This window comes from Rosa rugosa, chromosome 6, assembly GCF_958449725.1.
Source record: "Rosa rugosa chromosome 6, drRosRugo1.1, whole genome shotgun sequence".
NCBI classification, from domain to species: Eukaryota; Viridiplantae; Streptophyta; class Magnoliopsida; order Rosales; family Rosaceae; genus Rosa; species Rosa rugosa.
In genome coordinates, this window is record NC_084825.1 from 2299479 (window position 1) to 2371567 (window position 72089).

Genomic DNA, 72089 nt, shown 5'->3' on the forward strand with positions numbered 1-72089 from the left:
CAAATCAATCGCTTCCAAAGCAGCCAAAGCATTACTCTATAACTGGATTGGACCTCTGAACTGTCCCTCACTCACCCACAGTACTCAAACCCTTCTCAAACACCAAAACCTCAAATCTTTTACAAACAGGTCGACGAACTTCGAATCGGATCCTTCGAGCACGGACTGGAGCTCCTTGCTCTGGAGGACGAGGAAGTGAGTCAACTCGGTGGCCGACTAGACCGAGCAAGCAATCTCAGTGGAGAGAGAAGAGAATGGAGAAGGAAGAGAAGACAGGAAGGTGGTAGTGCGATCTGTATCGAGTGGTGCCGGTGCCTCAAGAATGGCCATAATTGTTTTCTTGCAAAAGTGACCTTCTGGGTAAGTCTCATCGCAATTAAAGCAAAGACTCTTTGCTCTTCTCTTTCTTTATTCTGCGGTAGACAACGCCTAATGGGCTGCTTGTTGCTGCTGCCCCCATGGAATCCAAGAAGAAGAAGCAGAAAAGTGATGAAAGGATGATTGCCACCGACACCCACTAACTCAAAATCAAATACCAAGTAATAAATATTGGATATTATTCTAGTGTTGCATGAACTGATGGATGAGAGAGTGAGAGGTAGTGCGCACCATGGGGAGAAAAGGAAAAGAAAGAAAAGAAAGAGGAGGGACCGGGGAAAGGGAAAGGAAAAGAAAAAAGAAAGAAGAAAATATAATTTTCTATTTCAAAAAGAATCCCTAATTTCAAATAATCGTAACTTAATCATACGAGCTCCGAAAATTGCATTCCACATATGCACGCGATCGTATCGACGAGCTCTACAACTTTCATGAAGGAAGTTTTCCAAAATTCCGTACGTAGAAAAGTCGATTTTTCTTGAATCGCACAATCCGAGCTTTTGTTAAAAAGAAAAGTTTCGGGACTTCGATAATTCAAAAAGATGAATTAATTAGAGTAATATTCGTGCAAAATCACTTTAATCATTTCGTACTAATTCATGAAACGAAAATGAAAATTGCGGGTATTACACAGGATCACTGCACATTGCACATTGCACACACACAACCAACCAGTTCAATATCAAAATTACCAAAACCCAACCAACATTCACACTCGACAGTACAGCAAGATACATGATAAAAATTTGAAGAATCAAGAAACTTGGAGTTGGTAATATTAAACAAGTCAATTATTTATCCATACATTCCATTTCGCTCTTTTGACTTTTTTTTTTCTTTCCTTTCAAAATTACTAGCAAAATAAGAAATAAAAATTCTTCAGGTTGGTTTTCATTGGCAGGCAAACAGAATGAGAACTAAAGTTTATGTATATAAAACGAAAACGCGTTTTCAGGAGATATGAGATAAGGCTGATAACCATCATTTCCAACACAATCTGATAAACAATCATGGCACGAGAAAAGATCATGTGAATTCAGAAGAAAATTGAACATGTGAGTAAAATGAGAAAAGACAAAGACAAACCATACGCTCTTCACATTGTTGATATCAAAATGTCAATCCAATAGTGGATGCTTTATTCTATTAAGCATTGCAGAAAATTGATAACCTGGTTCAGAGTGCATGAAACCTGAACACAGTTCATGTACAAATGAAAAGAAATGCAACTTGTAATCTATCTAAAACCATTTGAAAATAGGATCAGAAAACTTGAAGTACATATAATTCTCAGTAATGGAAGTTCAAACAATTCTACAAATAGTTTCCACAATCATTCGAACACTCTGATTGCAATTCTCGTCCAAATTACCAAACTGTTTGCAATTCAGTTACCATCCAAAACTGGCAAAACATATACCAAATTTCAAAACAGATACATGACCAGTACAGATAAACAAACAAAGGCAAAATAGCTCAATCAAAACAGCCAATAAACCAACTTATCAACAGGGCAACAGGCAACAGCTCGATCAACTAATGGAGATATTCAGAAATGCAGCAACTTGAAGCTCAATCAATTTAATGATTTGAATCATACAATTTGATTATACAATCATACAAATATACAATACCCAGCAACTTACCAAGCTTGATTTCAGCAACTAACTAAGCTTGAAGAGTGAAACCCAGAATGTAAGTGAAAACCCAAAAATCGAACCCAGAGTGTAACCAACAGTTTCTGGCTTTCTGCTTTGCTGCTTGAGGAAGAGAGCAACCAAGTTCGAAACTTCAAGGCTATTCAACTAAAAACCCAGAAACTAGTGGAGCTGTTCATGAGATACAGATCGATTGAAAAGTAAAAACCCATAAATTTCGATAAACTATTTGACTTACCACCGTTAGTCCGTCACCGTCGGGTATAGAAAAGGTCGTCGACGCCTCGACGGTCAAGGAGAGAGGCTGAGATGGAAAGGGTCCGTGCCGGAGAGAGAGAACCCGTGGGCTGGAGGCTGAAGCGGACTGGAGGAGCAGTGGAGTGGAGGGGCGCGGTGGAACAGAAGGAGACTGAGGCAGATGCCTAGAAGTATCGCTATTGCGAGGGAGATGCTGTTGAAGTTGTGATGAGATTTGGAGATCGGAGTCGAGGTAGCGAGAATTGGGGGTGGAGTTGGTGAAGCGAAGAACAGTGATGAAGAGGATATGGGTCGATATATCGAGGAAGAAAGAATAGAAGTGAGAAACTGGACTAAGAGAGGCTTAGGCTTAGCGTTTTGACCATTTTGCTGGAGCAAATCCTAAGCAAATACTCTTCGAGCTTTGTTCCAAGATCTGAAGAAACGATGGTAGACGTTATCAAATCTCACGATTTTGGTGTTGTTCCCCAAATCTCACGGTTTTGATTTCTAGGGTTTCTGTTCGGAGGGAGAGAAGAATGGTCCTTTGATTTCTAGGGTAAGAGTGTTTTTCGGGCATGTATGAGTGTTTTCGATTGTTTTGGAAGGAGAAGAATTAAGTGGTTGTCGGGTTTGGCCTTCAATAAAGACAAGGTTAAGTTGTTTTGGTGGGAGACTTCAATAAAGCTAGAGTTTAATAATTTGTTTCAAGTTTCTCCAACAACAGATAAGTAAAAGACCGTTGTGTGAGTGTATGATGACAAAAGTCACAAAACAGGATGAGAGGGAAAATTTGCCGCCTATGCCTACATAGGTTTCATTTGAGTGAAACTTTCCCGCGCTGTGCAACTTGCTTCCATGCTCAGACAACAGAATTATGACAATCTGTTGTTCAAATTTGTGCATCTTGCACTAGATGTACCTAGAGGATTTCTAAAAATTCATACAACATTTCTTATACAACAGATATCAATAAAACTGTTGTGTGGATAGTTCAAATTGAGCTCCTTCTGGGAGGGAATTATGTGCTCATTTCCCTCCATTTAGGCCTCACATTCACACAACGGAAACTTCTTAACTCAGTTGTGCAATATCTTCCTAAATTTTTTTTTTTCAATTTGCTTACATTCACACAACAGAAACATATTTGTACCGTTGTATGATAGAGTTCGTGTTAACACCCAACAGCAAATTTTAGTTCTGTTGTGTGATGAGTGTTGTGTGTTTCGATTTTTGTAGTAGTGGGTTTTCTTATTTATCTGGGTATAGTAAAATATTTTGTTCGTATAAAAGAAAATATTCTATCATCAAGTTATCTAGTTGTTAGCTCACATGCATTATGACTTGTCACATACTAAAGATGGTGGCTTGAGTAACATGCTTGTATCTTTTTAAGATATTGTGTAGTCAACTATCTCATTTACTCTTTGTATTTGACCAGGTATGCAACTGCAAGTACAAGGTCGGATGGTCTTCTCCTTCTTTGTGGAAGGAGGGATGCAAACAGTGTGGTGAATCCAATAGGTTTATTGTGTTGTCTTAGTGGTTGATTTGGTCACACTTTACATATTGTTCACGCTAGTTTAGATCTAATAAACTTCTTTAGTTTTAACCAAAAGTAAAAAGTTAATAAAAAGTCTTAATCTGGTGTGTAGGAATAGAGAGCAAGGTTTTGAAATTTGTGATTGGATATGGATTCCCTTATGTCAATTATGGTGTTCTAGTTTAGCTAAGGCACACTGTTTGGTTTTGTTGACAATCCTTTTCGGTTTGGTTGTAGCTGGAAGATTTTTCATTCATTTACTTAAGTTGAAAGATCAAAGTATTGATTGATTTTTCAGTATATCAGCTTTGTCTGAGATACAAGCACTATGTCTGCTTAGGCTCCAACATTTCAATTGATTAGAAGTTTGGAACTGAACTCAATTATTTTGGTAAATATTGTCTACAAACTGAAGGATGACACAAAGGCTTAGTTTGGGATTGCTGTGCTGTGAGAAGAAGCACTTCTGAACCTGTTGTGAGAGGAAGCACTTCCGAACTTGCTGTGAGAAGAAGCAGCTGAGGTGTTTGGTAAACTGTTTTTAAAAGTGTTGTGAGAACGAAAAGCAATTTCTAGGTGTTTGCTAAGTTTCAAGGCAAAAATGCTTTAGCTGGGTATAACTACCAAAATGGTCATACATGCTAAGATATGCTACTAAAATACATAATTTTGTTTTTTGATTATGTAATCATACCAAATAAAAAAAAATTCTCTTGTATTATCCTTATACCCTTGATTAGACTGAATAAAAGATTTACTTTAAACCTTTCAATATGCATATTATGTTTTACAATTACACAAAATAAGTCCAGAATATTTGGATTAATTTCATAGTTCAACGGGAACCATTATATAAAATATATTAAAGTCACTTGAAATTTGCAACTAAATGCTAAGTAGACGCATTCATTAGACTTGAGAGTAATTTCCACTTTCATTATCCTCCATCTCTTCACTAGTCTCTTCACTTGAGTAATTTCCACTTTCATCAAAATCAAAATTATGTAAGAAATTTTAGAGTTTTGTAATATCGGTGAAAATTTTAGGTTTTTTTGTTATATATATATATATAGCGCTCTCTATAATTATTAACAGTGTTCAAGAATAACTTTAAAAATTTTCAGTAAGTTAAATCTTCAATTTGAGAACCCGATAGTAAAGTACGCGGCACGATGAGTCCATGGTGAAATTTTTCGGAAGTCGGAGCTATTTATTTCATATTTCGGAAGTTTGGAAATAAGGAAATTCATTTTAAATAAAAATATTGACGGTGCGATATGGACCTTAGATTTCAATCACCATTTAATCTGGTCCGTCGCTTTCAATTATATAATCAATTATATAAGGGCCGAGATCGGATCAACGACCCAGAAACCTCCAGAAAATTTTAGAACTTCAGATGCCTCGATCTCTGCCTTTCCGGTATCCTCGACAGTCACCGATCCTCACTTCCAATTCCAGCCATCTCTAGGCGTCGGACACCGGCGTTGGGACCGCATCACCGTCGCGACCAAGCCTATGGCTTGGGTTTTCACCGACGAGCTCTGATGAAGGCGATTTGAAACCAAGAAGCTCCAGCCTTTTTGGCAGAATTTCGGCGTTTTCCGGCAACTCCGGCGATCATCTGCAATGCATGAGGTACGAAAGTCGATCTCCTCTTCACGCTCTACGTATTGATATACTTGGTTTCGATTATAGTTGAATTTAGGATGATTAACGTTTTGGGTACAATTCGGCCACCGCCAAGGCCACTGTAGGTCGCAGCTTGGTTTGCTTTGGTCCAGTTCTGACCTTAATGCATCGCTATTGATATTTATCTGTGGTTAATTTTCAGTGTTTGTGAAGGTTGGTGAAGAGTCAGAAAATTCTGGGTCGTCTCTGTTCGAGTTGTTGAAGAGGAGAAAAGATTGGCCAATGTTTAATGTAAATTTAAGAAAAGGACGAGGACAAATAAGGTAGTTCAGTCAACTTCATTAATACCTCCGTGTTTTTCAGCTCGGTTCCGCAGAAGTCATTTTCAAAAGCTACTAAAACTAGCTTTTGATTTCCTGCTGTAGGCGGCAGCGCTTCTACCCAGAAGCCAGAATTTTGAAGTTTACCAAACAGCCTCACTGAGCACCAGAAGCACTTTTGGACCAAAAGCAGGTTCCAAAAGCAATACCAAACTGGGCCTAAGACTTTATGTTTCAAGGAGTACACAAATAATTAGGGTGTACTATATTAAGTTGGTTAGAAACCTGGAAAAAAGTTTTAAATATTTCAAGTATAGTCAAAAGTTTGATACTGTATGCTTATATTTTACCTGTTTCTGACTGTATAGGATACACAGAAATCAGATCTGGGTGATCAGATTCCCTGGATAGCATATTTAGCGACAAAGATGCAATTAGTGCTCTGGAGGTTTCTAGTATTATTCAACCTAACTAGTAATCAGTAAGATTGTTTGTTATGGCCCTAACTGGTTTACTATGCCTTTTTTTTTTTTATAGGTACCGCTGCCATTTTCTACCTTCATTCATCTATGTAAATACCGCATACATCTTACAGATGATGGTTCTGGTGCTTATTTTGAATCAGAACGGACTGAGCTTCTAGGGACTCCTCTTACCTGTTAGTAAATTCTTCTTCTCATCTTCCCATGTTAACTTTAGTCGTAGTCAACATGGTTAAGTGCTCCCAACATCTTTAGTGAAGGAATAGAAAACAGAAAATGCTTACTACACACCTCTTAGTACACTACCTGTCGTTTCTCATGTGAATTTCAATTGTGGTAAAGTTGAAGTTTGTTTACATGATTAAGAACATGTATAAATGTCTTCGACTCACATTATCATGTAACTAAGGCTATTATGTTTTCTGTGCTGTAGGAATCACTTGCTATAGTCAAGTCCTACTATGACAAAAGAATAGTTGGATGCCCTAGTGTTGAAGGAGGTTAACTCCTCCAGCTGCATCTTTTTCTTCCATCATGAACTTACATCATTCAGCATTTCCAGCTAACTATAATTTCTGGATATATATGTCTGCTGAGGATGAGTACGATGTTATGTGCTCTTGGCTGGACAAAGGCAAGTCACATGAATGCCCTATCTATGTTATCGTTTGAGTATTTCTTCTATTTATTACTTTGTAGTATGGGGGTTGAGTTATTGTTGGCAATGCTTCTATCATAATGCTATCTGTGTGTGTTTCTGTGCTTAGGTACTTCTCATATTGGTCTCATATTTTTAACAGTGCATAAAAGGTTATGCTTTTCTCTTGGACAGTGATGGTGCAGCTGCATTAGTGATAGTGAGTGGGGAGAAGGCACTTGAATGCAATAGTGCCAGCATATGTGTATGTTTCTGGAACAATGATATTGTATAAGCTTTTGCTATCTCACTACACCAAAAACCTTATCAGACAACGGGAGAAAACCGTTGTGTGATTTGGAGGGCCACCGTTGTAGACCGAGCCGTTGTTTGTTGAAAATTCAGACAACGGTGAAACACAGTTATCTGAGAAACACACAGGCAACAGGTATGTGTTATAAGTGTTGTGTGATAGCTCGGTAGATGCCAAGCGCAGCTGCGTAGCTGTTGAGGCGCTGCCTTCAGACAACAGTGTAAATTTTCAAGCTGTTGTATGTTAAGCTTGTCAGACAACATATTTTTATTATGTTTGCTGTCTGATTGATCTTCAAACTTTAGTTTTTGGACTATATATGTTGTATGATTTACTTTTGGGACAACAGAGTTCAATTGCTTCTGTTGTCTGAATATAAATTAGAAGACACTGATTTGTTAAAAACCGAAGTGCGATATGAATGATTGCAATGTGTTACTGTCCCATTTTTGGCCATTCAGACAACAGGCAGTCGTCATTATATCTATTCGATTGTGTGATCATTTGAACATCAATCCCATTCTTGAATTAGATTGTGCATTCATTTGGTCCGTTTACACATATATCAGAGCAGTGAAACATACAACCCAAAAAATTGAAGCTTTAACAAGCTTGAGAGGTTGAGAGAGAGGACAATAATGCCTAAATAAAAGCCTAGTCTTGAAACCCAAATGCAATCATATAAACCCTAAGCAAACTGAATTGAAAACAAACCAAATTAGGCCCAAAAATCAAGGTAAAACAACCAGATCTATTAATGAAGCAGAATATGAAGCAGAGATTAAGGCTATCGAGTTTGGTGTCAAGGCCGATTCGGAAATCAAATTCACATAAAATCAAACACAGATTAAACCCCCTTTTCGAAACCCCAAAACCTGATACAGATTTATAAATTTGAAAATGAACAGATCAAAGAGAGAGCTTACCAGTGAGTGTTACGCCCAGACCCAAATTTGAGCGAAGACTTCCACCGAGTGCTCCGACAAAGACTCTTTTAGGGTTAAGTTGGGGTTTGGAGATGGGTGGGCTTTTAAGAACTACAGACGATGGGAGGATTATGGGGTTTTGGCTATGGTTTTGATTGGATTTGGTGGAAGAAGGTGTCAGAACCATTAAGTGGAGTTAAAGATTGAAGAGTTAGGGTAAATTTGCAGAGAAAGGAGCAAAATTGGGGATGCTGAGAGAGAGAGAGAGAGAGAGAGAGAGCCAAAACGCGATGTTTAAGGGGAGTCGAGGTTTTTGGGAAGGGACTGTGAAGAAAGTGACGGAGAAGTCTTTGAGGGAAACGATTTAAAGAGAACCCTTATTTTGTCTAAGTGGGAGTGAGAGGAGACAAATAACTAGCTGCTAGTCCTAATTTATCAAAGGCCCGCATATCGTTTTTTTTTTTCACGACTCAGACGACACATAAATGAAGTTCTGTTGTCGGATTATCTACACATTAAATTTGAACTGAGGGAGAAAAAAGGGAAAATTCCAGCCCATATGGCAATCACACTGCTAGTTTAGCGTAGATGTCATATCCGTACTCATTCAGACAATACAAATTAATAAGTAATTTATGTTGTAGGAGCTTAGAATCAACACATTTAATGTCAATCAAAATTTGTAGGTTTTGGGAGAATGAGTGGCATTTGGGGGCACATCCAAACTTCCCAATATATCTTCCTTGATTATACAACACAAAAACAAAAACTGTTGTATGACATTTCGCAAGCTATACTCATACAACATATATAACTATTCTGTTGTATAATTTAGTACAAATTTGGAGCCAAATTTGAGTCAAGGTAGGAGGGAAATCTACTGCTCATTTTTTTTTCATTCACACAACAAACCATTCTTGTAAGTGTTGTGCAATGACCTTCTATCTAAAAATTTCTGAATTTTAACAGCCTTATACAACGTAAGTTTTTTAAATGTGTTGTGTGATTCACTTTCCTTCATCACACAACACATTTTTTTTTTTCGTTGTGCAAGAAGTGTTGTGTGTGAAGGTTATTGGTGTAGTGTCTTTCAATGTAATTAGCTAGAATGTAGTAGCCATGCATCAAGCTATCTAGAATGCCTTCTTTTTTGGTTTTATGGCATGGATGGATACATGAATGTATAGATGATTGACAAATGCTAGCTCTTTTGGTAATTGACAAATGCTAGCTCTTTTGATACATTAGATGGTTGAATTAGAGTACTTCAATGCCTAAATCTTTTATTGAGCATTATTTTTGTGCAAATATTTCAGGTAAAGAAATGATAATAATCAAACAACAGTGAATTACATTATGTTGTATGAATACGCATATGTCGTTAATTACACAACAAATCATTTTTAATCACACAACTGTATCTATAAAATTTTGTCATCACATTAGTACTCACACAACAAAACAAATAGGTATCAGTTATCCAATGTTAAATTACACAACGGTATAGGAATAATGTGTTGTACGACTTGTGAAGAATTCAACACTGAGCCTCACACATACAACAGTTGTTGTTTGTTAACCAATATTTCTATAACTATCACACCACAGTTACTTTATGATATCTGTAGTGGTAAGGAACAACCAACAATAGTTCCCATATTTTTCTGTTGTATGATAAGCTAACCATCAACAGTATGGTATTACTTTCATTGTCTGAGTGTCAATTTTCTGTTGTGTGAGAAGTTAACCAACAATAGCGTGGTACTTACTTTTGCTGTCTGACCACCATCGAAACAATAATTGAATGCGCCGCATCCAATTTCTGGCATTGGCATGCGCAGAATCGGTACAACGGTTATAACTGAAGCATTGACTCTATGATCTATACACAACGGTTGTTGATATCACTTATATTACATACCGCCAAGCATAAGCAACAACCTCATAGGTGGGCCCCGCAACATGGTTAGTCCCCCATACGACATGCATTCGGTAGTCCGACACCCGAGCTACCTCACTATGATGGAGGTCGGCCGGTACCTCGTAGGGAGGCCACCCTCCCATGATCTTCAAGAGGCTTCAAGAGAAGTAAATATGTGTATTATGTCCCACATCGGAAATATAAAATAGAATGAGACTTCCTTTAGCTATAAAGGGAAGTCCTCCCCTTCTTGGAAGAGGATGGGATCCATGATCCCCAACTTGTATCACTATCAAAGGCTACTTGGCCTCACTACTAGTGGAATCTCTAAGTGGACGTAGCCTTGCCTCAAGGGCAAGGTGAACCATTATACATGCTTGTGTCTCTCTCTCTCTCCCCATCATGATCCATGCTTAGTTCTCGTTCCGTATTCTCACACAGAAACATTGGCGCTAGAAGGAGGGGCCCTAGTTTGGGTATGAGTCTCCGACCTTTAGCAAGGGTCATGTACGGGAACCACCAATCATGTACGCACAAGGCACCTCCGACCTTAAGCAAGGGTCATGTACGGGTACCACAAGTCAGCGGGTACATGCAAGACACCCCTCACCTTCCTCACCCAAGCCTCCGACGAGCCAACGGGTACATGATCCTTCAGGTACACGAGCCTCAAGGTACTAGGAGCCAGCGGGTACATGATCCCTCGGGTACCATGAGTCAGCGGGTACGCACCCTCAACTCCACTCCCAAGTTCCACTATTCTCCGGGACTCTCACGAGTCAGCGGGTACGCACTGCTCCCGATACCTCTCTTCATCCCGCTGACATGCAACACAAGACTACCCGCTTAGGTGTCAAGGTCCACTTGCATAAAGACCCGCTAGGCCGGGGTGGCTAGTCTTGGACATCAACTCATCCCAGATACTTCAGACTTGCCCGGATCAACTGGGCTGACTCTTCAACAGGAATCACGTACCAGTACCACTGTACAACCTGCCCGACATCACCCATTTTTCGTTGGAAGAGCAACACAACACTTTGAGCATTAATCTGGGCACCCTGGCTGTTTCACCCCAAAATCTCATCATCACTGGAGACTTATCCCCGCCTCTGGGTTTGCTACGTTTAAAACCTCAAAGTACTGCATCTGGGTTTGCTACGTTTAAAAAGTCGAAAGCAGAGTTCCTAAGGTGCTTTCAGTACCCAAATCTTGTTTGGGCACCCATCCCCATATGTGGAAACGCTGACACGAAGACAAGCTTCCCGGCAACTCCTCCACGAAGTCCTGATACTGGGTGCAATTTCTTCTCTCGGTGCCCCGACAACGACACCAACTCTTGGTGAACCCGGCACCAGTACTCTACCGACACTCAACAACGACAGTTACCGCTGGAATTTCATTGCCCCTCGGTTCAAACCCAAGAAAAATCCCACCTTTTCGGTACCAGCTGCCCTCAGAACCTTTGCTTGATGGTGTCGGCAACGAGTTCCCGGTTTGCTTGAATCAACGATACCTCGGTGATGTACTCGGACCATTTCAAAAAAAAAAAAAAAACAATTGTTCGGTGCATCTGGAAATTGGTTTGAATACTCGACCCGGAGAGCACAAGCCACCGGGCATGATGCGGGCACCGTTTCGACCAAACACCCCCTGCTACCGAGTACCGAGCTATCAAACGCTCCAACAGCCCGGCAGCTCCGCATTGAGTAGCTCACCGCAGCTCTTGCCTGGGTTCATACCCAAAGGGACTTTCCGGTATCCATCAGCCTTTTCATTTGCCACCATACATCGTGAGAGTGGGTCACGTCGCTATCACCACAACTTCATCCCTCTGCAGCTTATACCTGGAGCATGTCCAGACTTCATAACATCAATGAACATTTCCGAGTTTGCACTAACCCAGTCGGGCATCATCAATTCAGTCTGACTATCATGGGGCAGCAGTTGCGCAAAAAAAAAAAAAAAAAAAAAAAAAAAAAAAGGGGTTGCCCGGACACCCATCCATCTTCTCTAGACACCCCACAACAGCAAGTGATCGATTTTCCTTGCTACCGGGCACATGCAACTCTTCGTGAAATCAACGGATACGTTTGCCTCAGTTGCCTGCCCAATTACTCTGGTCTCGTCATCTCCAGGCACCTGCAAAAATCTTGCAGCCAGTCCCGTCTTCAGACTACAGCTCCTTGAATGGTTGCAAAGCACTCATACATAATTTAATTGAAATATCAAGGCATGCTTTGCCCATCTCGGTGGCTTCTCTTATTAATGACATTTGTGTTAGGCATGGCCACGTGCAAAATTTGGCTACACTAAACACTAACAGTATATGTTTTCAAAAGCCTGTACACACACATTTCAATTGTCAAAGCACTGTAGCCCACCACTACAACTTGTGGTTAGTACCATGAACATCATGCATGCACATGATATGCTGCTCCACAAACCCGAGATGGGTCATTCATGGTCTCTCTGACCACATGTTAATGTTTGTGACCGAGGGATTTAATTAACGTAAGGAGAGAGAGAGAGAGAGAGAGAGACACACACACACACACACAATGTATAGTGGTTTGTCTCCCACCTTAGCAGGAGACTATGTCCACTTGAATGTTGTACTAGTGTGTTGAGCCTTGCGGCCCAAGTGGATAACATGAGTGTAATGGAGTGTCATTGAAGTGGGAGGAGGGTTCCCTTTTATAGGTAAGGGAACCCCTCTCATTTACATTTTCTTAGATGTGGGATGACTAAAATCACTATTCTAGTCTAGAAAGCCATGTTGTGAGGGCATGTTGGCAAGGCCGGGAAGGTGGCTTCCCGGCGACGTATTTGCCGCTTCCGGATACCGTAGTGTAGCTTGAACATAGGGCTACAAGATGCAAGTAGCGGTTGGATCCCATGAGGGTGTTATTTATGCTTGGTGAGGTAGCAAACTATCCATGCATAGTGATAGGTATCTACAAGTCGCCGAAGTCCTCGAGTAAGAGGAGCTTCTTGGTTGGGGAGTTATAATCATGAAGTCATCAAGCATAAACAATGTCCGAGAGGCGCCTAGCTCCTACGAGTCCCTTCTTGCCCCGAACTCCTTAAGCAAGAAGGGACTCGTTTATCCTGTACAATGAGACAAAAAACACGCATATGTAGAATGCTTTGTTGTATTGGTTACATCTCGTATTAATGGAATGCGAAAAGAATTCGATTTCTTGCAAGCGACAAATGGTAGAAGAATTCAATATTCCATTAATGTGTATGAACATGTAAAATATTGGTATTTGTATATGTGAATCTCATGGCCATATAACACGCATAATAGATAGTGGCAGGTGTAATGGGTGTCCAAAGAAAATTGTGAGAGTAGTCCCGGTGACATAGAATGAAGCGTTTGTAAACTTGGGGCTTAAGTAAAGCATGTTGGACATGATCGAGCAAGTTGGGTGTAGTTGAGTGTGTAGGTGATGTGCGAGCATGCGGGGCATGGCCCAAGTGCAAGTCGTGGCCATACTCGATACCCAAGCGAGTCGTAACCCGAACAAGTCGTTTATCCGAGCATGTTTAATTAAGTCGTAAGTGTCACAAGCTTCTAGATGCATGTCACATGTTTATTTAATTGAGTTGCAATTAAAATAGAAGCATGACATATGTGTATAGCATGTACTTGTAGTCAAGTCGCTAATAACATTTTATAGGCATGCGTAAGGGTCATGGAGACATGTATAGTCATGGCAAAGGCTCTAATTGCAAGAGCGTAAGAGATGGTGACTTATCTTATACCGATTTGGAGGCTAGCGGAGTTGGCCGAGCATGACGGTCCATTGCTTGTGACGGATAAAGTACTCCGATAATGTCCGTCAATTCGTAGTTGAGGTTGAATGCTCGATAGAAATAATTGGATTTCCAAGTAAGCGAAGTGTATAAGCAATCTACTGATGTTGTAGCTGATATAGTGGTCGTGTGCGTAGCACAATCTGTATGCATGATATAGTGGCTATGTTTAACAAACGTACATGCCCGTGGCAGGATCATCATGTGCCAATTAAGGGCATATATAAGCAATAGACATGCTTGCTGACGGTGACGAACATGTCCCATTTGAGCATTAATGTGTCATGCATGACAAAATGAAAAAGGTTGTACGCATAATTGTTTATTTGCATGGCATGCAGCCAGTTATGGCTTGTGGTAGTATATGGGACAAGTTATGGGTACAGCTAGCAAATTATGTAAAGCATGGATATATGTGGCCCTTGCATAGATGGACCAAGCATCAAGCCGTCAAGGTGTATTATGCTATTAATAAGTGATAAGCCCTTGCCCCATTCCCAAACAGATGGACAGGCATCCAATGAAAGCATGTGATGCATATATGTTTATGTGTGTGTTTGCATATGAATGTAGCAATTCCAACACTTAATTAAGACATAGCACGTGTTATGGTTAGATGATTACACCTAGCAATTTCAACACTTAATTAAAACATGGTTGCATGTGCCTAGAGTCTCAGATGGTCAGTAGATAGCCTGTGCTGCGTCTCTACTTTATACACAAGTGGGCCTCATAATTTAGGCATGCTTTGGTTTGATAAACTTGCTATGTGGTGCAAACCATGGCCACGTGATACTTGGATTAAATAAGAAGAAGTGACTAATTAGCTCGTGAACTAGCATGTTTGACCGCTGGAGCTCGAAGCCATGGTTGAAGAGCGGTGTGAGAATGATCTGCATTTCGGTGTTTTGACAGAGGTAGCCTGGTGGTTTGATTTGGATCGACTTCTCAACATCTAGAGCATCCGAGATGGTTGGATCTGAGTGATGCATAAGTTGATCATGGGTGTCCAGATCAGATTTAGAGTGTCCGTAAACGGGCTTCGTCGATGGCGGTGGCGCTTTACCGCTGATGCCTAATTCTCATTCTGTTGGCCAAAAGCCTGGACGTGCAGCTGCATCAGAAGAGTTGGAAACTCATGCATATTTGGAGAAGAGTGAGAATAGCCCAGTTGAATCTCGGGCGGAGAAGCAAGGAAGACGAGCAAGCTCTGTAGCTACCTGGTGGAAGCTTGGCTAGAGGGTCAGCAGAGCTGTGGCCAGCAGTTCAGCGGATCCGTTGATCAGCGGAGGAGGGCCGCTGACGGAGATTGGCGGAAGAATGTGCCGCCGACTGGAGCTCCGCCGACTGAAGCTCAGAAGCTTGCTTTGCCGCTGACTGGAGCTTTGCGGATGAATTCTGGCGCTGCCGCTGATAGAGTTCGGCGGAGGAATTTTGGCGCTGCCGCTCACTGCTGGGCCGCTGGCAGAGTTGCTGCTGGGCTGATGGGTGCTGGCAGGTTGGCCAGCCGCTGGTGTTGGAGGAGCGCCATTGGTGGTGGTGTCCAGCGGAGATGGTGCCAGCGGAGCACTTGAAGGAGCTGGGCGGAGCGGAGCCTGGTGCTCGACGGAGTTGGCTAGCGGGGCTTGGATGGCGGAACTTTTGGCCGACGGAGCCCCTGTCCAGTGGAGCGGGGCTCTTGGGTGGCGGAGTTCCTGGCCGGCGGAGCCTTTGTCGCCAGCGGTTGGCGCTAGCGGTGCTGCCATGATTTGAGCTCGGGGGTGATGCTGACTGGAGCTGGCCTTGGTCAGGCGGTGCCGTTGAAGATGCAGGCTGGGTGTACATGAGAAAAGAGCGTAGAGTGTCCAAAGCAAATCTCTGGGTGTCCAAAGAAGATTTGCACCCAATTTTTTTTTTTTTTTGAGATGCTCGTTGACCATTGCAATCAGCGTTGACCAACCTTGACTGACCCTATGGGCGTTGACCTGCGTTGAGGGACGTTGACCATTGCTGATCAGTGTTGACCGAGCGTTGACTTGACGCCAACGGGCCAAAGTTTGTGGTAAGTGACGAAGCCTTTGTGTTTGCTTCCCACAGATGGCGCCAATGTTAACGTTTGTGACTGAGGGGTCTAATTAACGTAAAGAGAGAGAGAGAGAGAGAGAGAGAGGGACACACAATGTATAGTGGTTCGTCTCCCGCCTTAGCGGGAGACTATGTCCACTTGAATGTTGTACTAGTATGTTGAGCCTTGCGGCCCAAGTGGATTACATGAGTGTAATGGAGTGTCGTTGAAGTGGGAGGAGGGTTTCTTTTTATAAATAAGGGAACCCCTCTCATTTACATTTTCTTAGATGTGGGATGACTAAAATCACTATTCTAGTCTAGAAAGCCATGTTGTGAGGGCATGTTGGCAAGGCCGGGAAGGTAGCTTCTCGGCGACGTATTTGCCGCTTCCGGATACCGTAGCGTAGCTTGAACATAGGGCTACAAGATGCAAGTAGCAGTTGGATCCCATGAGGATGTTGTTTATGCTTGGTGAGGCAGCAAACTATCCATGGATAGTGATAGGTATCTACACCACACAATACAAACTTTGCCCACATTACTATATACTTATCAATCAACTCTCACATACAAGCTAGTCTACTGCTTATTCCAGTTATTTGTTTGTTTCAAATATTCAATTATGTGTTCAATTATGTGTTACTCTAAGCCCAACACGCCATGACCACAAAATTAATTAGTTTTCACCAAATTCACACTTGCTCATGCAAGATTCAAATATTTGGTTGTCTATTAATGTCATGCATGTAACTATAATTATGTTATTTCACCATGAATAAATGAAGTCTCAGTTACGTAGATTAATCTAGTCCATCAAATTGCCATGAACAATTACTCGCATATGTGAGTACTCTATCTTTATTCATTGGTACTATATAATCAAATTATATCCGCACAAACACATCCTATATGTGCATCGCTTCACATAAGTAAACTATTGATGTTGCTTATTGTTTCTGTGTGAGAATACGGGACCTAAAGTAAGAAGCATGATGGAGAGAGAGATTGACACAAGCATGTATAGTGGTTCACCTTGCCCTTGAGGCAAGGCTACGTCCACTTAGAGATTCCACTAAGAGTGAGGCCAAGTAGCCTTTGTAGTGATACAAGTATGGGGATCATGGATCCATCCTCTTCTAAGTAGGGGAGGACTCCCTTTTATAGGCCCTTGGGCTGCTCTCACTCTCCTATTCTTCCCCTTCATTTTTTCCTCTTTTCTTTATATTTTGTTTTGAGATTTGAAGGACTATTCACACAAAGTTTCAAGGATTCATCAAGGGGCTCAATCTCCACAAGATTCAAGATTTGGGTATTTTGTGGGGTTGTAATTCAAGGCTAGTCATGCTAGCTTCATAGCTATTTGTGACTATTCTTGTTTTCTCCTACACTTCTCTACTCTTTGCTATTTGAATTTTGTAATTTTGATGTTCATAAATATGGGTTGTGAGTAGTCACTTTTGGCAGCTAGGGTTTCTAACTCTAGCTCAATTTTGATGTAATGGACATATTTTTCAAGTGATAAATAATGCATTTTCATATGGGTGCACTCTAATTACTATGTCAATTGATTCTTGATGCATGAATTTTAGGGAATTAACCACTCTCTTGTTATGTGTTGAGATTTGTGATGTGTGATACAATTGGTGGTTCTTTTGTTTACTAGCTTCATGTAATTAGTGTGGTGTGTCACGTAGTTGCTTAATCGAGAATTAAGGATTGCCTACATTCCTATTTTCTTGTGCCCTTCGCCTTTAATCCTAGATGTTGTGGCCCTAGCAAGGCATAATGATTAGGGTTAGAGAGTTCATTCTTGCCTTAACCGGAAGAATGTATACCAAATAAAAGAAATTGACTTAGTGGCGTTAATCGGCATTAGGTAGAGAACTAAGTAATCGTTACATTTTAAGTTGTAACAATTGCATGCTTAAATGCCTAATTTCTAGAGCTCTACGCATTTAGTTCATGTTTTGGTAGCCCTAGTAAGGTACTAACTCATGAATTAGAGAGTTCATATTTGTCCTAATCGAAAATGTGAATACCCTTAAGGAAATTCAGCTTGTGGCCTTGACCAGCATTATGTACGGGATTTGATTCTCATGAAGATATGTTTGTTTGCTTGAAATGTGTTTGTTGCATTGAAATTGCTAGAGAGTGATCCCTAGTACCCAAACCTATCTCTCTTTTATTTTTTTTCTTTGTTTTTAATTGTTGTTGTTAATTTAGTTTTTGACTTGGTCTTTTCAGAAAATTACAATCACAATGTTTAATGACAATTTCTACCTCATTGTAAATAGTCACCAGGCTCATAGTTTTGATTAAGCTTTGGTGAGAACCAAAGCCGAGCATTGCTAAGGCTTGGTGCCTTAGATTAGCGTTTTTATTTTATTTACTTTATTTTTCTTTTGTTTGCTTAGTGACTCTAGTTCCAAGGATTGTGGGTTAGCCATTAATCCCCGTGGTACGATAATTTTGGGCTTAATGATTTGATCAAACAATGAAAGAACTGGTGTATTGGAAACTTGGATGCACTCTTTTAGGCTCAAAAGCTCACATAATTAGGCATATAGTTTCAAAAAATTTAGTCCTCATCTTTCCCACATGAATGCATCTAAAATGACATAGGCAATATGACTTTAAATGTATGTGAGCATAAAGCGGTCAATCCATCTATTAAATAAGCATTGATCTTAAATCTCTAAACATGCTCAAAATCAACCAAACCAATTAGACTAAATTCGGTCTCATCATCGGGGGTTGTTTCTTTTTAGGAATCACGTAAGCAACCCAACATATTTTTGTATTTTTAAAATTTTTTAATTGGGCTAAATACTGGTTACTACCCTGTGGTTTTAATTTTGATCTAATAGGTCCAATCTGTTAGTCTTCTGATAATTGAGTCATTTAACTTGTTGACGTGGCTCATATATGGCCTATGTTTTATGATGTGGAGTTGAGGTGGCATGCATAGTCAATTTAGGAGTGGGTCTCACTATTAGAAATCTATCAAATAAATTTTTTTTCATCAAATAATCCAACTATAAGTTGAACCCATAGCAGAATATTAACGAATTGGACCTATTAGATGAAAATTGAAAGTACAGGGGTGTTTTTGATGAAATTAGAAGTTCAGGGATTGAATTGATTTTGGACCTAAACCACAGGGTAGTAACTAGTATTTAGCCTTTTTTAATTTTATGGGTTTTTCAATAAGGAAAAGAAAAGAAATTAAAGGATAAGTAATGAAATTACTTAGCCTTACACCTCACACTTAAACCACACATTGTTCTCAATGTGCAATGAACAATGGTGAAACAAATTTAAGGCATAAGACAATATGCTTATTAACTACCACATGCTAGTCAACTCAAACTAATTAACACATTAACCATGGCTTAACAACCACTATACACTTTAAACATCATATAGTCCTTAATGTATAATGAAGCTATTAAGATCCTATCAATATTTTGGGGAGCATGCATCATTAAGGCCTCAACTAGCTGATACGCCAAAAGCAAGCGCATAATTTAACCCTAAAAATGTCATCGTTAATATATAGTAAATAGGGATCGTTCTATTCCGGGGATTGATGGTACACCTGTCATTAAAAATACAAAGTATATTATTTACAAAAATAAAATAAAGTATAAACATATTTACGAAATTAAGGGGGGATTTAGGTTTTGGTTTTCATAAATAAACTAAGTTAAGAAGACAATTAAAACACAAAAACATAAATAAAAGGATGGAATGAGAGAAACAAAGATCAAAACCGAAACTATAATCAAATTCGAATCAATTCTAATATTGTTCATCTAAGTCATGAGAAAGGAGTTGATCATGTGAAACGTTAGAAAGCAAACGATTTCCCATATTTTACTTTTCAACGCTAATTAATCTAAGTGAAAGCACAAAGACTAATCCTATCAAACATGCATTCAAGCTCTAGAAAGCTAGATAATCATAACATGTTTAACGCATGAAACACATAGAAAGGCTATCAACTCAAGTGTGCAACTTAGTATGAAAAAGTCCACCTAATTGCAATCCTCTTCAATTAAATTCGATCTTTGTCCAAAACCTTTACTACTTTGATTCAAGTTTACACAAAACAAAAAGTTGATTCATGTTCTTAAACCTAGCATCATTCATATAAAAACCCTAAGTGTTTCGAACCACATAAGATCAAAATACAAAAGATATCAATCAAGCAAATTTAATTGAACAAACTCACAAAAGCAACTAAGAATTATAATATATGAATAGAAAATTCTCATTTAATCATAAAAATTCAAGAAATAATAACTTTGTTCAATCAACAATGTCAACTAAACACAAAACCAACGAAATCCAAACAAGGTTACAAGGTAGAGGTCGAATTACACAGTGGATGGATGATTAACATTGTTGGTTTCTTGAATCTCGAAAGCAAGCTTCAAGGGTGGTGATGGATGATGAACTCACGGCTCCTTCTTCTCTTGCCTTGGCCTTGCTTGAAATCTGTGGCTTGCACTTAGAGGATGGAGAGAGGGAGAGAGAAGCTCACGGCAACAAGAGAGTTTTCTGAATTTTTCTAAAATGTAAAAGTGTATGGAGAGGAACCCTCAACGTCACAATGGAGAGGGATTATATAGGGGACGGCTTACTTGGTCTCCAAGCCGTTTGTTTCTTCTTTATTTTCCATGGAATTAATCTGAAAATTCCACATAGTTTCCTCCAATGATAGCTTGCCAAGTAAGCCTTATGATGTGGTCCAACCAATCACAAAACTCCAATGTTAATTCCCTAAATAATCTTGCCGAAATTCCCTTGCAAATATTCTGATTTTTCTCTTTTATTTCGGCCAAACTTCCTTTAGGAATTCTAGGGATGAATCTAGACACCTTTTAGAGCTTTTCTTGATGCACACATATTTTCTTTCCTTAAAACTCTCTAGAAAATCTCTTTGCCGATATCTTCTTAATATTTGCTTGGTTTTCACGCCAATTCCTCCTTTTCCTCATAAAAGTTCACGGCAACATAGGGTTACACTTCAACTTTACTTCTTTGACGTCACAAAACCCTAATTTCCATGGGCTTTATCCATTTGCCAAAAATCCACAAAGTCTTGAGAGTTCTTGGGCCTTCTTGCGTCACCTCCTTGCCATGTCATCTTCTAATGTCTTCAAGAAGCTTCTCATCATCATAACACTTCAATATTTTCGATCACACTTCATGGATGGCCTAGGAGTTGCTTCCTTTCTTGGACAGGATTTCCTGGTTGAAACAGGAAAACTTCTTTTCTTCATTTCTGCTCATTTCTGCTTCCTCTAGTGGCTTATCTTTGTTCCCTCCAACGTTCTCTAGCTCCTCTTCCCATTTGTGAGCTCATTTCCACTTTTTAGCTCCGAGGTCCTGAAAATAGAAACTGTTAATGAAAAATAGAAACTTTCCTAAAATGAAAAACGAAAACTTTCCTAAACTAAAATGGGAAACTTTCTAAAAATGAAAAATAGAAACTACAAAATGGAAACTTTCTACAAATAGGAACTTTCCCAATCGAAGAATGGAAACTTTCCTAAACAGAGTTTTATTAAGGAAATAACGCAGAAAATGTAGGGAGATAACAGTTAAAACGTCGCATTAAAATACTCCTATCACTAGCATTAAAACGTCGCATTTTGGAGAAACAATTATTTGACTGCGCATACTCCAAAATCCTCTAATATACGGATCAAGCCATGTTATATTAATCAACGTTTTAAAACACTGAGGCGTAGGCCGAGGCGTTTTTTGGTGAGCCTCATGCAAGAAGGCGTTTGCCTTGAGGTGTAAGGCGTAAGCCTTACGTATAAAATACCTATATTGATATAATTATTACTCTTATATATACCACATTAAGAGTAACTAAAAGAACATTATTAATTGTCATTCACTCATAATAGCTATTACACAAAATCATGCAATCTGCCAAAAATCAAAGCATGACTAGTTCGGGCAGCATATCAATTAACACTCAATTACCGTGGAATACGGTACTGGTATTATACAATTGTAACAATTATGACAGCATATCAATTAACGTAACACAAGAGACAATCATATACTACTTGGCCTCAATTAGCACAAGAAACAATTCTGATGCATTACCATACACACGGCCACTAGATTAAATAAAAAAAAAGCCTAAATGCATTGATGAAGGCCCCTACCCATGGCCACTTGCAAGGAAGAGGAAATAAAGAACAATGGTAACAGATATAAAAAAGAGAACAAAGGCAATTCTGATGCATTACCATACACGGAGCTCCTAATGGAAATGCATCATCCGGTGAAAAACCCAGCAAGATTTGCTTCTTGATGCTAGAGAACAGATATAAAAAAAAAAATCAAATACAAAACAGAAAAGCTGGGGTGTGAATTGTTGACTATGCTAATCATACTGACCTCAAGCTTCATACGAGTGTGGCACGTGGCTAGTTCCAGCTGTCAAAAATATGTTAGTTTGTTAGAGTTTCTATTTTTCCTTTCTAGTATAAATATCAGCTGACTCTCTTTTCTCTGTACGAAAGCTTGATTAATAGAAAGAGGGGTCTGATCTTTTCTCTCTGTTTATCTCTCTCAAATTTCGTTGTGTTCTTTGCAAACCCTAACTCATATCTGGTGCCATAGAGCCTGGTGTGAGCTTTCTCAGTGTGTTTTTGAAGTTGCTGTGACTAGGACTTCTCTTCCTCAGGTGATTTGCTCTTGTTCTTGTTCTTCAGCAGTATGAGCTTTATGATTTTGAGCAATATTGTGCGATGTCATTTAGAAATAAGAAATCTGGAGTAAATCTGGAACATATAGTGCAATTCTTGAGCAAATCTCAGTGTGTTTGAGCTTTGGAGTAAATTTGGAGTATATAGAGTAAATCGGAGTAACTTTGGAGCATATATAGTAATTCTTGAGCAATTCTTTCTGAAATTTCTGAGTATTTGAGCAAAATAGAGCAAAATTGTGTAGTTGAGTAAAATAGTGCATCAAGATATGCAGTGTTTGTGTTGAAAAGTGAAGCAAATTGTGAGCAAAAGTAAAATATGAGTAAATCTCTCTTCTGTGAGTAATTTTGAGCATTCTGATCTAAGCAACAGTAAAATCTGAGCATATTCACTAGTTCCAAGAGATTGCTGAAATTTCTTTGAGTGTGCTCCAACAAATTGAAGTTTATCTGGTGAGAATTATTTGCAGAAAAGTTCAAAATGGCTCCTCAAGGTGTAGCTACTCCTAGTCTGTCTCACTCTGATGTTCATTCCATGTTGAATATCATAACTATGCGTCTTGGAGAAAGAAACTTCATCAAATGGAGTTTTCAGTTCCAGTCTACTCTTGCTGGAAATGGATTGTTTGGATTTTATGATGGTTCAGAAGTTGCCCCTCCTAGATATTCTCTTACCACTGAAGGTGAAGTTACCAAGGAAAAAACTGCAGCATATAGAGCATGGAAGCAGACATATATGGCTCTTCTTAGTATGCTAATGGCCACTTTGGATGAAGATATTGTGGATGTGATAATTGGCTGTAAAACATCTAGGCAAGCTTGGATTGCTCTTCAAGAACGTTTCTCTGCTGTGTCAAGAATAAGCATTATGCAGCTTAAGACTGAGTTACAAACTCTTCGCAAGGGAAGTGAGACAATTGAGAAGTATCTGCAGCGTGTCAAGAATGCTCGAGATCAGCTTCTGTCTGTGGGAGTGTCCATTCCAGATGAAGATATTATCATTGTTATCTTGAATGATCTCTCTGATGAATATTCTACTGTCAGGACTGTGATTGAGGGCAGGGAAACACCTATCTCTCTTCGAGACTTGAGGTCTCAATTACTTGCTGTAGAAAGAAGAACTGAAGGCAGCTTTTATCTCTTATCTAATATGAGTGCTATGGTTGCTCGAGGAGATGGAGCAAGGAATGGAGATAGAGATGGAAATGGTAGAGGCTGGGATCACAAGGGTGATGGAAAAACCAAAGATGCAAAATATAATGGAAGTGGTGTTGAATGTTCTGTATGTGGTAAGAAAGGTCATACTGTGGATACATGCTTTCGTGTTCACAAATGTCAAATATGTGGAAAGCATGGCCATCTTACAAGTACTTGCTATCAGAACCCTGACTACAAACCTCAACAAACATCTCAGCCACCATATAGGCCCTCAAGCAATGGACCATCTCCAGAATGCCAAATTTGCTCAAAGAAAGGTCACACAGCTGCTAACTGCTTCTACAGAACTGATGTTCCTGATGGACATCCATCTTTGTCCATTCCCACATGCCAAATATGTGGTCTCAAAGGACATGTTGCTCTGAACTGTTCTCATAGAACCAACTTTGCCTATCAAGGGTCTGATCCTCCTGCATCTCTTACTGCTCTAACTGCTCAGTCAACAGGAAATGTCAATGGTGTGTTTCAACAAACTCAAGGAGGAGGATATGTGGTATCAAATGGGTCATCCAACTCTAATTTTCCTCGTGGTTTTCATCCTAGCAGTGGGGCTTCCTCATCTAATGGCTTGTCTGCTCCATCAAATGCTCCTTCAAACAGTGAAATTTGGATAGGGGATTCTGGTGCTACTCATCACATGACTTCAGAACTGAGAAATCTCACAGTTGCTCAACCATATTCTTCTGACAACAAAATAACTATTGGTAATGGTACAGGTTTGAATGTGGCACATATTGGCTCTAGCTATATTAAACCTGCTGATCATGTCTTGCAATTGAATCAAGTTCTTCATGTTCTAGATTTAGCTATGAATTTGCTATCTTTCACAAAATTATGCAGAGACAATGATTGTCCGGCAACCCTTGAGCTTCCCGCTCATGCCTTCCCGGCAACCCCGAGTTTCCCGCTCACGAGCTTTCCGCTCATGCCTTCCCGGCAATCCTCGAGCTTTACGCTCATGTCTACTCGACACACCACACGTTAATGGAACATTGAATTTTTCTACCATTTGTCGTTTACCGACCGCGACAAATCAAATTCTTTTCGCGTTCCATTAATACGACGAAAAACCAAACATACACAAACCGTACGCGCAGTAATCGTTCATGAGTTACAAATGCATACCTTCGCGGCACTCATGCAACTTACATCTCACGAGTGTAACCCCGTCAAACTCGACTTCGTTCGTCTGTTTGCGCGCGTTACACATTTATCATATGCAATCCATATGCTCACACGACCATGTATCACGCACCCCATACGTTCATATATGCCAATGCATATCAATGCAACTCACATTTGTTGCCCAATGCAACGAGCATTCTACATATGCCTGTTTTTTGCCTTTGTTGTGCAGGTTAATGAGTCCCTTCTTGCTTACGGAGTTCGGGGACTTGTAGGGGCTCCGTGCCGCCCGGTTACTTATGCTTGATGACTTCATGATTATAACTCCCCAACCAAGAAGCTCCTCTTACTTGGGGACTTCGGGGACTTGTAGATACCTCTACTAGCAAGGCTAGTTTGCTATCTCACCAAGCATAATTAACACCCTCTTTGGGACACCCACAAGACATGGGGAGGCCCAACCGCTACTTGCATCTTGTAGCCCTATGTTCAAGCTACGCTACGGTATTCGGAAGTAGCAAATCCGTCGCCGGGAAGCCACCTTTCCGGCCTTGCCAAGTTGCCTCCACAATATGCTTTTCTAGACTAGAAATAGTTGTTGGTTGTCCCACATCGAAAACCATGTAAAGGAAATGACTTCCTTCACCTATAAAAGGAATGCCTCCTCCCACTTAAACACCACTCCATTACACTCATGTAATCCACTTGGGCCGCAAGGCCCAAACACACATTGTTAAACATTCAAGTGGACGTAGTTTCCCGCTAAGGCGGGAAATGAACCACTATACATCTTGTGTCACTCTCTCTCTCTCTTTCTAAAGCTAACTAGAGACCCCTCGGTCACTAACGTTAACATTGGCGCCGTCTGTGGGAATGCAACACAAAGGCTTCGTCACATACCATGAACTTTGGCCCGTTGGCATCCGGTCAACGCCCATAAAGCATAGTCAACGCTGATCAAACACCGGTCAACGCCGACCAACTCTAGTCAACATCAGTCAACAGAACAGCATGTCCAGCGGTGACATTTTCCGCTAGCATGTCCAGCGGCGACATTTTCCGCTAGCGGGTCCAGCGGCGACATTTTCCGCTAGCGAGTCCGCAGCGACATATTCGTCCAGCGAGGCTAGCATGTCCGGCGGCGACAGCTTCTGTTACGTCCCGAACCCAAATTCACCCGTTTACTGGTCATTTGGACGGTAAACGACAACTATTTTCACTTTGACTGTCGTTTAAGCACTTTTAGTGGCCCTAAAAGTTGACTTTTTGTTCGGGTCAGAATTTGAGAAAAGTTTCTTCACGAAAGTTGTAGAGGATGTTAAACCGAGCGCGTACATATGTGGTGCGTAAAAATTGGACTTAGTATGTGAAAGTTATGGCCGAAAATGTAAATGTTACTGTTCATGGTAAGTAGTATATATTTGAAAAAGTTACTATGGCCGGTAAGTTTTTTTTTCTTTCTCTTTCTCTTTCCTTCCTCCCGCGTTTTCTCCCTCTCCTCGGCGCTCTCTGCAACTCCGGCCATCTCGCTCTTCCGGCCACCTGGGAGCGAACAACCGGCACCGGTCGACTCCTCTACTCGTACCCAACCCCCCACGGCGGTAACTCACGGCGGCTTGGCCGGAAAATGACGCATCGAGTCCTTGAAGTTTCACTGTAGCAGTTTGGAATTTCCGTCGATTTCCGACGATGCCGGCCGTCTCCGGCCACCAAACTGGCGTCGAAGGTTGGGTTTTTGCCGGTGATCATTTCCCCTAAGGTCATTCACTTCAACTTGCTGCGTGGAGGACGAATCGAGGAAATTCCCAAACCTAGGGTTTGGAATTTCTGGGTTTTTCTTCACCGGTTGATTTCGACTGTTTCAAGGTAAAATTGTGAGATGTTGTAGTTGAATGAATGGTTAGTTTTGTTGAGTAGAAGCTACTGTCCAAATTTGGTGGCCATCGGAGGTGGTGGCCGCCGGCGCGTGGGCTCCACTCGCCGCCACTGTGGGTGGCGCGTGGTGGCGCGTAGGGCTGACATTTAATTCCAATTTTTAGCCCAATAAATCCTATAATTTGAGTAGAGCTTGTTTATGAAGTTTGGTAATTTTTGGAGGAGTTTGGAATTGTTTGTGAATTTTGAAAGTGTGGAGTTTCGGTTGGTGATTTGTGGGAATCCGGCCTTCGGATTTCCCTTATTCCGTCATGGAATACCTTAATCGATGGATTGATATAAATGGTGAAGTTTGGCTTGAAGTCGAAAGGAGTTGGAGTTGCTAGTTTACGTGGGGTTTTCGGGATTCATTATAGAATCGTATTGTTTTATCGAATTGTTGTTTACGGAATACAATTGTGTACAGGACGAGATACTGACTCATCGCTCGACGAGGATCCTTACGCTTGGATACCACGCTAGCCGTATACTGTGAGTGGACTTTTTTTTTTAAATAAGTGATGCATGCATTTATTTACTAAAGTATTTTCTATTTAATTAACCTATTATTTTCCGAGCATATGAATTGATTTTGGAATTTGATTTCGATTTATCTCGTGGATTTGCTTTCAATAATGATTTTCTTGAAGTAATTATGATTTATACCGGTTGTGAATTTCGGTTATTAATTTGTTATGCTCGGATTCGAATTTATAATTGATGTTGAATTTCGGCGAATTATTTTTCCGAGGTGATTTCCGGAATTAATTATATTTCTATTCATTGTTTTGAGATTTCTGGAAAGCTTTTCGAAATGGGATTTCGATGCAGTTATTTCTTATTTATCTATCGACTTTCGGTTTTGGCATTGGGAATGCCTTGTTGATGATCTAATTATTTTCTTAGCGTGTGGGACACGCTGTTGATTTATACGACGTTTTACGAGAATTTCCGGGTACGGTTGGGAATCGTACCCGTGTTTTCTTTATTCGTGGGACATGGGGAAGCCTTAAGGATTTATTGGATTTTATTAGTTTTTACCCGCCATACCTGGGTCGTCATATTTATTGCTAGCTAGCCTATTAGTACTCCTCCCTGCTTACTATGTGTTTGTGGGTGAGTAAGAGCAGAGCATGGGATGCTCCAGAGTGTGGGACACTCCGACCCGAGCCTGGGAGGCTCCCTTCTTTCGTATGGTGAAACTTCTTCCCCATATTTTATCGTTGCTTGACTAGCGGGGCTAGTCCGATTTTCACTGTAGCCAGCGGGGCTGGTCTTATCTTTTTGAGAAACGAGATTTCAGTTTTACGATATATTATTTTCTAATGTTTTGACTAGCGAGGCTAGTCGGTTTATCGTTTTGAAATCCTTGGATTTAAAGCTAAATGTGTTTTACCATTTGTGCATGCATCGAGTTTTTAAAGGAATAAATGTGGAAAAGCACAAAACCCACTTTTCTTTACATTTATTTATTTATTTATTTATTTATTTTGTCCACTCACGCTAACGTTTTATGTGCTTTTCCCCTGGGCCCTTCGGTTTCAAATGCCCAGTCTGCAGAGTAGCTGGTTCGGCATAGTAGGATTCGGGGCATAGCATCTGCTGCTGTTGTTTTCATATTGTAGGTTAATCGTTGAACCTACTTGTATTATGAATTCTTAATCTTCTTTAGATTGCTCTGATAACCTGTGGGACAATTGTTGTAAAGTTTGGGTGTTGCCCCTGTGTATGTTGAAATGTTCGGTTTTTAGTTGTAAATTGTGGAGTTGTTGGATTTTGGGGAGCAGGGTGGCTCCAGGAGATTATGGATGATTTGTTAGAAGTGTGATTGTAATTCTACAGGTTGGGTAGTCCATTTTTAGGGGTGACTCTGCTGAATTTTCGGTAGAGTTATTCCTAAGGTGGGCCCCACAGGGCCACCTCGGATTTCAGGGTGAAATTCGGGGCGGGTCCTGTCAGCTTCCGCCAGCGTGTCCGCGGCGACATATTCCTCCAGCAAGGCAAGCGAGTCCAGCGGCGACATTTTCCGCTAGCGGGTCCAGCGGCGACATTTTCTGCTAGCGGGTCCAGCGGCGACATTTTTCGCTAGCGAGTCCGCGGCGACATATTCCTCCAGCGAGGCTAGCATGTCCGGCGGTGACATCTTCCACTAAGCAAGTCCGACGGCGACAGCTTTCGCCAGCGTGTCCGCGGCGACATATTCCTCCAGCGACGCTAGCATGTCCGGCGGTGACATCTTCCGCTAAGCAAGTCCGCCGGCGACAGCTTCCGCCAGCGTGTCCGGGGCGACATATTCCTCCAGCAAGGCAAGCGAATCCAGCGGCGACATTTTCCGCTAGCGGGTCCAGCGGCGACATTTTCCGCTAGCGAGTCCGCGGCGACATATTCCTCCAGTGAGGCTAGCATGTCCGGCGGTGACATCTTCCGCTAAGCAAGTCCGGCGGCGACAGCTTCCGCCAGCGAGTCTGCGGCGACATATTCCTCCAGCGAGGCTAGCATGTCCGGCGGTGACATCTTCCGCTAAGCAAGTCCGGCGGCGATAGCTTCCGCCAGCGTGTCCGCGGCGACATATTCCTCCAGCGAGGCTAGCATGTCCGGTGGCGACAGCTTCCGCCAGCGTGTCCGCGGCGACATATTCCTACAGCGAGGCTAGCTAGTCCGGCGGCGACATTTTCCGCTTGCGAGTCCGGCGGCGACATCTTCCGCTAACGAGTCCGGCGGCGACATCTTCCTCTGCTAGCCCGGCTAGGACAACTCCAACATAATTTGGGCACTTAATCAATTCCAACTCCAACTCGCTCCAAATCGACATAAGATAAGTAACTATATCTTCCTTTACGCTCTTTCAATTTGAGCTAGTGCCATGCCAATGTCATGCTTTTACTACTTCTATGCATGCCAACAATATATCACACTTGATATGCTTTTACATGCTTCCATAAACTTTTGAGCATGCCAACAACATTTCGTAGATTTGGCAACACTTTCTAGATCTCACATACTAGATATGCCATGCTTCACATACCGATCTCAATGATCCTTTAGCATATCTACAAAAATGCAAAAATGTTATTAGCAACTTTACTACAAGTACATGCTATACACATATGCCATGCTTCTAGTTTAATTGCAACTCAATTAAAGAAACATGGGACACTCAAACAAAATATAATAACTTGCTCTATGTGTTTATCATTTTTCATACAGATACAAACTTTACGAGTCTATGGTCTACGACCAACCGCCAAGCGGTAAGGCAACGCCTCATAATGACAATGACCGCTACGCGGCATTGCAGTCAAGTTTCTCCTCTGAGAAATAGCAAAGGGACTAGTTAACACAGCCCACGGCAGCCATTGATCCGGCAGTTAACCCCGACGCTTGGGTACCAAAGATTGGGCTCGCAACCCAACACCCTCTGCTCCGCGCAGCTCCCCTCATCAAACAATTTTCCGACCATCCGGAGGTCAATAGCCAGGAGTGGGGGACTCCTCGCAGGGCCTGGCAGGGGCCCACCCGAAAGGGCAAAAGCGTTTGCTCCAACCAATTCTAGATGGACGACGCACTCGCACTAATTATGCTTGATATACGGCTCAAAGCTACGCTTTGGTATCAACCCGCAAGAACACCCTCCTTGACTGGGGACTTCGGGGACTTGTACATACAGCCTAGCATAATTAGCAACGGTCACGCCCATGCCTCAGGGCATCACCTCGAGCTACCCGTTAATGCTCCGCCGATCTTTTCGCGCTCGTGCCTCAGCGGCACCGCCGAGCTTTTCGCTCTAGTGCCTCAGCGGCACCGCCGAGCTTTTCGCTCTAGTGCCTCAGCGGCACCGCCGAGATTTCGCGCTCGTGCCTCAGCGGCACCGCCGAGATTTCGCGCTCGTGCCTCAGCGGCACCGCCGAGCTTTTCGTGCTCGTGCCTCAGCGGCACCGCCGAGCTTTCACGCTCTCGCCTCAGCGGCAACCGCCGAGCTTTTTGCGCTCGTGCCTCAGCGGCACCGTCGAACTTTTTGCGCTCGTGCCTCAGCGGCACCGCCGAGCTTTTCGCGCTCGTGCCTCAGCTGCACCGCTGAGCTTTCGCGCTCGTGCCTCAGCGGCAACCGCCAGGGTTTCGCGCTCGTGCCTCAGCGGCACCGCCGGGCTTTCGCGCTCGTACCTCAGCGGCACCGCCGAGCTTTCGCCCTCGTGCCTCAGCGGCACCGCCGACTTTTGCCCTCGTGCATTCCCGGCACCGCCTAGCTTTCGCTCACGCCTTCGCGGCACCCCTGAGCTTCTGCTCACGAGCATACCGCTCATGCCTTCGCGGCACCCTTGAGCTTCCGCTCACGAGCTCACCGCTCACGCCTTCCCGGCACCACGAGCTTCCGCTCACGAGCTTACCGCTCATGCCTTCGCGGCACCCTTGAGCTTCCGCTCACGAGCTCACCGCTCATGCCTTCCCGGCACCACGAGCTTCCGCTCACGAGCTTACCGCTCATGCCTTCGCGGCACCCTTGAGCTTCCGCTCACGAGCTCACCGCTCACGCCTTCCCGGAACCACGAGCTTCCGCTCACAAGCTTACCGCTCATGCCTTCGCGGCACCCTTGAGCTTCCGCTCATGCCTTCCCGGCACCACGAGCTTACCGCTCATGCCTTCGCGGCACCCCGAGCTTCCGCTCATGCCTTCCCGGCAACCCTTGAGCTTCCGCTCACGAGCTTCCCGCTCATGACTTCCCGGCACCCCGAGCTTCCGCTCATGCCTTCCCGGCACCCACGAGCTTCCGCTCACGAGCTTCCCGCTCATGCCTTCCCGGCACCCACGAGCTTCCCGCTCATGCCTCCCCGACAACCCTTGAGCCTCCGCTCATGCCTCCCCGGCAACCCACGAGCTTCCGCTCATGCCTCCCCGGCAACCCTTGAGCTTCCCGCTCATGCCTTCCCGGCAACCCCGAGTTTCCCGCTCACGAACTTTCCGCTCATGCCTTCTCGGCAATCCTCGAGCTTTACGCTCATGTCTACTTGACACACCACACGTTAATGGAACATTGAATTTTTCTACCATTTGTCGTTTACCGACCGCGACAAATAAAATTCTTTTCGCGTTCCATTAATACGACCGAAAACCAAACATACACAAACCGTACGCGCGGTCATCGTTCATGAGTTACAAATGCATACCTTCGCGGCACTCATGCAACTTACATCTCACGAGTGTAACCCCGTCAAACTCGACTTCGTTCGTCTCCTTGCGCGCGTCACACATTTATCATATGCAATCCATATGCTCACACGACCATGTATCACGCACCCCATACGTTCATATATGCCAACGCATATCAATGCAACTCACATTTGTTGCCCAATGCAACGAGCATTCTACATATGCCTGTTTTTTTGCCTTTGTTGTGCAGGTTAATGAGTCCCTTCTTGCTTATGGAGTTAAAGGCATCCCCTACCTGGAACTCGAGCTTTCTCTTGCAGCACTTGGCCTCAATGCAATCTTGTAGCAACCACCAACTTCACAAGATTCCACCACGATGTCAAGCCTAGATCAATAAGCGGCATTAATAACGATAAACTAGGCTAGCTATTCACTCTCAATACTCTCCGAACAAAACATTTCCTTTAACTTAATTGCTAACTAATAACCTGACCATTTGGGTTCCAATAAGGAGTTTGCTGTTAGGAAGAGGGGGTAAGAACACTTTTTAAAAGACAAGTTGTCAAAAGCTGGAAACAGAGTTTAAGTAGAAACTGTTAAGGGCCAAGGAAGAGTGTTCAAAGTACTTGAGATAAATTCTTGGGAAAATTTTGGAAAAAAGATGGTTTAGCAACCAAATCAGTGAGATTGAAACGGTTATAGAACTCTAAGTGAAGCCATTTTAAAGAGTAAGGGTTTTAAAGGCTAAAGTAAAACGGTGTGCAGATTCTTTCCAGAAATACTAGCTTCTGTACACCTTTTTCAAAAATTCATAACTAATTCTAGAAAAATATTTTTGAGGTGATTCAAAATCCGGAATGTTCATCTATGTGTCTACTATATTTACCTAGAAGAAACTGACCCCAAATTCTCAACGGTTTAGCTCCAGTTTTGAAATGAATGCAGCTGGGTCAGATTTTACTGGAAACTGAAAAACTGCAGAAACTGGTTCTTTTGTGTAAAGCTCCTCTGGTACCCAAAATGGCTGGTTAAGTAGGCTCTAAGACACCTATAGGTTATATATAAAGCTCCTAAAGACTCAAAGTCTCAGTCACCCTTCAATACTATAAGGGGAAGGTCTTGTAGCTCACTAACATGATGTTTTGAAGACATGGTGTTTGGACAACAGTAACACAAATAAACTTTTGAATCAAGCATGACTCCAATGTTCAAGATAACCATGGTTTAGCACATATCTAACCCACTTAAGAGGCATGTCTAATGCTCCTAATGATCTATAGCTCAAGTTACTTTCTAATACTATACGGGGAGGTGCTGTAGCTCGATGACATAATGCATTGAAACATGATATTTGGACAGCTACAAACAACAAATAACCTTTGAACCAAATACGATTCTAATACTCAAGATGTAGCCATGACCTAGAAGAATCCCTAGGCATTAGAATGGATGAGAAATCAAAATTAAGGCAGCAAGATACCAACAACAGCAGTGACAAGTTCACAATCTTCAAGAATTCGTAACAACAACCAAGAATATAGAGTTTTATGGAAAAGATGATACTCACCAAAGACTAATCAAAAAGGTGAGCTTCTCTTGAGGATTTCAACAGGAAAGAGAGCTGAGGGAGCTGATTGGATCGAGTCCAGCCACAGGCCAAGAAGTTCGCTCAATCTCGAACATGCAAAGTGAAACAGAGACTGCTCAATATGTAAATGAGGTGTTTTGAACGTATTGAGCCTAAAATCGAGGAAACAAAGGGGAACTTGATGGTTCCAGAATCTTACCAAGTGTTTGTACCAGTCTCAAGTAAGATGTGAGGGATTCGGATAGAGCAAGAGAGGAAATTCAAGCAGAAATCCGGAACAGGCCCGTTTCAGAACAGCTTCCGCTTCGAGGGGTGTAAAAGACTCAAATCGACTCCGATGGAGCTGAAATTTGGAGGCTAGATAGAGGAGACATAGGCGAACAACTTTGTTGAAGAAAGTTTTTTGATCGGAGGTCCCTAACTAGGAGTTTCGAGGCTCGCAAACAGACTGATGTGTCCAGGGTCGAGAGGAAAGGTGAGAAGAGAAGGGTGGATGACGATTTCTGGCCTGGTTCTCCCTTTTGAAGGTCTGAGGTGATGTTCTTGGAAGAGTTGCCATATGCATGCTGGCAACGTGGAAGAGTGGAGCTGAACAAGGTTCCTTTCTCTCAGCCCAATTCTGACGTGAACAAGGAAAGAGGAAAAGCTCTTTGCGTGTGGACGTGAACAAGGCTCAGCTTGAGCAGATAAATTTGGGTAAAAGTAAGAAGTTGTAAAAACCAAGAGGATGGGGAAAATAAAAGTAAAATAAGTAAATATAAGGAAACTCAAAAATTAAAATGTTGGCATGACCAAATAAAGATTGGGCCTCACCAAACTTGTACTTAGATAGGAAAATGGTAAAGTAAGTTTTGTCGGAATTTTTTTTTGCTCGAGTTTGAAAAACATAAGGAGTAAATAAATTGTGCTTTCAAAAGTCGGTGAGATGGTTGACGAGTAAGCGTCGGGTAAGGCGAGTAGGAATTCAACCAATGGGTAAGGAATAAGGTAAAACGAGAAATCGTAAACGCACGCACAAGTATATTTCAAAATTATGCAAAGATGTCATTATGAGCTATAAGGACCATATTGAATCAAGGGAGATGCTCGGGTCAAAGGTCGACTAACTTATTGGGCTAGGTTCACTAGCATACCGGTCTGTTGGGTGTCCAGAGTAAATTTTGGACACTAACCTTACGCTATTCTTGGGCCCAAGGCCCAAGCCCAAACTATTTCCAAAAGTCTTTAGGCAAACAAAGGTCGCGAAAAATTATTCCGTCAAAAAGTGATGTTCGGAATTTCACGGGGTCTACAGCCCTCATACCCCTCAGCAAAATGGAGTTGCTGAGAGGAAAAATAGACACATAGTGGAAACTGCAATCTCTTTGATGTCTACAGCTGGTGTACCTAAACCATTTTGGTTTCATAGTGTTGCTCATTCTTGTTATCTTATCAAGAGAATGCCTAGCAAATCTTTAAATATGTCTTCTCCATATGAACTTGTGTTTCATAGACCTCCAGACATCTCCCAGCTGAAAATCTTTGGCTCTTCATGCTATCCCTATCTCAGACCATATGCTCATGACAAGTTGGATCCTAGAACAACACAGTGTGTCTTCTTAGGATATGCCTTAGGATATAAAGGAGTCTTCTGCTATAGTATTTCTCAAAATAAACTTTGGATGTCTAGACATGTCATTCATGATGAAACTATTTTTCCCTTCCTTTCTTCAGCTCCACCTGTGTCATCTCTTGTTGATCCTATTACTTTCTTTCCATCTTCTTCATCTCTCACTACTCTTCACCCATGGATGCCTGTCCCATCTCTCACAGCTTTACAGAATGAGAATTTAGATACTACCTTTAGTATCAATAGAGCTACTTCAACAGCAGATGTGTCCTGTCCTGGCACTAACATTAACACAGGTTCAGCTGCTACTGATGATAATGCTAGGCCCGCTTGTGCAGAGAATATAGGAATTGATGAGTCTAATGCTTCTCATGAAACTGAGGTTCATGAAAATATTGAGACTGGGAATGTTGCAGAAATTCATGCACTTGGAGTAAATTCTGATAGTGATTATGATGGTTTTAATAATTCTAATAATTCAGGATTTGATGTTTCTAAGCATCCAGGTGCAATTCCCACAGGTATTAATGATGTGAATAGAGCAAGTGAGAATGTTTATGTTAGTACTGGTATTATTGGTGAAGTCTCTAATGGTGCAGATGATGATGTGCATATAGCAGCTGAGAATGTTGTGGATAGTGCTGGTATTACTGGTAACCTCTCTATTAATGTAGTTGCATAAACTTTTTGTGATGAACCTTCAGCTAGAGTTAGTGTTCCAAATGATGTTTCTGCCCTAAATAGCAATGAAGCAGATGCTTTACAGTTTGGGGGAAATTTGGATCATGACCTTCCCCCAGCTTGATTTTATAGTTCATCAAAACTATAATAACCATTCTATGATGACTAGGGCCAAGAATGGTATTATCAAGAAGAGGAGTTTTGAGGACTTTTACTGTTATTCTGCTGTTGCTCAACAAAAGTTGTACACTGAGCTCCCTTTCTTTAGTGGTTTTACTGCTGTGTCTGATATCAGTGAGATTGTTGAACCAAAATCTTTCAGAGCAGCCTCAGGTAAGAATGAGTGGGATCAAGCAATGTTAGATGAGATTGAGGCTTTACAGAAACAAGGGACTTGGACTCTTGTTCCTTCTCCACAGAACAGAAACATTGTGGGAAGCAAATGGATATACAAAATAAAGAAGAATCCTGATGGGAGCATTTCCAGATATAAAGCAAGACTAGTGGCTCAAGGGTTTAGTCAATCTAAGGGGCTAGACTATGAAGAAACATTTAGCCCTGTAGTTAGACATGGTACTGTGAGGGTTATATTAGCTCTTGCTGCTATGAATGGTTGGGAATTAAGGCAGTTAGATGTCAAGAATGCTTTTCTACATGGGGATCTAAAAGAAGAAGTCTATATGTCTCAGCCACAAGGTTTTATCGATCCTGAGTATCCAACTCATGTCTACTTACTACGAAAATCACTTTATGGCTTGAAACAAGCTCCAAGGGCTTGGAATGAGAAATTTACCAGTTTTTTACCAAGTTTGGGTTTTCATTTTTCCCATTCTGATCCAAGCTTGTTTATTAGACACACATCAAAAGGCCTAGTTGTTTTATTACTGTATGTGGATGATATAGTTATCACTGGATCAGATACTGCAGGTATTCATAAGGTTGTTTCTGAGTTGAGCATGGTGTTTGATATAAAGGATCTTGGTCCCTTGTCATATTTTCTTGGTCTAGAAGTCACAAAAGTTAAGCAGGGAATTTACTGAGTCAAACAAAGTATGCTAAAGACTTGTTGGCTAAAATTGGAATGGAGTCCATTAATACTTGCAGCTCACCTTGTCTTCCCCACTCTCAGATGACACCAGATCAAGGTACCCCTCTTAAAGATCCTACTATGTACAGAAGCATTGTAGGAGCTCTACAATACTTAACATTCACTCGTCCAGACATAGCATATGCAGTTAATACTGTATGTCAGTTCATGACTAAGCCTACAGATGTTCATTATGCTACTGTTAAAAGAATCTTGAGATATTTGAAGGGAACAATTCATAAGGGCATTTTTTATAGTTCAACTGGTGCTTTGCATAATGCTGTGAATGTTAAGGCTTTTTGTGATGCCGATTGGGCTGGTGAGGTGATACAGAAACTCTCCACTACTGGTTTTGTTGTCTACATTGAATTGTGTCCTGTTTCTTGGCAATTTAAGAAGCAAGGGACTGTATCTAGAAGTTCTACTGAATCTGAATATAGAAGTTTGGCCAATACTGCAGCCGAGATCAGTTGGATTAGACATCTCCTGTGTGATTTGAAAATTCATATTCCTTGTGCTCCTTTGCTTAAGTGTGACAATTTATCTGCTCTCCCATTAGCATCAAATCAGTGTTCCACTCAAAGTTCAAGCACTTGGACAATGATTTTCATTTTGTCCGAGAAAGGGTGCAACACAATGATCTTCGTCTTGAGTATGTTTCCACCACAGAACAGATTGCAGACATATTGACAAAAGGGTTAGCTTCTCCTATATTTCGAACTCACTGCATCAATCTCAGACTAGTCACCCTAGCTGAGCTTGAGGGAGGGTGTTGACTATGCTAATCATACTGACCTCAAGCTTCATACGAGTGTGGCACGTAGCTAGTTCCAGCTGTCAAAAATCTGTTAGTTTGTTAGAGTTTCTATTTTTCCTTTCTAGTATAAATATCAGCTGACTCTCTTTTCTCTGTACGAAAGCTTGATTAATAGAAAGATGGGTCTGATCTTTTCTCTCTGTTTATCTCTCTCAAATTTCGTTGTGTTCTTTGCAAACCCTAACTCATATCTGGTGCCATGGCTATCATGAATATGCAATCGTGGATAAACATTATATGTAATATATTACAAATAGATATACGACGTCGTATGGAGGCAGCTGCCCAATCCTGCCCAGTCACTACGCCAATATTTGAATCAGACAACATGCATCAGACAACTGCGCACATTTTATCTGTCGTCTGAAAACTTCAGACGACAGCAAGAATTATTCTATTGTGTATGATTCAATCATACAACAGTTATTGTAAAATAGGTGTGATGTTGTCCGCATTTCTTAAAGAGACAACAGATTTTCATATTGCTGTTGTCCAAATAGCTAGATTCAGACAACATAATAATTGTTGATGTTGTTCCATTGTTATTCAGACAATGGTCGAAATTTGATGTCGTCTGAATAAATCTATTCAGACAACTCTTTTTACATTGCTATTGTGCAATTTATTATTAGACAATCACCATGTTGTGATGTTGTCTGATATATTCTATTCAGACAACATCTTTTCTTGTCTGTTGTGTGACATTGTTACATACAATGGTTCTTTAATTTATGTTGTCTCAGTTTTGTGACTTCTGATGCCCTAGTTGACTCCCCACACTTGGCCAAAATTCAATTTTTCGACTCCCTCCATCCACCAAATCTTAAACTTCCCCCGTTTTCAGCAAAGCTACATTTCTCTTCTCATATATATATAGCTCCACATCTCTCTCTCTCCCCTCCCTTACTCTCTTTCCACGAACACCACAGCCACTGCCTCTCTCTCCTCGGCTCACTCTCGCCCCGCGCTTCTTCGATTTCATGAAGGAGGAGAGCGACGATGACAAGAACAAGGCCGAGCTCAGGTTCCACTCCGCTCTTGCTTACGCCCCTCCGCCTTCTTCGATGCAAGAGTATTTCCCAATCTCTGGAGCCCTTTTTCGCTTGTCTAGGGTTAGGATTTTGAAGATTGGAGTAGATTTAGGGGAATCGTTTTGAAACCCCCAATTAATCTTTCAGATCTGGGTCAACATGTTTTGGCCTTTTGGGATATACAGATTTGATTCGGGTTTGGGTTCAATTAAGGAGTTGGCCGGCTTAAGTTCCTCCTTAGTTCGGCACCTGGTTGTGGCTTCACCGGAGGAAGCCCGAATGTTGTCTTTGTCGGATAACAGACTTGCAAAAGGTTCAGAATACCCTCAGGTCCTTTTTCATTTCAAAGATGCAAACTTTATGTTCACAATTGTGACTACATACCTGTATAATTTGATACCATTGATGGGGGTTTTGCTTGATATTGGTAGGTGGAGCTTGGGTCCTATAAAAAATGGTGGCCTTGTTGTTGGGATTGATCTCAAGGTGTCATACTCTTTTACTCTCATTTTAGTTCAATTTTTCAAGCTTCTTTGTCTGGTTTTTAGTACAGTTGATTATATAACCAGGTTTGTGAATGTGCAGAACAAAAGGTGAAGGCTCTAGCTATGCATTGCAAAATCTAGGGTTTCTGAAATTCAATCTGCGAATTTTGACTATTGCTAAGGTAGGAAGTGCTCGATTCTCCAAATATGCAATTCTATTCTATGTTTCAATCAATTCTTACCTCTAGCTTTTGAATTTATGTTTCTCTTATTGGATTCTTGTTTTTTGACCTGCCATTTTGTTACTTGCGTGTCATGGAACAAGGTCACTGTCAGGTCTGACTCCACCTTTTCCAGAAGGTAATTGCTTTTGCTTAACTTATCATTTATTTTTATAGATGTGGTAGTATTAATAGACAACAGTATGTGCATATGGTTTGGTTCTCTAGCTTCTTTGTGTGGAAATAGATTTGGTTTTGGTCATTGTTTATGCCGTAACACTATCTCTGTGACTCTGCTGTTGCGAGGAGGAACTGAGAATCTGATCTTGTGGTGATGGGTTTTGTTGTAGGATTTAGATTGGATGAAGGAGAAGATCGATTACTATCTTGGTTGGTTGTTGCTGTTTGTTTGGTTATTGGTTTTCAACTGGCAGTTTATCAAAGGCTTGGGATGGTATTGATATCCTTTTTCTTTTAGTCACCATTTTCGTTCATCATTCTTGACTTCTAGTCAATAGCTCATACTTTATGTCTTGTGTGTGTTTAAAATTTAAGGTTTGAGATGTATAGTGGTAAGAGAAGTTGGGAATAAGGCTGTTCTTAGAATTTATCTGCATTGCATGGTCCAACAGACATTAGAAGGAAGGTAACATGCTTAAAGATGGCTTTCAGTAATAAAGTTTCTGGAAATCTTATAGGTTCTTATGTTTTTCATTTTTCACAGCAATTAAGGTGTGAAATTATCTAGATAAAAGCTAGAAAGAAAAAGGAAAATCATAGAATTTCATATGCTTAGTTCCATTTTGAAATGTCATTCATGTTTTCATTAATACCTTTGATACTGTGAAGCCTTAATCTAGCCACATTTCACACTGCCATATTGGTTATCTATCCAGATCCGAGTTCAATTCCTTTTTCTTTCTTTCCCCTCTCTCAACGACTAGGTGTCTAGGTTCACTTCTATTTCTAGATATCTAAATATAGTTACCAGAATGTCTTAATTATTGGGTTCACCGGACTTCCTTTTCTTATGAAAACTGAAGCATGCTTTGCTGAATTATTAATTTTCATAAATTTCAAGAGCTATGAGTTGATGGAATTGATACTTAAAGTTTACATTTACAGTGATGTGTCAAGGCCCATATTTCATGTACCTCATCTCAATGGAATTTATGTTTCGGAAAGATGGTTCATAAGGTTGATGGAGGGAAACAAGCAATTTGTCACAAGAGACCCAGAAAAGGCTCGCTTATTTTATCTTCCTCATAGCATGCGCCAATTGGAGTTGAAGCTTTATGTGCCTGGTTTACATCAAATTAAACCACTGGCAATATTCCTCAGAGACTATATGAACATGATTGCTGGAAGTATCCTTTCTGGAATCACACACATGGGACAAATCATTTTGTTGCTAGCCATGACTGAAGGCTGACTGGAAATTACTGGTTACACACATGGAAGGAAAGGTAGAGGAAAAGTGCGGTTATCACTATGTTTTTGGCCTACCTTTGATTCCAGAAGTTGTAATGTTTTTGGTCTTTATGTTTAGTATATATTGTAGACCTTGTTGGAATCAATGGAAACCTTTTGGTATCAATATTGGATGTGTTTGTGGATGTGTTGATTGATAGGTTTTTGTTAGATGCAATATCCAGAATGTATGTCTTATTATCCAATCTCAAACAATGCAATTTCACCAGAAAACCATTGTTTGACAATTGAGCACCAAAAAAATCAAGTGAAAAAATTGTTGTCTGTACAACATAACAACAACATCTTTTAAACTGGTTCTATTGCTCAACATTGTAAAACACAATGTTAAGGGTACATATTCTGTTGTCTCACTTCATTAACCACTACATCACAGTGCCCAAACTACAAATATGCTGTTGTTTGACCAAAAGCAAAACAACATAGAGTACAAATTAAACATTGTCTTTTCTAGTGTTCAGACAACAGCTTTGTTAGTTCTTGCTCTTGTCCAAATTTTCTTCAGACGACAGAATCTCGCTGTTGTCTGATACCTCCATCAGACGGCACTCACTCAGTCAACAGCAAAGAGGGGTATCAGACGACAGTGAAAAACTGTCGTCTGATCATATTATTGGCGTAGTGAGTTCTGCCATTTTTACAGATTGAATGGATTTCACAGCCTTAAACTTTTTAACTATCTAAAAAATTCGAGGTTGGGCAACTGCACAAACTCGCCACCACCTGAATCCGCCCCGGGAACAACTCAAACCCAGATACAATTTTCATGATTTATAATGGAATCAATTGGAATCATACCTTCAAATGGACAGTTGCGAATCGAACTCCAATTCCTCCAAATGGCCTACTGCGAATCGAACTCCAATAATACCTTCAAAGTTCAAATTAACTACTGTGAATCGAAATCGTACTCCTAAATCGAACTCTGGGTTAGGGATCGAACTTGCTGCCTCTTGTAAGAGAGATGGCTGAAATCGGCTCTCCAATACTCACAGCAGAACAGTCGCGATCTAAAGGCTTTAAAACAAGATCTATTTCAAAAAGACGTCATTTTTCTTTTATTGCTGCGCCTGCGCCTTTAGGCGTCACTTTTCACGCCTTGGTCGACGCCTCAGCCGCCTCGTCGCCTAACCATCAAAACACACTCAATTTCAGACATGATTTCCGCTTTTTGAGCCTCAGGAGATGCGCTTTTTAATTCATTGATAAGTCCTTCTCCGGGGTGACCCATATGTACGTCAGTGCCTCTGGTCGCCGGTTGCAGGAATGACTGCAGTTTATAGAAAATCAAGGTGCTTGCTGTGAAGATGCATGCCTTTTATTTTGGTAGCTGGGTCAGCTGGATGGGAAGATTCATGCCAGTTGTTTTGAATTATAAGTACCTTGATCTCTGACTTTTCGTTTTATCGTGGATTACGCAAATACGCAAGAGTTCTCTGCTTATTTTTATTGGTTTGTCAATTTACCTGATGAATGATTAAAGCAAATTATACTCCACTATATGAATAAGAATATTGCAGATATTCAAGTTGGAATTGGACGGGGAGAAGAATGCGGGAGCCTTCCTCAATTATTTTTCAGAAAACGCGTGGCCCCATAGTTACGTGAGATGAAATGACGTGATTAGCTTATAGCACACTCGATGGTGCCTTTATTTAAGGGATCGCTCTCCTCTTTAACTAACTTGCTCTACTACTCCGCATTCCCAGCCATTGGCGGGAATTTCGCCCGCATCCGATCCCCCAATGGCGCAAAAAAAAGGTACGCGTTGTTCATTTTCTTTTCGGGAGCAGATCTGCTATCCCAACATATCCAGCAGTCCAGCACTTGGTGCCAATTCTGTCTCGTCCTTAATACGTGTCCTCATACTTGTTTTTTATTGAAACGTGTCCCCATACTTAACAGTTATTACCCAGGTAAACTTCAATTAAATAAAAAAAAAAATTATTATGTTTTATAATTGCTTTTTCCCTGCAGAACCTAACCCACCTAGTTATACTATCCATGGAGAATCGATCAAATTTTAATTACACATATACCTTGTTTTGAAGGATGTATCTTGCATTCAATACATGTATAGAAAGAAACCTTCCATTTGAAAGTATATCAAAATAGGATGGCTTATTCTTCTGGAGTTCTGAGTGGAACCAATGAAACCATGGTAAGGACGGAACATAATGGCACTGGGTATGTTGGGACACCAGATCAGCTCTCATTTTTTCCATAGCTGCAGTTATCTAATATTTAAGATTTTTTTAGCATTACCAAAGAGCATTACAGCTCTGAGTTTATATAGTCTATCATATCAAAAGAAAGAAAATTAGATAACTGCCGTTATCTAATTTTCAGCAATTATCAAAGATCATTGAACTGATTGAAGTTCAAGAGTTATATATCGTCTATCATGCCAAAATAAAGTGTGTGCTAAAGTAGCTTCTAGGAGTCTTTTGAGATGTTTTTATGTGTCATTTATTTGGCTAAATAATGAAAGTAACTCTATTATATCGATATTCTTTCAACCTTATTACTTGTTAGGTATTGAGTTTTGACTCAAGACTTTAGAGTAATTTAGAGTTTTTACACCTATTTATAAGTTATATTCTATTTTATCACTTTTTAATGTGAAATCACCTAATCCTCAACACGACCTCTTAATGTGCAACGAATGCCAACATCAAAACCTTTGATCAATATGTACTTCGTCCAGTTGAGCCAACGTATCTTTCTAAAACCATGTCATTTGTTCAGTACAAGTGGTGGACTTTCTTTTAAGGCCTAGTCAATTCTTGCCTAGGATATGATTGAAAATATTACCTGCCCTAATAGGCTAATACCGTATTAAACAATGACAAATGTAATTGCACTGATATATTGTCCTAACTTAATTACTAAAGTGTTGGGTTTTAACTAGCTTGATTACATAAATGCTTATTCTTAGTGAAAACGTGGTCCGCACGCCTACGGCATTTTGGTTTCGTTAGTTGATTGGTGGCTCTTTGTCCAACGGCGCACCTACTTTGACAGTGGCAACCTAGTAAGTTAGTAACCTACCTTGTCATTGAGTGGTGGGTGTGGTAGGACGATTTTATGGTTCCTTGTGTCCTCTTATTTTTTTTCCGTGGTATCAGCTATTATGCAAGAATTTGTATTTTTAAATGGCAACTTAAGTATTTGTAATAGGCTTCCGATGATTGACATTGGCTAGATTGTGGCCGTTGGGCACAGATTAGATGGCGCTAGTTTCGGCTCTAAGGTGAGGGTTGAGGCAATGGGATTTGGGTCTAAAGTTGAAAGGTACGATGCTGAAATGGGTTTTGGCTAGTATTTGACAGTGATTCCATTCGATATAATCTTTTGATAATGAAATGAAGTTACCCAAAAATTTCAAGCCACACCTCTACGTTATATTTTCTTTTAGTACTTTTTTTAATATGTAGGTTGAAATAGGGTACATCGAAAGCTAGTATCTACTCAAAAAACATTTTTCTATTCCTAAACATTTTTCTAGTCTTCTCAAAAAAACAAAAAACAAAAAAAAGATTTTTCTAGTCGAAATAGGGTACATCGAGTAGATAGTATCTACTTCTATATAATCTTTGGAGGTCCATCTTTGGAAGGTACTCTGAGAATTGATCATTTGCGATTATTCCCATGTCTTATTTTGTAATACACGCCCGGTCGTTGTTTATATTGACAAAAAGCTATATTATTCTTATCGCTCATGTCAGTCAAAAGCGATATTATTCTTGTCGCTCATGTCATGACTGGCATAAAATTATCAGGATAAGCAGCCGAGGCAGGTGTGCCTTGACATGTATGCCGTTGGAATATTTTACGATTTAGCCTTTGTTGTGGTGTAATCATTTTGATGTTTCCATTATTCTTTTGAAGATTGTGTATCTGTCGGTCATGTTGTTTTCGAAAAACTGTATAGACTTTTAATTGATTACACGACATTTCGAAATATATATAATGTACGTGTATGAAAAGCTGGGTTACCAGCTTTCTTTGTGCTAATCTATTTGAAATCTTTCATCAAACGGAACCTTACTATAGTTTAGATTTTTTTATTTTATTTTGGGGTCGTTGTCTCTCACCAAGTCCTCATTTGTAGGCTCTTAGGTTTACTACGAAAGACCTGGCTGATGTATCATATGTGGCCTAATTAATCAGTTTAATACATGGTTAGTTGCGTTATGTTTGGCGGTACTATTTGGTCGATGCAAATATCTAGTGTAGATTCTTTCATCCTTAATATTTAAATGCAGGGCAGGCCGTGCAGGCTGCCGCCTGAGCCGGCCGTGAACCGGTGGCCTCGGATGATTTAATTATATACCGTATATATATTTTGTGTGCCATAGACATAAAGTTACGTCTTGCGCTCGCGGTAGAGCTGTTCGTCTCTTTTCAAACCAACTGAGGTTAGAGCGTTGTATTTGTATCTCGTTTTTATTTTTTTTTCTTTTCTTTTTCCTTTTAGGAACTGATATTTTTGTTCCTTTTCCATAAAAAAAAAAACAAACAATTAAGTAATTGTCTTTTCCTTTTTCATATAATTAGCTAATTCATTTCCTTCTCCATATAAAAATTTTGACGAAAAATCTTATATCTATACTATTATTAAAAGAAAAAAAAAAAAGAGCTTGCTCTCCAAAACTGAATTTTTTTACCAATTTAACCCTATATATCAAAAAACTCAAAAATATAATTAATCAATAGGGATAATAAATTGCACATTAGAAAACAAAAGAATAAAACTAAAAGAAATGGTAGCAAATGCGGTAGTTGTATGAAAATGTTCCCCACTACATTTATATTTTCTCCACACACAGTGGGTGAGTCCTGATATCATTTTGGGACATACTTTAGATGCTTAATCAGAGGGTTTAGGCTCAATGTCCCCCCCTGTATTCAGCAGTTTCATTAATCAAGGCTTGAGTGCACCCACTCCAACCCTTTATTCAAAAAAAAAAAAAAAGACCTTATATATGAATAAAAATTCATATATTTTTGCTTTATTATTAACCCTACATAGGATATTGTATTATTTTTTTGCACGATATATATATATCATATCCAAAGCGAAGCTTCGCTTTGAAATTAAAATGCGCATTTAGAGTTTAGAGTCACTTTTTCGCTCGCATATCCACATCTCGACCGTTTAGTTTTTAGGTACTAATGTATAGATCATCTCTGCAAATTTTCAGCCAAATTGATCATCTTTAAGGTATTTAACTCGTTTAAACCAATTGACCAACTAAATCTGTCCAACCTGAACCGTACTAACTTTAAGGCCGGGGGAGTTTATATCAATGTTCAAATATCTTTGTGAATGGATTGATTCTTTTTTCTTTGTGAATGGATTGATTCTTAATTAAAAAGAAATGGCTTGTTTGTGTTTTTATTCTTTCCATTGGCATTTGTATTGCATATTTACGTATCGAAAGAAATGGCAGGAAACGATGTAGTCTCAGCAAAAGATATGTTCCAACCCTGCAACGTGGAGGAAGAAACACATGATGAGACAATAATCTCAATCTCTATCCCTGAAATAGACGACGAACATGAGGACTGGGGTAAAGATTTTTTCTTAATGTAGGAACGTAGAACATTTGGTCTATCGATCTATACTGTTTGATTCAATGTTCAAATATCTTTGTGGATGTTTCATATACAGTGTTCGAAAGACGAAGGTATATCAAAAGATCTGTGCCTCTATACAATTCGTGTCTGAAAGGTGACTGGAAAGAGGCTAAGAGAATTATAGGCGAAGATCCCAATATTATACGTGCCAGTATCACACACGGGTGCCAGAAACCTCTTCATGTTGCGGCAGGAGCGGGACAAGTTCTTTTTGTGGAGCAGTTGATGAAATATATAACCGAAGAAGATTTACTCTCTAAAGATGCAAAGGGCAATACAGCCTTTTGCTTTGCTGTTGCAGTTGGGTCTGTACCCATCGCTAAGCTCATGATCAGAAAGAACCCACAACTGCCTCAAATTCGCGGTGGGGAAGGAATGACAACGCTTTATATGGCCACTTTGTTTGGACACGAAGAGATGGCGTGGTTTCTGTATCCTAAGCTTATAGAAGATATTGATGTACGGGACCGACTCGGGATATTTTTCAGTTGCATCCACAATGATTTATATGGTAATTAATCTTTTCTTTTTGTTTGGTTACTTTATGAGAACAAATTATTTATACGGTACTTAGGTATATCGATCAAGGTCTGTTTTGTTAACAAAAAAAAAAAAAAAAAAAAAAAGGAGTAGAACTCTTTTTTTTTTTTTCTTTTTTTTTTCCTGTTGGATCCTATGCGAAGTTAAAAGAGTGATGAAATTGGTTTCCTGTTGTTGCATGTTGTCGTTCTTTGCTGTACAGAAATAGCCTTGAAAATGCTTCATGACTACCGAGAGCTTGCTGTGGCTCGTGATATGAATGGTGAAACAGCGGTACATTTGTTGGCACGCAAGCCTTCAATATTTTCCAACAAAAGACCTGGAATATGGAAATGCTTCGTTCAGTCTCGTAAGTTTCTTTGCTTAGTCAAGCTTCATTTATTTAGTCTTTCTCATAGATGCATATAAAGTACGAAAATCAAATTGCAGAATACACTTTTTTTCTTAGTTACCATATGGTAATCTTATTGATGACATTAGAGTGTGGCCCGAAGGCAGGCCTAGAGTTTCTATCTCTCATACCCCTAGAACTGCTAATGCAGTGGCACATAGGCTTGCAAGTGAAGCCTATGAATCTGCTGATAAGGTAGAATGGTATGATGTTGTTCCTGATTTGCTAAGAGATGTGACTTGATACATATTTTACGCAAGCGCACGTATCATTGTCAAGTAAGGGAAGTATTTGAACCTTGATTATCGTACCTCGGGGATTAGCGTTAGAGCTAACCGGCTTTAGGACTACTAAAAGCACACAATAAAAATATTAAATAAAATAAAAACTATAAACAATCAAGGCTCCAAGTCTTAGCAATGCTCGGCTTAGTTCACACTAAGCCTAATCAAAGCCACTAACTTGTAGCCTCAAGGTGGATATGCACAAATGAGTCGAAATTTATAGGAAAGTTTGAATTGAGAATTAACTAAATTGACCGCAAACAAAAATGAAAATTAAACTAACTACAAAATTAAATTGGGTTTTCAAATGATGGGAACATGGGAGTGTCGGGTGATTCACAGTAATTATCTTGCAAATATCGATGCCAATTTCACAAATGCATGCATTTCCTATATGTATTAAGTCCCGTATCTAGTACCGGTCAAGTCTACTAAACCAATTATCTTTTTGGCATATTGATTATGCCGATTAGGGCCACAATCAACTCTCTAACTTAGGCATTACGCCAGTTAAGGCCGCAATATCTAAAATTAGAGGCCTAGAGAGCAAGATAATGGAGACTCAAGCAAGCTTAGCTACAATTAAGCTAGCTAATGGTTACAACACTTAAATCCTAGATGCCATAGACTAATAAGTTGTCAATTTATCAATCTAATCATCACAATCCCACAACATAATTTCAAAGGGTAACAAAGCCTAAAAACGTGTTTTTACGGACCAATGAATTCAGATTCAAAGCATACACAAAGAAAATTGCATTTATTAAAAGTAACGCATCAATATTTATACAAGATGAGTTAGAGATTCACAACCCTAACTCCCAATTTGAACTACTCACAACCCATCATCAAATACATAAGAAATTAAGAGAAATGATAGAGGAGAGAGGGAACACAAGCTATGCTCACAATTTACTATAGGCAAATATGAACCCAACTTGAAATGCCAAAATCCTTTTGTGGTGATGAAACCTTGATAATATGAAGTGAAAGCCCCTTAATTACTCCTTCATATTTTGAGAGAAAATGATAAGAGATTTGAAAATGGAGGAGAGAGAATGGGGAGGTGGGTAGGTTTAGGTGTGTTGCGGCTGTCGCCGAGAGAGTGCCGAGAATGGAATTTCCCTATATATCCATATGGGGTCTGTTTTGTGCTCTTCGTGTAAGAAAAGAGTGAGAGGATGAGACTGCCACGTGTTAGCACCACAATGGACACAAGAGACAAAGCAGAAATATTCAGTGTGCTAGCGCGTGAGATAGAGAAATAATGGTGATGGTGTAATTATCTAATGGGCTCAAGTTAATTAAACAATTGAATGTTTAATTGCAGCCTGCACGTGATGATGCTTCTGAAGACTAACTTCAATGCTTAATTAATCATTTGATTAATTAATGACATCAAAGATTAATTAACAGAAATTCTTCTTTACTTCATTTCTTGATTATTCGCTCTGATTTTGGGTCATCTCCACAACTCCGCTTATAACCTAGAAATAAATAAAATTAGATTAATTACATAATATTTAGTTTGAAGATTAGCTTAATTCTAGTGTTTAGAATGTAATTACGCGCATAAAAATGCAAATAATCATACCCCCACACTTGAACTTTGTTTGTCCCCAAGCAAACTAAATGTAAAATAATATCCAAAAATCTATTAACTCAAACACATATGCTCAACTTAAAGAAAATGCGGTATTAGCATTTCCAACCATAACCCTCGGAGAACTAATTATGTATATGACCATGAGATTGAGAAAGCACAACATAGGATTTATGAATTTCTAAGGCAATTAAGATGCACATGTGAGAAATGCTCAAGTATTTGCATGTGTTGACCATGTGTCAAATCAATCCACCATAATCAAATAGGCATATAGAAGATTCGACATAACCCACTAAACTCACATAGGTTCAATAAATATTACCGCTCAAGTGTTTAGGGGCTATATATGTTTCACTCAAAAAATAATTTCATAACACGCGCCACCACATGCTTGCTATTCGATCTCTTCTCCGCTAGATAGCTAACAACATTTAAGATCAAGAAGTCTTTTATTTAGTTGTAATGGAGCTAAGGGCGAGTGGCTAATAGAAATGAAGGATAGGAAAAGACAAAATCCACGTGAGCCCGTGAAGTGACTCTTTCTTGTAGAGATATATGACTTTTGCTTCCGAATGTTAGGTCACTCACTCTAAAATCCAACGTACAACCCACTAACTAAACTATGTAATAAACAATACTATTTTTTTCCCTCTTTCTCTTTTTGTTTTTTTTGTTTGGTAGAACTTTCTTTTCTATACAAATCACTCACCCCCACACTTTCGATATTTCTTTTCTTTTGAAGCACTCAAACATAAAATCATTCTCTCGAATCGCTTCACAAACTACCATGGAAGGATAGGATAAAAGTGTATAGGCTAGGTAGGAATTTGTGGTGCTAATGAACAAAAAGGCTAAATATACAAATAGGCTCAAAGCGGCAATCTAGTGGTAAATGTCTTTGGGCACATGCTTCTTTGGCGATGGTGGTATAACTCTGATGCCTCAATCTTTTTCATCCCATTGTGAGCTAACAAGTAGCCTCGAGAGGTCTCAAGCAAGTTCTAGATACACAATGTCATGAAATTGTACACACATTAAAGAATAAGTGAATGAACAATACATACACTATAGATATAGGCACAAAAGCTCACAAATAAGGACATGTAAGTCAATCAAATCATCTATATTCTTCTGTAATTATGATGAACCAACCTAACCATAGGCTATGTGCACACATATAGTCAAGCATAGATCACATATACACTTATCGCAAAACAAATTCAAAGTTCTAGATCATGCTCAATCTATCCACAATCACAACAAGCTAAGTCCATGGCTCGTCATTGGGGTTGAAAAAAGGCATAACCACTATAATCTAATTATAAAAAGCTTTTTTTATTTTTTTTATTTTTTGATTGAAGAAAATAAGGCACCCGAGCCTTCACCAGTCACCCCAACACTTAAAACTAACGTTGTCCTCAATGTTGTCAAGTGATCTCGAAAGCTAAATCCACGTTGGATTTAGGCATGAGAGTGAAGTCTGGGCAAAGGCACAAGATTTAACTATGAAAATGAAAATCTAAATGCGGAGAAAAGTTACGGAGAACCCCCTTTGTCGACCCTACATTGCTAACGACCCTTGGAGAAGACCAATAGACACCAACCTCAAGGCATAAACCTTGACTTCCTTAATATATGCTCCAAGCTAGCTCTAGGTGCTCATTAAAGATTCCATTTAGAAATAGTGTCCAAAGAGCAATGCATCGAAAATAGCCCATCAAATAGTGAAGACAAAAGTCCTCCATTAAGATCATAGGCTTTGCCACCTCCAACACACCTCATGACTGCACATAGATTACCTTCCAAAGATGAAATGAAGTGCAAAGAAGTCCAACCAACCCATGTGAGCAAAACTAGTGAGTGCAAAAAACTTCCAGCAATGACCTCTCTGCATTCAATATCCATATCTCAGACTTTGAGAGTAATAAGCAGGTAAAGCTCCTTGTGTTGGAAAGTAGACTCAGAGAGCTTTCTATCCATATAAAGTAGGCCACCTATCTCCAAATGAGATAAAAACTAAAGTTGGTCAAATTTGACGGTCTATCATGAAGTTTGCTGCTGACCCTCAGTCACCAAAACTGCAATATCTGGGGCTCTAGAGGTGAAAAGAGGGTGAGACCAACTGGATATGAAAGTAGACTCATATATAAACTATGGTAAGGTAAGATTTCATTGAAAAATCATTTCTGAGTCCAAAATGGTTGGCCTCCAAACTCACTGATATCTTCTACAGTTTCTGCTGTGCCCTGTTTCTGACCTCTGTCACTTGGAACACTAATTCTGAAGCTAGGAAGGTGCAAAGTAAAAAATGTTGTGCCAAAATATAGAAGACATGTGAAGATACATCTCTAAAAAATTTTGGCTCCAAATATCTTGATATGTAGAGGGTGTAGCTTCCCAAATTCACTATACAAAAGCTGCCTCTGTTCTAACCTCCATTCAATGACCATTAAATAACTGGAGTTCTAGTGACTCAAAGAGGCTGAAATTTTGGCAGATGATAATAGAGATATAGGAGAATATAGGAAATGTCAGCCCAAAATAGCACGCAGATTGGAAGATATAGTCTCCCAAAGTCAACTAAATTTTCTGGACAGAAACTTCTCACTACTACATTCAATCTTTCTTCACACCTCCCATCCTCCTAAAAAGATGGCTAAATAGCTTTATTGATGCAAAATGAACAAGTTAATTTCAAAACCACCTAGGAAAGACCCCAAGCTGGTCTTCTTCACTTTTCTTCCTCAAGGTGGCTCAAATGATGTATTCTTACCACCCACAACATTTGTGCTAGCCTCACTATCATTTCCAAAGCATCTAGCAATTGAAGAAGCGAGCTTGTAGCTTGGAGCCTTGGAGGTGGAGGCCAATCATACCTCTTTGGCGTTTCCTTCTTCTTTACAACTCCACAAGTCTCTCTTAACTTCTTGATGGACTCCTTTTGTGTCTCACTCAACTCCCCAAATCTCGCCTAGTGATGAGTAGACCAGACCATTCCTATCCCTAGAGCTATCATAAATATGTGTATCTTCCTCCTTATTCCTCCCCTCTTTTTTGATCGAAATAGATGGCTCAAACTCAAGAAGAGTATGTCTAATGTCGTCACTAACCTTCCTAGAGGTGTCAGCAGCCTTAGATGGGTCCCTAGCCTTCATGGTCTCACCATCTAATCTAGGATCCAAGACATCCTCATCACTAGAAGTGTTCTTTCTTGACATGGCCATTTCCTTGACACTATCAATCAAACCATATTTGCTTCCATCATTTTCAAAGGACAAGAAACCATAACCTTTACCACGAATAGCTCCTCCGGAAGGTACATTTTCTTCCTCTCCGGCTACCTTATCCACCCCATTGTTTCTTCCTTTGGTATTCAAAGTCGCATCATCCACTCCATATTTACCGGAAGGTACATTTTCTTCCCGTCCGGTCTCATTCTCCTTGTGATAAAAAGAATCATGATGTGTATGCAATTGATCATCAACGGCATGGCCAAGGGGTACATTTTCTTCCCACTTGGCCCCATATGAATGCAAATCAACATCGTCATCAAATAAAGGATTTGAATGAAAAGTAGAATATGAAGGCATGTAAACATGATTATCATATTCCTTTCCCGAACGTAGGGTGGTGACGACATTGCATTCGTGGAGTTTTCCTCTTGGGTTTGGCTCCGCTTGTGAAGGTAGGGCTCCTTGTTGAAGTGTGCTAAGCTCCTTTGCCATTTGATCCATTTGCACTTCCAATAGTCCCATTTGTTTTGCATGGTGGCTTGACCTTGGGATAGTATAGTAATACATTGAGACATAGTAGCAAGAATATCCTCATTTGTACTTTTCTTCTCCTCCGGTTGTGATGCAATGAAAACACATTGAAACTTGTTAGGATCATAGCCACCACCTTGAGTGAACCCGGGGGGAGCATTTTGAGCATGAAATCCTTAACTTGAGGTGAATTGGCATTGAGAATTAGGCCCGTATGCTTGCTGTCCATGTTGACGATATTGTGAAGAATGAGTGTTTCCTTGATGTGTATTGCCATAATGAGCAAAATTTGATGAGTCTTGACCTTGGCCACCTCTAAACCTTTGCTTTCCACCTTGAACCCACTAGACGAACCTCTTTGGTCTCTTTAAGAAAAATTTGGGTGATTCCTCCAACCCGGATTGTATGTAGGTGAGTAAGGATCATTCTAGGGTGCGCACCATAAGAATTCACGACCTTTACTTGCTCTTGAACAAAATATGGATAGTTACGTGCAAGATGACACTCACTAGTAGCATGTGTAGGTGACTCACATAGAAGACATAAAGATGAAGACAATAAGGCGGCCTTGACATGATGTGTAGATGAACCACGCTCTTGAGCTTGAAGAAGTAGATCAAGCTTCCTCTTACGGTTATATAATCGGCACTAGAGCTCTCTTGGGCAACCCTTGTCTCATGAGTGCTATTGGTGTCATAATATGGATCTTTCCTCAATCTTTCCCTCCTAGAGTCATGATCATCCCATTGCCTCAATTGTCGACCCAAGTGCTCAAGTATATCCCATGCCTCAGTCTCACCATGGCTATGAAGTGAACCTTGTGAAGCAACATCAACCCTCCTCCTCTCATGTGATAACAAATCACCATAGAAACCTTCAATCATCATTGACTTAGTCAAGCCATGATGAGGACATGCATTGCACATATCCTTGTACCTATCTCATGCCTCCCAAAAGGTCTCATGATCGCGTTGAGTAAAGAGTAAGAGCTCATGTCTCATGCTAGTGGTCTTGTGTGGTGGGTAGTAAGCATCGAAGAAAGTGCCCGTTAACTCATCCCATGATCATATACTCCTTGATTGTAGCTTCAAAAACCATTCCTTTGCATCATCTCTAAGTGAGAAAGGAAATAACCTCATCTTGAACTCTCCCTTCAGAAGTCCACCATTTGACATAGTGCTCACAATTGCCTCAAAGTCTTGCATGTGGTTGATGGCCTTCTCGGATGGTCCCACGAAAAACAGGCAAGATGCTCAATTGTTGAGGCTTTATCTCAAAGTCTACCTCTCTAACAGGAAGCACTAAGTATGATACTGTGTTGACCATGAAATTTCGCAGAAACAGTAGAAGATAAGATATTAACCCCCTAAAATATATCGGTCCCTCCAAAAAGGGAGATATCGGAAATATCACAGATATTCCAATTCTTGGGTAGGTTTAGCCGTTTAGCTGTGTTGTGGTTGTCGCCAAGAGAGAGCTGAGAATGGATATATACGGGTCTGTTTTGTGGTTTTCGTGCAAGAAAAGAGTGAGAGGATGAGGCTGCCACGTGTTAGCACCACAATGGATACAAGAGACAAAGCAGAAATATTCAGTGTGCTAGCGCGTGAGATAGAGAAATAATGGTGATGGTGTAATTATCTAATGGGCTAAGGTTAATTCAACAATTGAATGTTTAATTGCTGCCTACAAGTGATGATGCTTCTGATGACTAACTTCAATGCTCAATTAATTTATTATCCAATGATTAATTAATGACATCAAAGATTAATTAACAGATTTTTTTTTTTTTTGAAACTAAACGACGACAACCTTTTATTAGAAGAACTAGTTGTTACAAGAAGTAGCAAAGAGCCCATCAAGAATCGGAGGGATACTCCCACTCCATGAAACTTGTAGCCCTGAAACTAAGGCATTTTTAGCAAGATTATGAGCAATCCTATTTGATTCTCTATAAACATGTGTAAAAAAATAACCTGCCAAGAAGGTCAAAGATGAAGAGATATCGTCGACGACTCTACCTAGCTCTGAGGTATCCTCCCCTTTAGCTTGTACTGCTTGCACCAAACGCAAACAATCTGATTCGAACATTATAGGTGTTAAGTGATAGTCCTCTGCTAGTTTACATGCAAGACAGCCAGTGAAGACTTCTACCATAATTGGAGACATGATATGATCAAATCTGTAGCATGCTCCAGCCACGACCAAACTTTTTTCATCGCGTACTACCACTCCAACACCACCTCTATGTGTGTTTTCATCATAAGCCCCATCCAAGTTAGCCTTAAGCCAACCAACTGGTGGAGGGCACCAAGGTTTAACCCAGTGGCTAGCTTTGATAGTTTGTTTAGCTCGCGTAGCTTTGAACGAATGAAACAAGGATACAGCTTGGAAGTACACTTGAGTAACAGAATGAATCTTACTTGACCAGACTCTTTGGTTGCGTTCCTTCCATATACCCCAAATCAAGATTAGCAGTAGCCGAACTCCAGACTCTTTGATTTCTTTTTTTCTTCATTTCTTGATTATTCGCTCCGATTTTGGGCCATTTCCTTCCGAACTCCACAACTCCGCTTACAACCTACAAATAAATAAAATTAGATTAATTACATAATAATTAGTTTGAAGATTAGCTTAATTCTAGTGTTTAGAATGTAATTACGGGCATAAAAATGCAAGTAATGAAGATGTTCTAAGCTATGATTGTAACCATATTACAAAAGATCAATAATAAACCAGTCTCTCTTTGATTAAAAAAAAAAAGTGGTAAAACATTACATACATAAAGTATGTAACCCATCATATTCTTAATCATGAAAATAAGAGTTCTGAAATATTTATTGTGAGGATGAATATTCTTAAAAGAGTTTAGCTCACTATATTGTTGTTTTCAATTTTTCCATTATGGCTCTAACTCAAGCTCCAATGTAATGTTTAGTTGTTGGAGGAACAAATAACAAAAAATACTTGGGAACTCCTGGCATTCAATTACTGAAGTTTCTTTGGGAAACCGTTGTCTGGCAACATGACTGGATGGTTCTGGACGTTATAAGAAGGCCATCACATGCTTTATTTATCGCAACAAAAATGGGAAATTTTGAGTTTGTGGCCGAGCTTCTGCACTCGTATCCTGACTTGATATGGGAAACAGATGAAAAGCACCGGAGTGTATTTCACATTGCAGTTATGTTCCATGACACAAGTTTCTTCAATCTGCTAAATCAGTTAGGTGTATACAAGGATTTTATAGTCTCCTTCAAGGACGATGAGAACAATAACATACTGCATTTAGCGGCAAAACTGGCTCCACCAAATCAATTGGGTGCCGTGCCAGGACCTGCCTTTCAAATGCAACGGGAGTTACTGTGGTTCCAGGTACTTAATGATTCCTTTTTTCTCCTCCTTTGTACTTATTTTCTCTTTGCGGTGAACTGTCTAGTGCTTCTATATTATTGGCTTGTTTTTTTTGTTAATATATATATATCGTTAGTTGTGTTTTGGTTCGTAAATGTCATTTCCCATTATCAAAATCAAAACAAATTAAAATTTTCAATTATGCTCACCAGAAAAAGAACAAAAGCAGTCCAACTAATCCATGCAATAATGCCTCATACTACTAATGTGCGCAGGGGCTGGAAAGGACTCTCCAACGTTCCTATCTAGAGATGAAAAATTCAGAAGGTAAAACACCTAAAGATTTATTTACCGAAGAGCATAAAGGTTTAATGGTAAAAGGAGAATCGTGGATGAAAAGTTTGGCCAGCTCATGCACGCTTGCTTCAACACTTATCGCCATTTCTGTTTTTACTTCACTCACCAGTGTCATTGATGACAGAATCACTTATAATGGAGGAGGAACACATACGACACTGCCAGTTTGTGTCTTATCAAATATTTTTGCATTATTTTACTCTTCGCTTGGAATAATAATATTCGTGTCCATCCTGTCATCACGCTTCGCAGAGGATGATTTCCTCATATCACTGCCCTTGAAGCTCATAGTTGGACTCGGATCACTCTACATCTCTACTATAGCCATGATGGTTTCTTTTGGCACCGCCTTATACACAACATATCACCATAGACTAAACTGGCTTCCTGTTCTTGTTTTCATACTGGCATCCCTGCTACTTAGTTGTCTTTATCGTCTGCACAGTCCTCTCGTTTCCTATGTATTACACACAACGTACCATTCTTGGGTGAGATTACCAACTACACATAACTTGTAACTTTTTTAAGTTAAATCTGTTAAAAAAAACATGTTACTCTCTCTGGAGAGGTGGGGACTGTGGCGTCCAGGTGACGGCCTGATATTGGCTAGCAGGGATGGGGGTTTCCTTTCCTCAGAGGGCAAGGAGATGGAGGGCGGCGGGTTTCTCTGTCGTCGACCTCTCAAAAACTTTCAAGGTGAGGATGATGGCGGTGTATGGTATCGATCTGTCCGTATCATGATCAGAACTCGGGTTCTACGTCTTGGGTGGACGTCCGGCATCAACGTTGTCGAATGGGTGGCTGCAGGTTTTCGGGCTGCCAGGATGGAAGGCTGGAGGCTCGAGTTTGATGGGCTTGGCCATCGTCTGATGCAGCTGAGGATTGTAGCTGGTTGTAGGGACGTGATGGCTCTGAACTCGGCGGCGATTGGGGCTGGCTCGGTTAATGTTGGCGGTGGCGAGATGCTCATCAACGGTGGTGTAGATGGTGTAGAGATGTTGACGGCTGGCCTGTGGCCTAGGGTTTTCTCTAGGTTCATGGGTTGGGGGGTTAATGTATTTGGGCTTGGGTTCAAGTCCATTGGCATGGGCTTGGACTGTTGTCTTCCTTTTTCTAGTTTATTTTATAGGGTTCTTGACCCAAAGCACAAAAATAGACTAAAACTATTCCATTTACCCCAGCAACAAAATTTTATTCCCACTAACACAATTTAAGATAAAATGACAGTTTTAACCTTGATTTAATTAATAAATTACAAATGCCCTCTCTCCTATCTCTCTCCCTCCCTCACCGGCGATTTCTTCTGCCTCCTCTCTCTCTCTCTCCCCTCTCTCTCTCTCTCTCTCTCGCGGCCAGCGCACGGCCTTCAGCTCAGTCTCTGGTCTAGATGGCCGGCGGTGAGACGAGGCCGACGATCACGTCGACGGAGGTGATACATCGGTGAAGGTGCAGATCCAATCGACGACCTCAAACGCTGCTTTGTCGTTTCGCAGCAAAACGAACCCGAATTGCACGGAGACGACGGCCTGGCCTTTATGGTTGACGAGCTCCACAGGCTACGATTCGAGGAACTCCGGCGCGAGGTCCCCGTCGCGACGTTTCAACCATGTTACCGTTGGTTGACGAGCTCCGCAGGCTACGCCGAGAAGCCGCTGGAGGCCTTGAAGGAGATTCAGTCGCTTGTGCTGCCGGTGAGCATTGGCCTTTTGCTATCACTTTGATCTTCAAATGGGCTTTTTGGGCCTTTGTTGTTGCTCGTGCTCGTGTCGCTGGAGGAATTGAATTGGAGGAAGAGTGCGTCGTAGTGATATGAAAATGAGGTGTTGCGACGTGTCTGCAATTGGATTCGAAGGATATGAAAAGAGACTCAAGGTATGTTTCTTCGAGCCAGGTGGTCATGATGCAAATGAAGTGCAGAACCAAAAAGAGAAGAAAGTTGAAAGTCTGGCGGAACTGCAAAACAAAAATATGGGCTTGAAACTCTAATAAAGGGTGCTATTATTTATTCTTCTTTTGTCTGTTTTTTTTTTTTAAGTAACTGGACAGAAGGAAAGAAAAAAAAAAAGGGTCCTTGAATGTCTATTGCCCTCTAATAGACGTCTATTACCCCTCTATTGGAGGGCAATAGACGGCTATTGGGGGGCAATAGACGTTATGAATTTATGTAATCTCTTTGTTTTTTTTCTGTAATCAAAGTTTTATTTGTCTAAATTTAGGGAGATTAGTTCTCATTTTGGCAACTGAAAGTCCTATTGGGGGGCAATAGACGTCTATTAGGGGGCAATACATGGATGATAGTCGTCTATTGGGGGGCAATACATGGCTGATAGTCGTCTATTGGGGGGCAATACATGGCTGATAGTCGTCTATTGGGGGGCAATACATGGCTGATAGTCATCTATTGGGGGGCAATACATGGTTGATAGTCGTCTATTGGGGGGCAATAGACGTCTATTGGGGGCAAAAAAACTTTCCGGTGAGATTTTCAGCAAATTCCGGAGGCCGATAGCCGGTGACCGGAATCCGGCGACCGTTGACCGGAATCCGGCGACCGTTGACCGGAATCCGGTGGCCGGTCACCGGGTTCCGGCGGCCGGTCACCGGACTCCGGCGGTCGGTGACCGGGCTCCGGCGAAGTCTCCCATGGTTTCTCTCTCTAAGTAACAAAGGGGTAAGGGTAAAATGGTATTAAAAAAATTAAAAAACAAAAAAAAAAATCTTAATGGGGTATTAGGGAATACCTCCTTAGAGTGTTTTGGGTAAGAGAGAATTAAAAAAACTTAATGGGGTAAGTGGGAAAAAAATCTCTAAAAATGGTGTAAATGGACAAAACCCCTATTTTATACCAATTCTTCTAGTTTTGTGGGAGGAATCTGTAGTTTCTCTCTGAGATTTATCACCAAAAATATCTGGGATGTCTTGGCCTCTTGATTTTCTAGGACATTGTAGGGTAGATTTTGGCTGAACTTCATGATCTTTAAAAATGTTGAATTACCTAGGTAATGACTCTTTTGACATGCAACCCTATAATATGGTGGGTCGTTATGTGTAATTTAGCTGATCAATTCAATGAGTTGACATTTCTCTCAAAAAAAGAAAAAAAAATTGTAGCATTTTCTTTTCTCTTTTCTTTTTGCAGTGGAAGCACAGCTTATAAGTTTGTAATTACTCGAAAACTTAAGCAAACTAGTCACAAATCCAGCGCGATGCTATGTTTTTGTTTCTTCTTGAATTTTATGCGTAATAAAGTAGCAATTCTAAAGGAGAGACTCTAATGAAGACCTTTAAAATAAGGACTAGTGGAAGACTTTTCTAATCAACGGTTTAGGAGACTCACTTTTCGATTACATTTCGGCAAATCAACCGTTAGATGTTTAGGTATGCATGAGTAGATCATTTCTGAAAATTTTCTTTCAAATTGCTAATCGTTAAGGTACTTAACTAGATCAAATCAAATGATGAACTAAATTTGTCAAACCTGAACCATTCATTTTATAAATAATAAATTAGGATTATGAATGCCTTAATAGTTTTCAGTTTGGTCGAAAATTTGTAAAAATGATTCACTCATGAATTTCTAAACATCTAACGGTTGATTTGCCGAAATGTGATCGAAAAATGGGTCACACAACTGTTGATTAGAAAGTCCTCAACTAGTCCTCATTTTAAAGGTCCTCATTAAAGCCTGTCTCGCAATTATAATTCAAAAAATGTTGGCTTACTTTCATGTTGGATATGTAATATAACTAAATCTATTATTATTTTACAAAATGCAGAAGTTGGTGTTCTAACCAGAATTGTGTATTTACATATTACAAATTGACGAAGATTAAACATTTGGTACTTGTTGAAGGAGATTCATAGCCCAAACAGGTTTTCTTATCCTAATTGTAATAGGGGTAGATTATTCTGGACATCCTAGTCTTCATGAAAATATGATTCCTTGTACTCTAAGATATTGTGCTTGTTATTCTCTATAAATAGAGGCCCCTATTATCAATAGATTACACATCTACTTTCTCATAAATCTCTTTTTCCTACAACATGTGGAGCACCAAAAACCTAAAACCCTTCTTTCCTCACCACCACCACCATGAGCATTTCTTCTTGCACCCTACACACCCTTACACCACCTCCTACACTTTGCTCCTGCTAGCATGAAGCTTCAAGAACTCCTAACGCAAGATCAAGAACACACCAAGTATGATTTACTTAAAGTTGCTGCTTTCTTTAAATTCTTGTTTTCTGTATTTGGATAGTCTTATGTCTCTTCTTCTACCTCTCACCTTTCTTGTAATGTGGGATTCTAAGCCGAACTGTGGGGATTTGTGCTATTCCGAACATTGGTTCGTTGAGGATTTGAACAAGTTTAATTTGTTTCTAACCATTATTGCAAAAATGCATTGTTTCAGTCTAATCCAAAACCCTTAGAAATTAATTTTTTTGGTGGCGGTTTGTGCTTAGAAATTTATTTTATTTTCATGGAAGCATTTAAGGCTCTGAAATAGTAGCTCTACTTCACTCCATTGGACATTACTCAAGTATATGGTTGAAAATAACCCTAGAAATTTATAGGTTACGCTTGAAGAGCACTTTGGGAATATCCACGACTCCCAACTCCCCGAACATCACGAAAAGTGGAACAATTTCTCAAGTATATGGTTGAAAATAACCCTAGAAATTTATAGGTTACGCTTGAAGAGCACTTTGGGAATATCCACGACTCCCAACTCCCCGAACATCACGAAAAGTGGAACAATTTCCACTTCACTGACTTTAAGTCCATGCTTGATTACAATTTGGAAGCCTTCTGCATCAGATCAATAATGCAATTTTGTAATCAGATTATTACTAAAGGGACGATATTGTCTACACGATCGCTCAACATTGGAAGGAAGCCACTGGAATAACCAGCGGAACCGCAATAGTGGAAGCCGCCATGGATAGTGAGGAGCCGCCACCAATGATAGCGCCGCCGGCCTAGGGCTCATGGAACGTGCGCGAATTCCGCACCTCAATCAATGAGGGACAACCAAATATCGAGTAATAATGAGATGCGTTTCCAATTTGAAGCATTCGATCATTGGAAAAATATATATAGAGCACCAAATGTGGTAGCTAACGCATACAAGATCGTGAAAAACGCAAGAGAATCCCATCATGTCGAATAGGCATGGTGAAAATGTTGAGCTTGAGGTTGCAAACTTCAACTCTGCCAAAATCGATGACATGGAAGTCGCTGATTTTGATTAGAACCTTTTCATATCCAAGGATGATTGTAATGATATTTGCCATATTTATAAAATATTGGTCTTAGCTTCCCTTCAAATAGGCTCATCCAATTAAATGCCACTACTAGAAAAATTTATTCACACAACACTCTTTAGACAAGAGAATAACGGTCGACCGTTGTCTGATAATATGAACTCTATTATACGGCGTTGTTAATGAAGTTTTATTGTGTTAATGCTAACAAATTGAAAATTTTTGGAAACTTTTTCTTTAGAACTTTATCACACAACACTATTACACTTTCTCTATTGTATGAATGTAAAATTTAGCGATAGATTTCCCTCCATCATTGCACTCAAAATTTAGCAAAATATGTGGTAAATGGTACAACATTTTTGACAGGACCTGCCCCGAATTTCACCCCGAAATCCGAGGTGGCCCTGTGGGGCCCACCTTAGGAATAACTCTACCAAAAATTTGGCAGAGTCACCCCTAAAATGGACTACCCAAAACCTGTAGAATTACAATCACACTTCTAACAATCATCCATAATATCCTGGAGCCACCCTGCTCCCCAAAATCCAACAACTCCACAATTTACAACTAAAAACCGAACATTTCAACATACACAGGGGCAACGCCCAAACTTTACAACAATTGTCCCACAGGTTATCAGAGCAATCTAAAGAAGATTAAGAATTCATAATACAAGTAGGTTCAACGATTAACCTACAATATGAAAACAACAGCAGCAGATGCTATGCCCCGAATCCTACTATGCCGAACCAGCTACTCTGCAAACTGGGCATTTGAAACCGAAGGGCCCAGGGGAAAAGCACATAAAACGTTAGCGTGAGTGGACAAAATAAATAAATAAATAATTGTAAAGAAAAGTGGGTTTTGTGCTTTTCCACATTTATTCCCTTTAAAAACCCGATGCATGCAACATTTAAGAAAAACACATTTATCAACAAATCCAAGATTCTCGTGAAAACACACCAGCCCCGCTGGTTACGAAAATCACGGACTAGCCCCGCTAGTCAAGTCACGAAAAAGTATGGGGAAGAAGTTATCACCATACGAGAAGGGAGCCTCCCAGGCTCGGGTCGGAGTGTCCCACACTCTGGAGCATCCCATGCTCTGCTCTTACTCACCCACAAACACATAGTAAGCAGGGAGGAGTACTAATAGGCTAGCTAGCAATAAAATATAACGACCCAGGTATGGTGGGTAAAAACTATTAAAATCCAATAAATCCTTAAGGCTTCCCCATGTCCCACGAATAAAGAAAACACGGGTACGATTCCCAACCGTACCCGGAAATTCTCGTAAAAGTCATATAAAGCAACAGCGTGTCCCACACGCTAAAAGAATAGCTAGATTATCAATAAGGCATTCCCAATGTCAAAATCGAAAGTCGGTAAATAAAGAAGAAATATCACTCCATCGAAATCCCATTTCGAAAATCCTTTAAAAATCTCAAATCGACGAATAGAAATATAATATTTAAATCCGGAAGTCACCTCGGAAAAATGATTCGTCGACAATCATCATAATTCGTAAATCCAAATCAAGATCCGAACCAATTCATTTCCGAAATCACTTTATAATATTTCATAAATCTCAAAACCCAAACAAATCTGAAATCACTTCAGAATCCGAAAACCAAAATCAGTAATAATAGCAAATCATCATATGCTCAAAATATAAAAGATGATAATTAAATAAAGCATTACTTTAGAAAAATAAATGCATGCATCAATATTCAAAAACAAACGTCCACTCACAGTATACGGCTAGCGTGGTATCCAAGCGTAAGGATCCTCGTCGAGCGATGAGTCAGTATCTCGTCCTGTTCACAATTGTATTCCGTAAACAACAATTCGATAAAACAATACGATTCTATAATGAATCCCGAAAACCCCATGTAAACTAGCAACTCCAACTCCTTTCGACTTCAAGCCAAACTTCACCATTTATATCAATCCGTCGATTAAGGTATTCCATGACGGAATAAGGGAAATCCGAAGGCCGGATTCCCACAAATCAACAACCGAAACTCCACACTTTCAAAATTCACAAACAATTCCAAACTCCTCCAAAAAATAACCAAATTTCATAAACAAGCTCTACTCAAATCATAGGATTTAATGGGCTAAAAAATTGGAATTAAATGTCAGCCCTACGCGCCACCACGCGCCACCCACAGTGGCGGCGAGTGAGGCCCACGCGCCGGCGGCCACCACCTCCGATGGCCACCAAATTTGGACAGTAGCTTCTACTCAACAAACCTAACCATTCATTCAACTACAACATCTCACAATTTTACCTTTAAGAGCTCGGATTAAGCTGATGAAGTTTGCCCAGAAAATTGCTTCGGACCCAAAGATGTTCTTCGTCGATTCGGCCTCCACACAGCAAATTGGAATGCAAGGCCTTAGGGGAAATGATCTTCGTGGAAAACCCAAGCTTCGACGTCAAGATGGTGACCGGAGGTGGCCGGAATCGCCGGAGATCGGCAAAAATAGCTAACTGCCACCGTAGCTTCCTCCGCTCCAAATCGAGCTTCTCCGGCCAAATCGTCGTAAAATACCTCCACAGACGTGACAAGGGGAAGAAACCGAGCTTGGGGGTGGCCGGATTACGTCTTGGGTCGGCCGGAGGAGGAAGAAATCGGAAGGGGAAGAGATCGGGCCGAGAGGGGAGAAAGAGTTGGGGAGAGAGAGAAAGGAGAGTTACCCGGTTGGGTAGGTTTCCAAAAATAAAAATCTACCATCAGTAAATTCCCATATATATACAACTTACCATGAACAGTAAATTCTACATTTTTGGCCATAACTCTCGCATACTAAGTCCGATTTTTACGCACCACATATGCACGCGCTCGGTTTAACGTCCCCCACAACTTTCATGAAGAATATTTCCTCAAATTCTGACCCGAACAAAAAGTCAACTTTTAAGGCCACTAAAAGTGCTGAAACGACAGTCAAAGTGAAAGTAGTTGTCGTTTACCGTCCAAATGACCAGTAAACGGGTGAATTTGGGTTCGGGACGTAACAATTTTAATTGTTTCCGTTTTATGACTAAAAACTGGGCGTCATATTTTGACTCACTTCTAGGTTGTAAAATTTTGCGTGTTTCCACTGGGTGTACCCAGTGCAAGATGCAAAAATTGGTACAATAAATTGTAGTCAATCTTTTGTCTGAACGAGAAATATAGGCGGAAAAGTTTTCATTTTGGCTCAAATGTATTTGATCCTTCCCACTAAACCTAGGCAGGGCGGCAAAATTTGGGAAAAAAAAGTGGGAAAGTTTAACTTTCGACGAAAAAATTAGGCGGGCCGAGCAAACTATTGCTCCTGTTTTTTGTAAGTCGTCCTCATAGGGTTAATAGGACACCTCGAAAAAAAAGTGTCCTTATATGGTGTCCTTGTAGCCCATAATTGTAGTAGTGAAGTATGGTAATTTCGGTTTCTACAAACCCAAATCACCATACAAATCCACAAAACTCTTAGAAACTTGAAGAACAAAGGCTTAAGATGACGAAACTAAGGTGTGATTGATCAAAGATGTATAGACTCTTCGGTTTTAGAACAAAATCTAAGAAGCTATACACTTTTCTCTACACAAAAGCTAAGAACTATGAACTACATGATAAAGAACTATGGAAAATGGAGAGGAAATGGAGAGAGAAAGGAGATGAAATGGATGAATGAACCCAAGCAATCTAGTTCTTCCCGTAAGAATAAGCTAGACCACCATCCTATTAGCTACACATGCTTCTCGGTTACAAAAGATTGTCAAGCTTAAATTTCCGATTTCATTAATTCCTACAACATGCTTCTAAGTGACAAATCCATAAACACATATAAGAAAGCATTAAAGTATAGTAGCTAAAGGTTTAAAACATGCATATTCATCAAAAATATGGCATCACATTGTTTCATACATGAGTTTAGCTAGGGCTAAGGCCTAGCCCCAAATTTATTCCTCTCACAACCCATAGTTACATACATTAAACCCATAAATATAATAATATCAAGGAAAATAGAGGAAGAGTGGAGAAAGTGGTTGGTTACCAAACTAGCTCCCCTTGATGCAAAACTAGTGAGAGATGTTTCAAAGTATGGAAATTTCAGTTCTTTCAAACCCAAATTGCCATACAAATCCACAAAACTCATAGAAACTTAAAGAACAAAGGCTTGAGATGACCTAAGGTGTGATTGATCAAAGATGTATAGACTCTTCAGTTTTAGAACAAAACCCAAGAAGGTATACACTTTTCTCTACACAAAACCTAAGAACTATGAACTATGAACTACATGATAAAGAACTATGGAAAATGGAGAGGAAATGGAGAGAGAAAGGAGATGAAATGGATGAAGGAAGACATTAAAAACGTCCAAAGTGAGGGGAGGGTCTATATATAGGCCAAAAGTGATGAATGGATGGTGGGGATCAAAGAAAATGAAGGGCCGGATGTGGTGGACAAATGTGTGAGCACAAAATGTGGATCTAGTCTTTAAGTTCACATGAAAATGACTTAAAAGCCCATAGATATTTTGGTGCAGAAGATAAAGTAAGGGTAGGAGGCTCATTGTGCAAGGGAACATGGCAATAAATGAGAGACAAAAGCGTAAGATGTAAGATATAAGAGGGGGACCACTTGTCATATTTAAAATTTTGAATTATATTTCAAATTTTAAATTTCAAAACAACTTACTCCACATCTTCCAACCTAAAGTCTCTAACCCTAGTTAACAGCTCTTCCTTGCCCTTCACATATGTTCTTGGCTGGTCAACTTGGTCGGAATCCGTCATTGACCCCCTTTTCGTCATTTTGCGCACTTTCTTCTTTTTTTTTCCTTCAATTCAATCTCAACCAAGACTTCGGAATTGGCATTCGGTTTCTTCATAACAAATTTTTATCCACTTATCTAGATCATCCTAGTAAATTTTCAGGGCCTAGTTCGCCTTGGTTTGGCCGGAAATGCTATTGGAATCCGTACAGGTCCGGTTTCACAGTTTTTGTCTTCTAGTACAGAAATTTACACCGATCTTTTGAAGGCCTTACACTCTGAACCAGGTCTTTCACTATGCATAAGAAATTATCCTCAGGATATCTAGAATTTCTCTGTAAAATTTCAACTCATTTGGAGTTCATTTGGTCAGTCTGCCGCTCCTTCTTCCTTGCCTAACTTGGTTTCTCCTAGTCGGAGTAGGAAAATGTGCTAAGATTGACTTTTTAGGGCATTTCCAAGCTTTTCCATCATTTTCTAGCATAATAAAGAAAACACAATAAATATATATAAATAAACACAAAGGTTAAGCAAAAGTACAAGATTAAGAGAATAATTACTCGGTAATTATGGACCTAACACGCTGTGCGTTAGCGGTGATCTCGAGCTGAGCGGGAGCTCAAGCAGTAGCCTTTCTGACGGTGGTTCCGTAGGTAACACCCCTGGCAGTGTTTAGGCCGCTGGCGGCGATATGACCGTGGCTCATTATAGCTAATTATGCTTAGGCAAATGCTTATGTAAGTAAAAAGAGTGTTCTGTTCATCTGTGGCTATTGATTTTTCAGTGATCGATTTTGAATTGTTTATGATGCATGTGCTTCATAGTTGTTTAAAAAGGTAGAACTGTTTTGGTAATAATTTTTTGTTAGCCCCATTTTTTTTTTTTGAATGTGAAAAGACTGTGATTGAAGGTTGAAGCCTTTAGGGCATCCAGAGTTTACAACGTCAAAATGAAGTGTGCAAGAGGGACTTCTTGGTAAAGAAGTGGTCCATTAAAGACCATCTGAGGAGTTATGACCTAAGTTCGCTAGAGCATTAGCAACAAAATTTGCCTCACGTAGTACATGAACAAAAGTAATGGAAGTAAAACTAGAAGCTAATTGCCAAATATCCTGAATTAGCTTGCTGATTCTCTAAAGGGGGTTGCTTCTGCCTTTCACAGCATCAATAACTAATTTTGAGTCTCCTTCATCCTGTATTTATGTGAATCCCAGCTGTCTGGCTAGCACAAGGCTGTTTCTCAAAGCCATTGCTTCAGTTAAAGGTACACTGGTAGTTCCAAATCCTTTAGCTAGCTGCTGCAACAAGAGGTCTCCCAGTACAATCTCTAATAATGAAGCCATCTTCTGCAGAACTCTGCAATTTAGAACCATCAAAGTTAATCTTGACAAAATTTGGAGGGGGAGGATGCCATCTTATTGTGGATGGATAGTTTTGGCCAGTCCTCAACCAATCAACTGTAGAAACTATACTCATGTTACTTAGCGTAGCAGCCGAGGCTGCCACTACTTCATTTGGAAAGTTGACTTTTCCCCTGAAAATAGTTTCATTCCTTGCCTTCCAAATTTGCTAGCAAGTGACCCCATTGGGGTGAACTATTGTTGGTATATATATACCCCCCAGACACAAGTACCGGAAGCACAAGACTCATCTAGCTATCAAAGGATAGTGACAGAACAAGACATCCCGTGATTTGGCTGGATTAAACATCTCTCTACACAGCTGAAACAACTATTATGTATTGTTTTGCTGATCAATAAAAGAGTTGGCATGTTTCTTCCAAAAAAAAAACCAACGGTCTATGGCTTGTGAGTTGTTCGAGTTGTTCTACTAGTAGGATTCTAAGGGTATAAGAGTTTATATATATATATATATATATATATATATATATATATATATATATACCGTCCCTGCATTCTCTAATTAAATACTTGGTAATAGCAACCCGGCACCAATTAATCAATCATTATCGAATAAGTCAATTATTACATTATTTAATTCATTTAGTTTTGTGTTTTTGGTACATGTTTAATTTATGTTAATTGATGGTTTGAAAACTTCATTGTCGTTGATTTCTAGATCTGAATATTTAGTCCTTTTCTTATTTTTATTTTTCTGAGCTAACCTTAATGGCCAAATATATTCAAACAAAGAAAAACAAGCAACCAACTATAGCCCATGAGTTGCTCTACTTGTAGAATTCTAAGGGTATTATATAAAGGGTATAAGAGTTTACACACACACACACACACACACACGGTTCTTGCATTCTTTAATTAAATATTTGTTAATAGCAACCCGGCTCCAATTAATCAATCAGCATCTAATAAGCCAATTACACATTTCATATATTATTTAATTCATCTAGTTTTTTGTTTTTGGTGCATATTTAATTCATGTTGATCGTCCAAAAATTTCATTTTCTTTGGTTTCCCAGTCTAAATATGCGGTCATTTTTTTATATTTCTGGACTCACCTTAATGGCTAAATATACTCGAATAAAGAAAAACAAGTAACTAACAGTAGCCCATGAGTTGTTATACTAGTAGAATTCTAAGGGCACAAGAGTTTTTACACACACACACACCCCACATGTACACACACATGATCCTTGAATTCTTTAAGAGTTTTATATACACATTCCCAATTACTTAATGCACACCCCTATAGAAGGCAGAAAAAAAACCCTAGAGAGAGAGCAGCCGAGAGCTACTTGTTCTGTGACCGTCTCGTTCTGCAATTTCTCAATCGTCCAGCGCCGCACGATGTCGAGCTGGCCTTTGTACGACTGCCGGACGAGTAATCTAAAGGCGGGCTCCAAGGCGGCAGTTTTTGGGATGGCGTGCTCGTAGTTCTGGCAGATTTTGTCTCGGCGGCGGTCTGGGGAGGCATCTCTGCGTTCATGGTGGTGTGGTGTGGCATCTTCGTTCTGTGGGTTGGCTACTGTGAATCTGGGGTCGGTGACGGCGATGGAGGCTCTAGGTGAACTGCATCGGTCTGGTGCCTCGGGTAATATTAGGGAGTGGCGTCTCGGGTTGCTCAGTTTTCAGGCGTTTTGGAGTTTCACGGTGGTCGAAATTGGTGTGACGGGGCTTCGGGTAGCAGCGGTGACGGCGGCGCCGGAAGGGATGGTGAGGAGCGGCGGCACGTGCAGTAGATGACGTCATGGGCCGGTTTGGTTGGTTTGCTAGGGCTTGGGTGATGGTATCCTTGGGCTGTTCCTTTTTGGGCCTGAATAAATTGGGCCTGGTTGTTTTATGCTTGCATTATGTTAGTAGCTTTGTTTACTTCCAATAATTCCCTAAGTCTTTTTAGGGACCAATGCACTTTTTGTGCTTCTAGCGGATCTTCTGGAGTAGTACCTAAGGAAGATTCATGCTATTTCAAATGTATTTAATGTCAAATGAGTGCCCTAGTTTCTACGTACCACTGTGGGCACTAGCACAACTTCTTGCCTACCCCTAATTGGTAGCGGAAGGGTATGTAATAGTCATTCTGGCTTGTACGTGATCAATATAGTGGCTTTTTGCCTTGATTCAAAAAAATAAAATAAAATTCACACCCCTATATTTTTTGGTCATCAAACCTCCATCTATACCCCTCCTCATTAATAAATAAATAAAAACAAAAACAAAGAAGAGTCCACAACAATAAAACAAGAATTAAATGCTTTATATATCAAAATATGTTATAAATATTATATAAATGTGGTTGTCCACTGTAAATACTCATTAGTTATGTCCTTATGATGTAAACATTACTCCTATATAAAGGGGTCTAATGAGAATGAAATACACACTTCTACCTCCTCCTATATTTTGTTTCTCTATATCTCTCTCTAATTCTCTAGTTTATAACACGTTATCAGCACGAATTTGCTCTTATTTTTCTTCTTCTTCTTCTTTGAACTCTATCGTTCACCGCCAACTTGGGCACCAAGTTGAGTTTTGCATCTGTCGCCCATCCCCAAACCAACGGTCAGGTCGAAGCGGCAAACAAAATAATCAAGAAGCTGCTAAAAAAGAAGCTCGACAGCGCCAAGGGTTTATGGGCGGAGAAGCTGCCAGAAGTCCTATGGGCCATCCGGACAACTCCAACTACCGCCACCGGCGAAACTCCTTTCTGCATGATGTTCGGCACAGAGGCGGTCCTACCTATTGAAGTAACTCAGCCTACCGCTAGGGTCGAGGGCTACTGCCCAGACACCAACGACGACGGCATCCACCTGGACAGGGACCTCCTAGAAGAAAAAAGACTCAAGGCCCATTTGCGCAACTTGCAAAACAAAAGGCTGGTATCGCGTTTCTACAACGCCAGAGTCAAAGCCCGGAACCTCCAACTGGGGGACTGGGTAATGAAGGAAGTCATTCCACCACCAACAAAGCTCCGCCCAACTTGGGAAGGCCCATACAACATTGTGGAAGTCGTGAGCCCAGGCACCTTCTACTTAATGAACAAGGATGGCGTCAAATCGGCCCACCCTTGGAATACTGAACACCTTCGGTATTATTACAAATAGTCAGACCGCTACCCAGGAGCATCTTGACTTAGCTAAATTTTTGTTTAATATTTAGCTAAGGGAAGCTACCCGACGGGTACTACCCCACTTTTGTACGCTGATCAATCAGCTATCAATGAAACGAGGAATTATTCAAACCATTGTTACCAAGTCTAGCACTGAGGGCAACTGGCAACGCCAGCGATCGTCAGCGGACCTCGTCCGCTACGAGGTGCACTTGGACCAATTTTAATTCCTTTAATGTGTCATTGATTGACAAAAGCAAAATGTAACTCAAAGTACTAACGGTACAAACACATCCCGGCAAACACCAACTCAAAATTTCATATTATTCAGCAACACATTACAAAGTGATATGCCTCAACGGCTACAAAGGAAACAGGGAAGTTGCAAAATCGAGAGCGGTCCGAACTGGCCTCAGGGGTGGTCTTCGGCATCTTCTGCTCCGGCAGGCGGCGGCACGCCCGCTCGACTCGTCTGATCGGACCCTCGCGCTGTCGGACTTGGGGTCTCTATGGTGCCATCCGCACGGGTGTGCGC

At 40.4% G+C, this 72089-nt stretch overlaps 2 protein-coding genes, 2 long non-coding RNA genes and 1 other non-coding gene across 9 annotated transcripts; 4 read left to right on the forward strand and 1 right to left on the reverse strand.

The window, feature by feature from the left end:
* Positions 1–32338: 32338 nt before the first annotated feature.
* LOC133713386 (uncharacterized) lies at positions 32339–34408 on the reverse strand. Its single transcript, XR_009847983.1, has 3 exons — positions 33839–34408; positions 33619–33751; positions 32339–32436 (listed from the first exon to the last, which is right to left on the reverse strand). It is a non-coding gene; the product is annotated as an uncharacterized LOC133713386 (long non-coding RNA).
* Positions 34409–37058: 2650 nt separating this feature from the next.
* On the forward strand, positions 37059–37706 carry LOC133714554 (uncharacterized mitochondrial protein AtMg00810-like). Its single transcript, XM_062140687.1, has one exon. It carries the CDS (start codon positions 37059–37061, stop codon positions 37704–37706), a length of 648 nt encoding a protein of 215 aa, XP_061996671.1.
* A 989-nt stretch (positions 37707–38695) lies between these two features.
* LOC133718918 (uncharacterized) lies at positions 38696–41169 on the forward strand. 2 transcript variants are annotated; one of them, XR_009850657.1, is made up of 6 exons: positions 38696–39194; positions 39296–39350; positions 39450–39531; positions 39675–39709; positions 39921–40024; positions 40696–41169. It is a non-coding gene; the product is annotated as an uncharacterized LOC133718918 (long non-coding RNA). The 2 variants fall into 2 exon arrangements; XR_009850658.1 differs by having other exon boundaries at positions 38696–39177.
* A 1604-nt stretch (positions 41170–42773) lies between these two features.
* On the forward strand, positions 42774–57526 carry LOC133718750 (uncharacterized). 4 transcript variants are annotated; one of them, XM_062145623.1, is made up of 7 exons: positions 42774–42822; positions 46518–46637; positions 46739–47215; positions 47447–47593; positions 56228–56664; positions 56919–56970; positions 57125–57354. In XM_062145623.1, the coding sequence occupies exons 1-7, from the start codon at positions 42807–42809 to the stop codon at positions 57214–57216; spliced, it is 1341 nt and encodes a 446-aa protein (XP_062001607.1). In that variant the 5' UTR covers positions 42774–42806; the 3' UTR covers positions 57217–57354. The 4 variants fall into 4 exon arrangements, with proteins under 4 accessions (XP_062001607.1, XP_062001604.1, XP_062001606.1 ...); XM_062145620.1 differs by having other exon boundaries at positions 56919–57526; XM_062145622.1 differs by lacking the exon at positions 42774–42822 and adding an exon at positions 43459–44355 and having other exon boundaries at positions 56919–57526.
* On the forward strand, positions 54187–54293 carry LOC133719088 (small nucleolar RNA R71). Its single transcript, XR_009850817.1, has one exon. It is a non-coding gene; the product is annotated as a small nucleolar RNA R71 (small nucleolar RNA).
* Positions 57527–72089: the final 14563 nt, after the last annotated feature.

What these genes read in the sequence shown, in the direction of transcription:
- LOC133714554 (XM_062140687.1), top strand. Translation starts at nt 37,059, where the DNA reads ATGACACCAGATCAAGGTACCCCTCTTAAAGATCCTACTATGTACAGA.
- LOC133718750 (XM_062145620.1), top strand. An exon ending in CGACGAACATGAGGACTGGG is followed by an intron (nt 46,638 to 46,738) that starts GTAAAGATTTTT and finishes TTTCATATACAG; the next exon opens with TGTTCGAAAGACGAAGGTAT. An exon ending in GAAATGCTTCGTTCAGTCTC is followed by an intron (nt 47,594 to 56,227) that starts GTAAGTTTCTTT and finishes TGTAATGTTTAG; the next exon opens with TTGTTGGAGGAACAAATAAC.